Source organism: Glycine max, chromosome 7, assembly GCF_000004515.6.
Source record: "Glycine max cultivar Williams 82 chromosome 7, Glycine_max_v4.0, whole genome shotgun sequence".
Lineage (NCBI taxonomy): Eukaryota > Viridiplantae > Streptophyta > Magnoliopsida > Fabales > Fabaceae > Glycine > Glycine max.
In genome coordinates, this window is record NC_038243.2 from 7,557,853 (window position 1) to 7,621,390 (window position 63,538).

The window sequence follows — 63,538 nt, forward strand, 5'->3', positions numbered from 1 at the left end:
ATAAAAAGTCGGAATCTAGTGCTGGTTACTTCGCAACAACAGCCCCTAATTAGTTCTTTTGTCATTTGACTTTGTTTCTCTTTAAACATAATCACCTTTTGATACGTTTGATGTGAGGCTAGAAAAAGCTGGTTAGAAAATGAGCCCCTTTCTAATATTTTAATTACATTTTAAAATAATACACTTTCCGGCCCCGGGTTAGAAATTAAAAAAGATAAAGAAGTATTAGTTTCCAAATTACATTTAAGAGGACAAAATGACCAGAGATTATTATATACAGTACAACAAAATAGAATGATATGTGAATGATATAGGGAATCGTAACCATATATAAAAAAATTAATAGAGAAAAGATGCGACAAAAAAATTTTCCCACCGAGAACGATTGTTGGTTTTGTTTATAATTCACTTAGATATTGCTTTTTCCTTGTCTTCCAACATCATTTTCCTTCTATATTTTTTAAGTAACAATGAAAATTAATTTAAATATATTTTTAATCCTTATAATATACTCATTTTATGTTTTTAGTTATCATAATTTTTTAATGATTTTGATTCCTGTAAAATTTATTTTATGATTTTAGTCTTTGTTACTATTCACTAAATGGCATGCCAGCAATTTATTGGAGAATATATTTTATATGACATAATTTTAAATAGTGTAGGAACTAAATTAAATACACTTTAATATAAGAGGAACTAATATCAAAAGTTTACAATTTTTTAAGGATTAACTTTTTTATAGAGACTAAAAACATAAAAAGAGTATATTATAAAGAATAAAATCATAAAAACAATTTTATAATTTAAGTCGTTAATACTTAGAGATTCGGTTAAATATTTATTTGACAACCAGAATTTGATCAAGTGGTGGAGTTTAAACTAAATTATTGAAGGAAACAGAATCAATACACATAATTGAGAATCTTAGTACAAGCTAACTAATAAAATTAATTTGGGGAAAGCTTGATTAAATAAAATATACAATAAGGAATATAATTTTTTCTAAAAAATCGGATTCATTGTCAAATACATTATGACATTATTTTGGGGAAACCGGTTTTTTTATATGGTTTTAGACAGCCTTTGTGATTAGGGTTGGGAATAGGTCAGACAGGCTTCAAAAGGCTTGAGTCTAGTCTACGATGAATTTTTTAGGCTTGGGCCTGACCTATTGCCTATCAAAGACTTTTATTTTGATTCGGTCTGACCTTTTTAAAAGTCTAGCTTGACTTTTTAAAAAACAATAGGAAAGTGAAATGTTAACGGTAATAGAAAAACCAATAAAAATAATGAGGAATATAAACACATGATTCACACTTAAGTTGTAATTAAAGTCTTACTTAATTATAGGAATAGAAATTATGGAACAATAATTTGTAATCAAAGTCTGCTAGTTTAAAAAAAATAATAGTTGTACCAAAAAAATAATATAAGTATATATACATATATATATAAGCCGGTCTATCAGACTTATAAAGCTTTTTAATAAGTCTAAGCCTAATCTTTTAATTAAATAGGCCAATTCAGGTCAAATTTTATGTAGATCAGGTCGTAGACCCTTGTAGGTCGGTCTGACCTATTCTCACCCTATTTGTGACGTACACATATTTGTATATATTCTATAATAATTTTTCAAGAACCATCAATTCAATCAAGTCCGACTAAAGTATAAGGCTATCAAAGCCTTTACTTTAGACTCACCCGTGAAAGCTCTTAATATATATAGCTATCGCTGTTAATATATATAAAGCTTTTGCCATTAGATGGTCTAACACAATGGTAATTAACATGTACTTTTCCTCTTCAAAACAAGTTCAATTAAGTAAAGTCGTATTTGTTTTAAGAGATCTTTGATTTTTATGCTAATTAATTAGTACTTTCTCACACTTAATTAGCCATTTTTTTATGGAAGACATGTATCTATTTAAACCTATCAGATCATAAAACAATTTGTTCAAAAAAACAAAATACTTTATCTAAGAGTCTCTTAAGATCGAATAGATCGATCATGTTCCATCATCTCATTTTAGCAAATGAAAGTAAGAGGAATTGGAGAAATATATTAATTTCAAGTTGTGTAGTTATGAGATAATTAATTAGCATAGCATTCATGAATTGATCTAGGCATAAGTTTGTTAAAAAGTAAAACAATTGACAAAACATATTTAAAAGATTTACGGTATCACCTAATAGAAAATTATCATTTACATAACTTAAATATAATTATTATAAAAATCAATAAATTTATCATTTATCAAAAGATAATAGTGTAAACTATTTTATATTGATAATTAGTAAACTATTTTATATTGATAATTAATGTATAGTCTTTTTTTCTCTGAGATAAGTAGAGTTACAAGACATTAGAATTCAAAATTTGTTCTGAATAATTCTAAATAATCTAGAAATGAGATTGTTTAAAAAATAAAAACAATTTCCCACTAATAAACTAGAGAAGGGTCTTTTGAGCCGCATTATGCTTTTCTTTTTTCTGTTTATGCTTTATAGGAATTGTTTTACTATATATAAATCAGAATACAAGGGATACTCTATTCTTATCCATATATATGAATTGAATCTCACAAGGTCAGATCCAAAGAAAACATAAAAACAAGTTATCGTATATCTACACTAATTAGAAAGAGAAGATTAAGCAGTAAGCACTGCCCTTTTGACTTTAAACCAAGTCTAACATCTGACCTAGGACAAAACACCGTTGAACTACATTATGCTTAATTAGAACGTACGACATGTATGCAAGATTCAAAGCTAAATATTTATCATCTTTGATGACGAGTCACTGCACTTAATGGTCACTATATGACTGTATCTATTTGAAAGTGAAACTATATTATGTAAATGTAAACTGATTTGAATGGAATTGTATCCTAGCAAATTGGTAGACGTTAGGAATGATTGTCACATAAAACAAAGGTTTAAATACATTGATCATGGTTGTAATTTAGTATTTTTTATTTTTGTAATTTTTAATTTTATTTTAATTTTTATAAAATGTGTTTATTTTATTTTTTATCATTTGTTATAACATTTTTTCACGGCTAAAAATATTTTTTAATGTTTAAAGTATTACTAAAACATTTTAAAAAAATTAAAAAAAACACATCTTATAAGATTTAAAATGATTTTTTAAAAATAAACAAAAATGAAAACATTAAATTACATGAATAAAAAAATATTTAAACCTAAATAAAACAAAAACCTATCTTTATAAGACTGATTGGAAGCCTTGAAATGCGTGCACGCATAGCCAACAATCATAAGTTTGTCAAAGTTCATGTTCATGACTTCATGTACATGTAGCGAAAGTATCATTTTCCTAAACCACCTGTGACAATTCCTTTTCAATTCTTGGTCTTTTGATTATAGTGTCCGAGTTATCTGTTATAGGATTATTATTAAAAATATATAACATATCCGGTTTCTTTTTTAGTTCATTTTTACTTTATTTTTTATTACATCATTTATTATAGTTTTTTTCCTTCTTCTTATCTCTTCCTATCACTTAAATCCACAAAAATAAAGTAGATATTGATCAATATTTTCTCTCTCATTAATTTCTAAATAGTTATTTTACGTAATAAATCGAATCAATAATGAGTATAGTATATGACATGACCTGATTGCACCTTAAATTTAGTACCAAATCCTCGTTCCTTTGCGTAGACTTGGAACATCAATCAATCCAACAAAGATAACACATTTATGATATTTTAAATTATAAAAGTTGAGTAATTGACGGTGTTAATTATGTTTAAATTATCCTGTACTTTTTTTTGGGTTTTAATCAGTCGTAATATTTTGTTTAAAATAACATATTAATATTATGTTTCATTTCATGATACTTAAGTTTATTTATAATATATGATTAATTATTTATAGAATTTGAATACTTAGTTAGATTTTTTTGTTTAGTTTGCAGATAGATTTTAGATTTTCTTTATTAAAAATCTTAAAATTAAAATATGTGATCATAAAAAAGATTTAACTTTTGAATTCGGAGAGATTGCATAATGTATAGACAATTCTTGTCATTGTTGACTACTTATATCTTTAACAAGTAAATAAATCTTATTTTATTAGTATTCTAAATTTATATTAAATGTGTTGTTGTTGGTATGCTATTTATTTTACAAATTACTCACTTACTCCTTCCCAATCAGTCGTTTTGATGGCCACTATTTTTAGTCCCTCTTTGTGGGAAAGTGATATTTGCTCGTTTTTAAAGTGCAAAGAATTTTAGAAAAACATAATTACATATTTTATTTCTAACTACCTTCAATTAGACATTTTCTGTTTTATATATAGAATGGTATCGGAGTTAAAAGTGGTAATCATTAACCAGGTAATATTCTCACAATCTAACTGATATTCAAGATTGGACAAACAAATTACTGTAAATTAATTTTAAAACGTTTATTATGTTGGAGTGATTATGTCAACTAGTACACGTACTCCATGAAACATAACAAGATTAATTATACGCTGAAATTATTTTCAATAATACATTGCTATAATCGCAGACAAATTAACTTTCAAACACAGATGAAATTCCTAATTTCATAGTGTGGCCATTCAACCGGAATGATCTGTAATATGATAGCATTTTACATTTGCACTCTTATTTTTCTAATCTTTCAAAGGAGACTTCTGCTACATTGTTTTCAATTCATCTACCGTCATCCCGAAGTTAGAAAAAAAAAAAAAAAAAGAAAAGAAAGATAAAAGATAAAGGTTGATTGTTGCATGTCTCATTTAAAAACAATGACGTATCCTTCTTGTCATAGTCAATTAGCTTGTAAGAAAATACGTGTAAATTAGAAAACAAACATGCGTGCAAAAAACTGAATCCAAAGTAAAGAAAAGCTTAACTTTTTAAACTGGTCAACTTTTAATCATCAATGCAACTGGGCTAGGAGCTTTGTTCGGAAATAAAAAGAAAAAGCGTGCATGCACACAAAGGCATATGGATAAAAGAAAACATTATACTCCTATATAACTGTTAATTAATTAATTTACAGAAAATGACCCGCCATAAACTAGCTAATTTAATAATACCTGAGTTTACTCTATAAACCACGCTCATATTGTGTCAAAAAAGAAAACACGCTCATATAATGTTCATATATGTTGTGCCGAATTAACTAAGCTAGCTAGAACACCGAACCATAACTAGCTAGGAGAGCAGCAAAATACGAGCCATACAAAATTAAAGTAGCTAGATATCGATCAGTAGTGGATCTCATATATATAGGAAATCACAAGAAAAATGAAGCAAAAGCAGGAACATATACGCGTGCTTTTCTTTTTGTTTTTTTTACCTAAGAAGATAACCAACTTGTTACATTGATCCGTTCATAGCTTTTCTTTTTGGTGTCCCTTGAGAAAGGGGAGAAATGATTCTAGGGTTGTCCTTTAAATTATGAAAGGAAAGTATTAAGAGGGCTATATCTAGCTTTTGTGGATTGCATTAAAAGCCAAGTTTATTTAGCTGTTAAATAAGCCGTCTTGGGATCATCAAGCCGAAAAATAATGAGATTGATTTTTAACAGTATGCTAATCCGTGTGATAAGAGGAATCCAATGAGGAACGTCTTATCTTTTTTAAATGCAGGTTTTGGGGAAAAAAGGTTTTCGCTTACGTTCTGTATGGGATGGTGATGAATTTTCTGTTTTCAATTTTCAAATATAATTTTTAAAATAAAATGTATTTGATAAATATGGAATTGAATTGATTTTTAATTCAATTTTAAAATAATTTTATATTTATTAACAAAATATTTTTTTTAATTTAATTTTTAGTTTTAAGAAATACATTCTAACTATCATTACCATCACCGTCTCCACCATCATCATTCTTACCTTTATTGTCACCATCACATTGTTATTGTTGCTGTCACCACCATTCTACCACAATCACACCACCACCATTTCATGGCCATCGTCATTGTCAATGTTACCACTACTATTATTGTCACCGTTGTCATCACCATTCGTGTATCTATTGTTGTTGTCACTATTTCACCCCACCATTACCCAAAATTTTAAAATCAAACCGATGATTGACTTTGTCAAAGCATTTGGTCATTGGATTAATGGTCAACTAGAGGGTTACTAATTGACCCGCAAGACCCGGTCTTCATTAAAATAATTAATATTTTATGTATGCAACCTTAATTAACCCCCAATGTGTTTCTTTCCTTGGGTGTGACTCGACCTAAGTCAGTGAGTCACTGGACTAATTGCAAACCCGATTGGGTTACACTAAGTTTAACGCTTTATCAATCTGATAGGCAACTCGACTCAGTCAAACTTTTGAGTCGCAGTCAAACCAGTTCAATCAGTTGGGTTGGTCTAGATTTTAAAACATTATCACCACCATCACTATTGTCATTACTACTATTTCACCCCAACCACTATTGTCATTGCTAGCACCACCATTCTACTGAAACCACTACTATCATCATCATCGTTACCATCACTACTCTCATCCATTACCTTTATTACAACCATTATTTCTTAGTAGAGCAAAATAAGATAAAATAGTTGACTTATTTTATTTATCTTTCATTTGTAACATCTTTTTAAAAACTAAAAACAAATAATAAACCCAAACTCAAATTTAAAACTGATTTTGATTCTTTAAAATTTCAAAACTAAAAACGACAAACCACCCCGAATAGGGTTTTATATATTGATTATTCGAGAGCACAAGCAAACTACATCTTATTTTTTTTCAAGAAAATAAAATTGAGCGCACCAAAATATTAAAAATTATATTTTTGTCATTTTTGTTCTATTGCACATATAGTACCTTGTTCGGTGGTCGACAAGTGTACCGATTCACACAAGTAGTATAAAATAGTAAGACCGAGTATCGTATCTTCAGGGAATTTGTTTCACTCAGACATTATACATTCAATATGCAAACATTTGTATGGATTAAAAACAAGGTAAATATCAACTTGAATCCTATACTAAAGTCTACTTGAATATAAACTAAATATCTAGGATTTTGGAAGTGAAAACAGTCAAGTAAAAAGCGTTGGGTCGTTCTACTGAATTTCTCTTGATGTTAAAATGTATTTTTCTCTATCTAACGTTGTCCTAGTGTTCTAATGCTGAGAAATTACTCAAACCAAGATCCCTCTAGTGAATGAGTCTAACCCTTTTTAAACTTCGTCATTGATTCCTTAACAAACTTAGTCTAAAAGAGTTGCATTATGTCTACAACATAATATGAATTAGATCACTGCACTCCATTCCTAGACATACAGATTTCTAGCTTGTTTTACCAAGTTCTAAGGCTTTAAAACATTTCCCAATGCTAAAAATCCTAACTATACATACAAATGGGTGATCAAGCCAAAAACATGTAAAATAAGCATAGATAGAAGCAATAAACACATAAAAATAACATTAAATACATCGTGAAAGAGTGTTACATCAAGGTTTCAGCAGAACTTCCCAACAAAGAGGCTTAACCTTCCATTACAAGCAATATACTCTCAATACGAGAAAGGTTGAGTTTCGAGTAAAAGAAAATGGCAAAGGTTGGTTGAAGATGTCTCCTACAGCCTCTAAACCCTAAACTTCACTCCTCTAACCTAAGCTTTCTTTGTTGCTCTCTTTCTGTCGCAACAGCTTCTCCTTGTGCTCTGTTTTTTACTCCCCCTTTATTTCCCCCAACTTCATTGTTTTAAAGGTTCTTGGACCTTTCAGCTTTCGAAGGCTCGCTTAGCGAAACTAGCTCGCTAAGCGAGAGTATGTGAATTTTGGCTTAACGAGACTAGGCACACTAAGCGCGAGAAGAGACACCATCCTCGATGGGTTGGCTAGCTGCGCACTGGGCGAACACATCTCTGACTCTTTCTCTTCTAGGGTTTCCCAACCCGCTAAGCGAGCTGTATGCCTTGCTAAGCGGATGCCACTCACTAAGCGAGTCATCAGCTACTTGAACCTTCTTTTCTTTTGGCCTGAAACTGAAGTGGTTTCAACATTAATTCACAAAATGGGAGTATCTACTCTATAAAATCACACTAAACATAAAAATATGTAATTCCTACAAAAAGAACCATAAATTGGAGGTATGACGCTATTTCCTTACAAATATTCAACATAAAACTAACTCATGAATAGCGACTAACATACCTCCTACACTAAACTTAGGAGTTGTTTCAAGCACATAAACAACCATAAACATAAGTTTGAAAACAAGGTTTTGACCACCAAACACATAAATCAACTCGTGTGTGATTGTTTCAACTTAACTGATATTCTTGAGTTTGAATTTTGGATATGCACAGCTACGTTAAATACTTTGAGGAAAAAAAATGTCATCCATAGTGATTTTAGCCACTCGACTTGAATAAGATTATCTCTCATGTAAAGGTAGACCTGAGACCTTAAGTTAGGGGGATAATCTATTTAAAAATAATAATCAATAATTATTATCATGAAAGGAGTGAAAAATAGGGGTAGGAGTTCAAGTATATAAAATTAGGAGGCAAAATATACACATTCCATTCCATGTATTTTTATGTTATTTTTTAAAATTGAGGAGGTGCATTGGCACGCCCTAATTAATGAATGAATTCATTACTCCTCCAGTGAAGGATATACGTGATCTAAAAAAAAAATCCTAATTTTAAAAATATATTTCAAAATTTCGGCTAAGTGGGATAAATTGGTTTTACACTTATTGCCTTTGAAATGTGATTTTAATAATTTAAAAAATTAGACTTATTCAAGTTGAAATATATTAACAATGATAATTAATTGTAGGATTGGATGTATTTGGCCCTGACTTAATTTAGAAAAATGGCCTAAATCATACAATAGAGTCTAAATAATTATAAAGAAATATCAAGCGCTAAAGTATAATAGGCACGATATGGAATTCATCATTGGAGGAAGAGAGGGGGAATTTTAGTAGAAAAATCAGACCATAAACGAATGCTAATAATTTGATCATGGAGACGCATCAATCTAGCAATAGTTTGCAAGTCGGAATTAAAAATACCAAAATAAGGGACAAGAGAAAGGTTGTAAGGGGGGAATATATGACGAAGAAGGTGAGGACAAGAAGGAAATGTTGATCACAGTTGTTTGTTTCTCGGGAAGACATGGAGGAAAGCCAAAAAAAATAAAATAAGAAAATGATGGCAAAGAATATGTTAGAAAAGACACAGAGCCTACGACAAAGATATGGGCATTAAGGTCTAGACAAGACCATTCTCAGCTATTGTAGCATTCTAGCTTTCCTTCCTTCTTTGACAGTTCATGTATTGGCCTTGCCCCCATCATCTCTATAATTTATAAATTGTTCCCCCATAGTCTCTGGTCATGACAGTCTAAATTAGCTCGAAATTTAAGGGTTTGTTTGTTGTTAGTGACATCAAAATGCGGTACGAGGGAATGTTTGCCTGTGGAATTGAACTCCACAATAATATTATTGTAATTGATTTGTGATGGCTTTTGCTAGCCAAAGGAATAATTCCGCCATTGGTTTATGTTCATTATTGATTTTTTATTTATAGTATTCGATTAAGAATGTTCATAGAAATTAGAAGTCGCATGCATGTGTGTGCTTGAAAATAGGGCTTTTTTCTTCCTTTTCAACATGCATGGGTAATTCCATATTGGAAAGGGCAAATTATATATACCCAATACTCAACAACTCGTCAAAAGAAAATTCTCTAGAGTCATGACATTGTTTATGGTCAGGATCTTCGATCTCATCTTTTAAATATTCAAGCAATCAAGAATAAGACATTGTTAATATACTCTTAACTCTTGATTTAATTTTATCTGTATTTAACACGTTAGCTGGGACGTTATGAGTAAATATACGACATATACTGTATATAAAATCTATCAGATTTATAATTAATTAATGTCACCAGTTAAATGGAAGCAACTATCATAAATGAAATGCAATAAGTATTTTTTTAAAAAAGAAGTTAAATGGAAGCAACAACGTCTGACCTAATTAATAAATAGTTGAATCTTTTAAGTATGTTAACAATAATTAAAATATAATAATTAATTTTATCTTAAATTTTAAAACAAACAAATAAAATTATTTTTAAAATTAGGCAGATAAAAAAAGAAATGAAGAAAATAACTATCAAATATAAAAATACCTTATAAAGTTATAATCATGTTTGATGGATTTTACTTTAGCTGATTTGGAAAGGAGATTCTAAATTGGGATACCCAAAAAGAATGTCTAAAGTTTTTGGTGATAGTTTTAAATTCCTGGAAACTGGTAAATATATTCTTGGAGAAACAAACATGAGCGATGTCATGCCCTAGATATTGACCTCTTTGGTAAGTGTGATGTCAGTTGAAGTTGTACGTTCCTCTCCTCTATCTCGAGTTTCATCGTTTGGCATCCTCGTGTTACCATATATATTATTTGCATATTGTTTAATTTGTTTTTTTAAATAGTAAAGTAAGTAGATTTGTCTCCAGTTTCATGTACATTTAAAGGATAAATAAAACGAGTTACATAAGCTCAAAATCTACAAATTAAAACGTCAGGAGGACTAATGGCCATGAACAAGAATATGTAAATTTAAATTTCTGTTATAAAATTTGGATCAGCCTAACCAGTTGAATTAAAATATAGTGACCTAATTACTTGATCGAGTTGTGTAATTTTTTCAGTCATCATATTGACAATATGCTTATACGTGTATTTGAAGTTACTCCAAGAGCCTATTTCTCGTCATAAACAGTTTGGTCATTGACTTGTATTTCATTTGGTCAATGATAGAATCGTTAACCAAGAGATTTCATTGACTTACTTATGGCTTTTACAATGGATTATACATATACTTTCAAACCACATTGTTGAAAAAGAAAAAGGAAAGAAAATTACATGTAAAGGAAAATTGATAACTTCAAGCAAACGTCATATATATTTTATTAAAAAGATTTTAGTTAAAATACATTAACAGTAATTTTTTTTACATTTTAATCTAATCATAAATTGTTATGATAAAATTCTTAGTTTATGTAACAATATTTAAAAGACATGTCGGGAATAAATTTTCATCCGAGAGAATATAAAATCCTTAATATTCATAATTTAATATAAATGAAAATAGGAAATATTATGTTTAATTTGTCGACACACACGAGTCATGCATAACTAGCCAGCATGTTTGGAAACATGTTAATATAAGAAGGGATTACGTTGAAGATATAGAAGCTATATAACAATTAGATTTTTTAAATCACATCTCATATGTGAAAAATCATAAATGAAATATAGAACGAAACATACTAAACAACATTTTCTCGTGTCTAATTATAGAAAGAAACACATAGAAATATAGAAATTTTAATATAAACAGTTCCTTAAAAAGGTCCAAACAATTGTATTGTATTTTTTATATATAATTTTGTGTTTTTATAATGTATTGAAATTATTATCTTGTTTTATGTCTCTTTCTCTATCCAAATTAAAAAGTGATATGTAATTAAAAAATATCACTCTCTTGATTATTTTTATTATTATTTGTTACATTCATTAAAAAAAATGAATTTTCAACCCACTATGATGACTTGCAATTCATCATAATAATTAGACCTAATATACTTTAACTTTTTAATTTATAAAAAATGTGAGACATACTAAATCCATTAATTCATGACCACTTAATGAGTGAGTAATGGTTTTTGAGTCAAGCACGAATAAGGTGTGAGTGTTTGGCTTGTACAAGTTAATTTTTCCAAATTTTAGAGGTTCATCTTTAAATGACTTATTGTAGTGTATGAGGCCCTCATAGTGCGCCACGTTGGTAGATATGATAGAAAAATCATGCTCTCCAGAGTGTTTTTTTTTTTTTTGATATGCAATATATTTTTGCAATTTTATAATTATGGGAATTCATACCACCTTTTCTGTCCCACTTTAAGATAAAGCAAAAGCAAGCGGGATATCAACATATTTTTGCAATTTTATAATTATGGGAATTCCTACCACCTTTTCTGTCCCACTTTAAGATAAAGCAAAAGCAAGCGGGGGAATAGAAAAGCAAGGAAATAAAAGAAATAAGACAAAAGGAAGAAAGAAAGGGAAAATAAAAGCAATAAAAAAGGAAAGAAAAGAGCGTAAACAAAGACAAAGGTTCTCAAAACTCCATAATTATTATTCAAATTCTTTCAAAACGGGTCCAAGCCCCTACTTAATCAACCCAAGGAGGACCTCTCAAATTTTCTACAAAGGCAGTGTTTGGGTTGGGACATCAAGCTAAGAAAGGGAAAGAGAAAGATCACAGAAAGAGAATTCATCTTTCTTTGCGAACAGCTAAAAACCTCAAAGGGAAAGAAGGCATGAATAGAGGTGTTCTTCAGAGCTCACCAGTGCAACAAATGATGACTGGAAACCCTAACTGGTGGAACATCAATATCAATAGCATGGCTCCACAAGCTCCTCCTTTCTTGTCCACTCCTAACAACTTTCCTATCCCTTGTGCTCCCACTTCTCTTCCCTTTCCTTCTTGGCATGAGAATCAAGATCTTCCAGAGTCATGGAGCCAGCTACTTATGTATCTCTCTTTCTCTTTCTCTTTCTTATACATACATACATGCAGGCACACATATACACACATACGCGCGTTAACATGGCTGCATGGAAAGCCTTGTTAATTATAATACCTTATATATGTTTGGTTATTGAAGGATCAAAATCTAATTGTTTTTGCCTTGTTGGCATATATGGTTTTGGTTATAGGAGTGGAGTGGTGGATGAACAAGGTAAGGCTGGGATGGGTCAGTTTATTCAGACTAAGAAGTTGGAGAGCTGGGAGGATCAAATGCTAGGTCAGGCTCCAAACGCTTCTCTTGTTGATGTTAAACAAGAAAACTTGGTTAACAGCTATGCATATGGGCATGGAAGCGAAGAACTTCAGTCATCAAAGCCATCTTGGTCTCCAAAATCATGTGTGACAACAAGTTTCAGTAGCAACATGTTAGATTTCTCTAACAATAAGACAGATGCAAGGCATCCACCACCAGATCTATCTTCTGAGGTAAGGAAGAGATTAGATTTCATTGCACTCTCCATTAAGGTTCCTTCATGACTAATTGAGAATCTGCCCAATTTTCTTATTTCATCACCTTTTTCTTTTGTTCTTGGTCAATGAGAGGCACAAACTCACTTTTCATGAAACTTTACTAATTAAGACCTTTAAATTTGGCCAGAGAAAAGCTTTATTATTTTAGAGTATTTAAAATTATTATATTTCCCAAGATCGTTCCCTATCTTTTTTGGTTTGAATCACAATTGGCTCTCTTTTTAATTCTTTCTACATCTTGTAGATAGAAAACATGATTAATTACTTCGATTCTATAGTCTACTTTAGTTTAAAATGAGTGATATAGTACATACACTTGACCATTGTTTTTACATTAATTAATGAACCTTACAAATAATTAATACACAAATTCTCATTTTTCTGTTTCAATTTTTTTTTTATATTTAACCAAAATAATTTCTTTCTTTCTCAAAGTGCAACAGCACTGCAGCTGGTGGGGCACTCAAGAAAGCTAGGGTTCAACCCTCTGCTACAACGCAGACTACGTTCAAGGTAAAATGCAAACTACCAGGCAGAAGCTTCCAACCCCCAACTCTCTATCAGGCATAAAAGCACACATAAGCACACACAAACACATGTGGGGGTGTAATTGTTGTCTTTCTTGGTTGTCTAATTCCCAATCATGATTATTCTTTTTCACTTGCTTCATCGTCATTTTACCGTCTCTCAATGAGAATCGAAACCAGCCAAATGAAACAACAAAATATAACCAAATTTTTAGCATGTGCGTGTACGACACATGTATATTAATTCCTCTTCTCAATTTCAGGTTAGGAAGGAAAAGCTAGGTGAGAGAATTACGGCCCTTCATCAGCTCGTTTCCCCATTTGGGAAGGTAATAAGATCCTAGCTTATTCAATTAAAATTAAAAAATATTAACCATATACACTTTAACAATTCTTTAATTAATTGATAAATTATTAGGCATTTGTGACCATTATTGTCCACACTTATGTGTCAAATAGAGATTGATAGATCAGTGCGTGAACCATTTAATAATTTTTCCTTTCAAATACTCTTTATACATGTTATAGTTTTGTTAGCCGAAATTTATTGGAAATTATAATTTATGTTGGTTTCATTTTGTATTTAATGACTTTTTTTTCAATTTTTTAATTTTTGATAAATTTTATCTTACAATCGAAGAGGGCATTAAAAAATATATTAATTACTAATATTCCTCTTAAAATTAAATGTGCATAAACTTAATTAATTTATATATATATATATAGACACACACGTTCAACATTCTTTATATAGAAAATCCAATAATAAAAATTTGTCCATCCACATGTTTAAGAAAACTGGAAATGACACTTTTTTTAGTTATAATTTTTTCCTTCTCTTTCATTTCATTGTTCACTTTTTCTGCATTATTTATTTTACAGAAGAAAAAGGGTTCGTTTATAGCATAAATTAAAATATTATAAATAATGAGTGGGAATAACGTTGTGGTGTGGCATATTTCACTTTTGCAGACTGACACGGCCTCTGTCTTGTTAGAAGCTATTGGGTATATCAGATTCCTTCAGAGTCAAATTGAGGTGATGTTTCTCCTCCTCCACGAGCAAGTGATGGAATGCTGCACGCTGTTAAAGCCTAATGGTCCATTTCACACAGAGAGATTGGATCTATATACATTTTTCACACCAAAATATACACTAAAAAGCAAATAATATATATTGTAGAAATTACTATTACAAAGAGAAAATGTCATGCGAATAATTGAAGTTTTCACAATTGTATTCTTCGTACATACTCTTTAATTATTGAAGTTCCTAAATACCATCTTTTTTTCCGTCGTTGGATGCAGGCTCTTAGCTTACCATACTTGAGCGGTGGATCAGGGAACACGAGGCAGCAACATTCTGTAAGAAATACATAAACCCATTTCTGGTTTATATATAAAAGGGCAATTATTGTTGGTGTTATTTTCCATCCAATTTAACAAGCATTTTATCTTTATAATTGTTATCAATTTCAGGTTTAGAAATTATATCGAAATAAATCATTGTAGATTTTATTTAGAAATCAACACTAATTATATTGTTGTGTCTAAGTTATCCTGATAAAAATTAGCATATACTTTGCTTGTCTCATATTATTCGTCTTTTAACATAATGTATACAGCTTCAAAAATACATTATTAATCATACTAATCATGATCATACAATAATTTTTTTAAACTAAATTAAGTATCTTTGTTAAAATGTTTTTTTAACATTTTAAAGGGACAAATATTTTAAGTATATAAAGCCATTTTTCACGACCCAAAGCAAGAATAACCACCTTCACACTTTCTCTCTCTCTCTCTCTCTCCCCCCCTTTCTGCATCTTTCTTCTCTTTCATGTGCACGAGGGTACTAATTAATGGGTAATTATGTGATAGTAATTGAGTGATGATTGTAACTATTTAATGCTAGGTTCAAGGAGAGAAGACTTGTATATTCCCTGAAGACCCCGGTCAGGTATGCTTTTCATTGGATCCATTTAAAAGGGTTTAGGGATTTTGCATTCTCAGAGAAGCCACCAGTTAAACTTACATTTCTTTTATTAAATGAAAAAAAAAAAGCATACAAGAGAAATGTAATCAGCTTTATCAGATATAATATTATTTATTAAGTTAAAGAATCAAAACAAGTGGCTTGTTTTACCACATTACTAAATGTAAAGTATGCTCATTAAATTCTCATGTTGTAAATATTACTTTCTGGTGTAGCTGCTGGATGAAAACTGCTTGAAGAGGAAAGCAGCTGGAGAGCCGGTAATTGTTCTCATAAAGTTCGATGAAGTTTTATTTATTTTCTTTTATAATTACAATACAGCTTTTTTCTTCTTATTATTCTAATCTCACTTGCATTGAATGTTATATGGTTAATATTATTATTAGGATACTCAAGAAGAACCAAAGAAGGGGCTGAGGAGTAGAGGGTTGTGTCTGGTGCCAGTGTCATGCACACTGCAAGTTGGAAGTGACAATGGAGCAGATTATTGGGCTCCAGCCCTAGGAGGGGGCTTTCGTTAGGAGTTTTTTACAAATGGGGCAGCATATACATATAAATATGGTAGCATGCATAGAGGTAAATTCATGGAAATGATATAACATCATGAGCAGTCAATCTGCTAAAAAAAATCTAAGGCTGATTGCTCATGATGCTATACTTCATTATTCCTGAATAAAATGTGTGCTAGCTAGCCGTGACAGTATTTGCAAGCCCTTGAAGACTTCATAATTCATGGAAATCAAGCTTAATTAGTTTTCTTTATTCTCATTTAGCTTAATTAATTAAGATGATGGTACTAATTAATGCGCTATATTTCGATGTATATGCAACATTTGTGTGATTAATCATTTGAATGCTACTTTTTTAGCAGCATTAATTGAACTGATTACCATTATGCTCACTAGCTTATATGTTGTTATTACTGTTTCAAGTTAGCAAAGTATTCTGTCTCTTTGGGTAAACTTGGTAAAGATAAAAAGTCATGAACGTTATATTAATAATTAAGCAGATCAAAGCATCTTATATACGTCTCGAGCCATAATTTTAGGATCAATCGATTTAAGTAAATCCAACTAACTACATTGATCATGTCTGAGATACGCGCCATGAAAGTTTGGCTAATATTCTGAGTACTTAGTTCTTTAGTCAAGTTGATGAATCGTTCGTTTTGCATACAGCATCGTTATTTTATTTTATTGACAAAGAATCGTTAATTATTTACAAATAATTACGAGTCATTAATTTGTATATATAATAAAAAGTTAAGAAAGGGGGCACATATAGTACCGTACTCGAGCATTTGAAACTCAAGAGTCGAAGTGATCAGCACAAACTTTTGCTTGTTGATCTTGTTTTACGGTTGCCTTCATTATGCTCCTCGTAACGTGGATGAATGGACGTAAAAGTTTTCATATATTCGCTTCAAACACACAGATACATACTCACCTGCCCTTGTCTATAGTTATTTTTCCTTTTTTTCTTTTTATAAGCAAAGAAATTATTAAGTGAAGGAGCCCTAGGGGGGTACTCCAAACCCTTATACAAGGATAAAAAAGCCCCTATAGAATATGCATCAATTACACACTGAATGCACTTTTCTATATTATTGCATATGGATCAGCGGTTAGAGCTTAATAATTAACCCTAGTTTGCCAAGCTAGGACAAACACTAGCTATATAGTTTCTTGCCTTCACCCGTATTCAAGGATTTTTCCTATTCAAAGCAAAGAAGAGTTTCAGGTAGTAAATTTTCTGATAGCTATAACCCTATAGTCTGTTTTGTGATAAATAAAAAAATAGAAAGAAATGAAGACTATTGATTAGGTGTTTGAAAAACTTAAGTATTAAAAAATCATTGCTCTTTTTGTATTGAGGGATATTACATATAAGAAAAAGATTTGATGAACACACCGAAAAATAAAGAGATGAAAAGAGAAAATTAGAAGATATAATAAGTGATGAACAAGGAAGGAAAAATATTAATTGATAATTACAAATAAGAATGACAAAATGAGTTAACCTGTCAACTCAAGTACGAGTAAGGTGACTAAACACATCAACTTATCTAACTCACAAGTTGGTGGGTTGAAGGCAGGTCAATGCAGATTGACCTACAATTTGATCATCAATTTAACTTGTCAAAATCATTTTTTAATATAATTTTATCTTTTATAAAATTAATAATCAAATAAGTGTCACATATCTAAGTTTTCACTCATCTCATTATAATGATTGTTGTAGGTTATTTTACACAATAAAAAAAAGTATTAAATAGACGAAACAATAATAATTTTATAAAATTAACTTTATCATCATAAATTCTTTTTTTAATTTTTGTAGGTTTTTTATAATATTTTAAAGGATATAAGTAAAAAAAATGTAATCAATGTTACATTAAAAAGTTAAAATGATAATTATTTTTAATTTTTTTTTCTTACACGATAATTATTATAAGATGATGGGAGTATAATATAGTAAAATATAATATCTGTTTAATTTTTATTGAAGATTGGAACAATATATATCATATTTAATTTTATTTAATAAAATTAAAAACATGTCTTCTTTTGTTTGAGATGATCACAAGACAAGTTATCATTCAAAGTTTATGTTTGAATTTTTTTACTTATTTAGTCTATATAATTATACAAATTTTACCTTTTAAGTTTTTACTTAAAAATCATCATTTTTAGTCCTTGTACAAGTACTTTCATATCTCTTTTGGTTTCTACATATACACAAACTTTATTATTTTTTTCTTTTGTCATTTTTTAAAAGTAAAAATAAAGACACACCGATAACAAAGAATGCTTGGAATATATTAGGACGATTTTTTTTTTACAAATTTTGCCAAGTCATCTTGCAAACCATCTATTTTATGACTCGCAGATGGCATGTACACTTGCCAAGTGCCTCTGAGCAGGGTAGGTTATGTTTCCCATTCCATTATAATTGGTGGTTACTCCGTACACTCATCCGCTATGTCTAAGGCGGGTTGAAAGTAGGTGAAGACAAATTCAAATTCGCCGGCTTTGTCATCCCTATCTCTTAAGTTAGAGTTTAGATATAAGAAAAGAAAAAAAAAAGTAATTAATATGATTAATAGTGTAATGTGACAAAAGAAAGAAATAGAAAAAAATAAGATGAGTTTAAGTGGTGAGAGAATCATAATTCAACTAAGAAACAGAAGAATTGAAAGAGTAATGAAGTGTAAGATGATATTAATGAAAAAAAAAGTGTCTAAAATTAAAGTAGTTTTAGATATGTTAAATGTTTGTTTCATGAACATTTTTTTATGTGCTATAAAAATTCTACATTATAGAGGTATATTTACGTCTATCACGCCAAAATTATTTGAATTAATTCGGAACATTTTAAGTGAAAGAACTTATAAAATTGTACAATTGTTGATAAAGAGTTAAAGCTAGCACACATTGTTTACTTTATATCGTGTCAAATTTAGTTTTTTTTTTCCTTTTTTAATTACAAATAATGATGACAAGGACTAATAATAACTTGATTGGACAAACACAATGCCGCATTAATAATTTGTGAAAGAACTAACCACTTTACAAATTTAAGCCATTGGTTATAATAATTTATACAAGCATGCAATAGGCTTTATAGGCTACTACATATCTATCTTTAGCCACATATAGGTGATCATCAACAATAATTGAAACTTAAAGTCCTTTTGTTCCGAGTTGTTTAGACACAAATGAATCAACTACCAAGGATGTGACAAAACAGCTACACGTGACTTGAAAACCAGTATTTATGTATGAAATCAACGATATCTAATCTTACACACAACATCTAATAAGGGTCACCGACAATGAAATAGCAACCCACCATCTACATCTAATTTTATATATCAAAATAGTGTGTACACCCTTTGGCCATGTTTTTCTTTCCCTTCAAAAACATCCTTGTTTCTTTGCAAGAATATGTTGATAGAAACTCCATGCTTGGTTTGCCCTTAGGAACAAATGAGGCCCCAACAAGAAAAAATATATGAGAAAAATGTAGCAACAATGATGGTCGGCACCGGCATAGGGTTGACAAAGCAAAGCATATATCATCTTGCAGGTAAAGAATTAGACCCAAATATCAACACCACGCGAGACCTCGTCATTTCCACAACCCAATTATTCTTCGTTTTTGATCTTCTAAGATGTGACATGCATCGTCCATCACAGTTTCTTTCTTGTTTCCCGTTTGCATCTGCCCTCGATGTGATGTATATTTCTTGTTTTCTTTTGATCATTAGCTCAAGTTTCACCTTCTAATAGGACCTAGCTAGGACATGTCAAATAATTGAAGAGTTTTTAGAATGAAGGATGAAAAGTTAAAAATAAAAATTAACATAATGCGATGCCAAGAAAAACTAAATAAAAAGAACAGCAATGGGCCAGACTTTGGAAACTACTTGGGGCACCTAACTTTTTTTTTCATACACCCAGCGTTTTTCAAAATACTGAAAATGTCCTTATGGGTATTTTTGGTTATAAATAACATATTAGTTTTGTCATTTCTGCAGTGTTTTTCTTTTCGTAAAACCACACTTAGTGAAACTTGCTTTTGTTAGCGTTCTTTTGTGAGCATTTATTGTTGTCGGTAGTATACATGCGTTGTTTACAAATATACGGTGAAGTTCGATGTTTTTTTGTCGCCGGAAGAGAAGTGGTGTGTATACAGAATCATACGAATTGTTAATCCGTATGTTTTGAATTTTTTTAAAAATTATAATTTATTTAGAAATTTTTTTATACATTTAATTTATTTACAAAATTTGATAATTAAATAAATTTGATATTTAACTAAATGTTGTGTTTAGATATTTATTACAGTAATTAATAGTTAAAGAAATTTGGTATTTAATTGAATGATATATTTGAATGTTTATTACAGTGATTGAAAATTAAACAAATATGATATTTAATTGAATGTCGTATTTAGATGTTTATTACAATAATTAATAATTAAAAAAATTGATATTTAATTGGATGATGTATTTAGATGTTTATTACAGTGATTGAAAATTAAACAAATTTGGTATTTAATTGAATGATGTATTTAGATGTTTATATATGTAAAAAATATATTATTAGATCAAAATTAATTATAATAAAGTCAAAAAATGAATTAGTAGATTTATGTTAATATTTTTTTTTACATATGTAAATTTTTATTAAATCTATTATTTTTATTTACAATTTATATATGTAAAAAAATTAATTATTAAATAAAAATTAATTATCACAAAATTTATTATATAAATTTATATGTGCATTAAATATACATAAAAAAATTTAATATTACATATAAATATTTTAATTATTTATAACATAATTAGTTTATTAGTCTAATAAACGTCGTATCTATGTATGAATCCTTGTAAAAGTTGTATCACTAATCGCGGATGTTTGGACATCTTTAGGAGTTGAGTAATTGCCGACCACCTCCTTCTTCAATGAGAGAGGACTCAACCCCCGCACTGTATGGCTTAGCATTAGTAAGTTCTTATAGAATGCACTGTGAGAGAGGGGTGTCCCAGTAAAAATGATGAGTGTCCAAAGCAACAGCCCCAGACTTTTACTTTCGTCAATTCAACCCAATTACTTTGACCCACATGCTTCCTTGGGCTTGCATTTCGATTGCAGTAAACTACATGTGGGGCATGATTAGCCCAAATAGAATAACAAGACTCCTTCAGTGAAAATTACACGAATTATTGTATTGGTGGATCAACACAAGTGTACTATGGACACAATACCTTTCAAGCAGGTTGTAGTAATATCTGGTAATGTTTGGTTTTATTCGGCTTTGGGTCATTTAATTATTTAATTAATGCATGGTCTCTGCTTGGCCCAAAAAAGCAATGAAATTACCTTTTCAAATATTGTCTTCTGGATGTAATAAGTTCATTACCTTATAATTCTAGGATTTAAAGGATTCCAACCTAGCTACTTTAGAATCAAAACGGACTTGGTTTTAGTTGAAATACGGTTCTTAAGAAATTAAGATAACAATAGATAAATAAGATAACAATCAACTAATTAACACGGAATTTCATATTGAGGCAGAAAAGGTAAACTGAATTGGACGTTTGGTTTTACAAGTCATATTGTTGTTTAATTTCTTCCAGTTTAAGGGTACAAGTAATAATCATAATAATTTTTAACTATTACGTTATTATTGTCAGTGTGATGTTGACTGGGACGCTCGCGTTAAACGATAATGCTTGCTTGATGTTATTGTACAATTAAAAAAGTGGCATCCTAAAAATAAAATAGTCTAGCTAGCGTCAAATGTCATACAACATAAATCAACATTCTTATGTCAGTGTTTCATTCAAATATTAGGTGGATTATAGTATTCAGAAGTTTCAAAACCTGTGTATTGTATTCAATGACAGGTTTCCTGGTGTCAAACCAATGTTTTGATTGATAAAACGCTTGTTATTACAAGCTCATGCATATATCTTGTTGTTAGAGCGAAAATATATTAAAATATATATAGATAAATATTTATTTAATATAACTAAAGCTTATAATAAATATATATATATTATAATTAAAATTGATAATAAATAAATATTTTTAAACATTTAAATTATGTTTTAAATTTACGATAAAAAATTTATATTAGAATAAATAGTCATATTTAAGGTTTTTTTTTCCCACGCTGCATATTCTCTTTCTTGCTTTTTCCTGAATTACACCAATTTGGAAAACAATTGTCAATTTACACGACATTCTTTATTCAATGGAAAGTAGGGCTTCACCACCCCCACTTTCGTATGGACATTTTTTTATAATTCATATGTTTAATTTTTTAATTTAAATTATTAAAATAATACAAATATTATATTATATAAATATATTTTTAATTGATTTTAAAAAAAAGAGTCAAGGAGGAAAGACACATTGATTCAGATGATTGTTTTTTCGACAACAAAGTCATGTTAAGTATTTAGAAAATTTAATCAAATATAAAATAATAGAATTAAAAAATGACAATAATGTGTTAAAGGTGTTAGTGCGGTCCAACTACTCGAAACTATTCAATAGAAATTTTAGTTATCTTTAACAAACCAGAAAGAAGATATATCTCCTGCACAATATCTGTTAGCTATCATTAGTTTTGTCATATTTATGTTACAATTGTATTTTTAGTATGTTTTGTTATTATTGTTTATCATCTGTTTAATTTTATGTGTATCAATTATTTATTCATTGTGTTTTTTAATTTATTTCAATACTACTAACTAATTTTCTCATTTTTTTAATTAACTTATATAACAAAATAAAAATTTCAACAACACATAAATTTAGCTAAAAAAAATACATACATCTAACTAAAAAATTATACTATAAATTTCTCAATTTTTTTATTTTTCATTATCTATATATATCTCTTAAAAACTAATAAAATTTATTTTAATAAAAAATTGGAGAAAATAATTATTTTAAAAATTTTAATTTTTTAATAAAGTAAATATATTATTAGATAATTTTAATAATTTTTATTATTAAAAGTTTTAATTTTTATGTATTATTTTAATAATTTAAATTAAAAGAACTTAAACATATAAATTAAAACAAAAAAAATAAAAGAAAATAAGAGGCCCGTTGGGAAGTCGGGGTGGCCACAACCCCACTTCCCGTTGAATAAAGAATGTGGTGTAGATTGGAAATTGCTTTCCAAACTGGTGTAATTTAGGAAAAACAAGGAAGAGAATGTGCAGCTAGGGAAAAAATGTCATATTTAATCTCTGATATTGTTTTTAAACATTTAAAATTAATCTTAGTTGATTCAGATTATCAATCTACTTAATTAAGGGGATAAAGCTTTTCCAATACTTATCTTGTCGTTTTTTTCCCTTTTTTCTTTATATGTACAAACCGGTCGAATACCATGTTTAAAGAAAGCTATTGTATTTAGTAATTACAGAATGGACAATAATTGTATCTTAAAATTACAAAAAATAATTAAAATTTTCTTAATATAATAGTCGTGTTTTAATCTACTCTTATCTAGTAAAATACAACCCATACTTATGAAACTACTAATACTGCATATTATTCTTTATTTTTTTCTATAATATTTGAATTTTTATATATTTTTTAAATTTCATTCCCATTTTAAAATATTTTCATTAAATGGAAATGAAATAGATTAATTTATGTCATATTTTTAATGTTTTAATATTATAAAGAAATGAGATTTGAATGATATGATGAGAGTGAGTAAGACAGAGTGATAAAGGTTTTTTAATATAGGAAAGTAAAGGAGAAGCTCTAATAAAATTGTGAGAATAAAAATAAGAAAAAGAATAAATTAAGAGCATATAAGTGATTCAAATGCTATGTGAAGTAGTATTTTGAAAAAGTGTAACAAGTTAATAAAATAAATTATTTTACAGTTTTACCAAATATTTGCACTTTAATTAAACAAGTTAGAAGTAATTATTTATCTTGTTAAACACACATTCAAAAGCAATCCTTGTTATATGTTTGCAAGCAAAAGGTAGAAAAGTAGAAAATTAATTGTGATATAATATATGCATAGAGTTCAATAAAGAGTAGTTTCCATAAAGAAAGAGAGAGTGTAGCTAATGGTAATTAACTAATATAACGTGGACTGAAAAAGGAAAAAATAAAACGAGTACGTTGCTTTTACCCGCATGCAAGCAGATCAGCATTGATTCTCTAATTAATCATGATTTATTTTTTAATCAACCCTGATTGATTTTATTTTAAAGGTGGGCATCAATTGGGATTTTTTTTAATTCAAAGCCTATTTTGGGCATTATATTTTTATCTTTCACGCGGTTGACCAATAATGCATTTTCCACGAGCCTGTTTGTTTTAATATATAAAAAAGGAATTTATCTTCTGAGAGAAATTGCAAGACATAACCATTGGAAGAGAATAATGGAGTTACTGGGTTTACTTGTGTTGTTATTGGGTAGTAGCATCATGGCAAATGGTGCAGTTTCTGAAGTTTCTTGGAGAGAAATCAGCAATATCAATAGTGAAGGGCCTTACCTTGGTATAGTGGTGCCAAATTCCTTTGAGCTTGGTCCTCTTCTTCGTTCATCTAGCTTTGTGCCTCATAACAAGTTTCCTTACTTTGATTTTGCCGGTAACTTCTACAACCATGTGTTGTTCAATCATTTCATAATTGATACTTCTATGCAAATGTTTATTTAATAATTAATTAATGTACATTCTTAATGCTTCTCGGCTCCTCTCATTTTTTGTATTTGCACTGGTAAACTTTAAAATGCAGGAAAACATTTTCGCATTGGTGTATTGGAAAAGAAAAGGGTTATTGTTGTTATGTGCGGATTGGGAATGGTGAGCATGGTTTTGTTCTAAATTCTACATAAGCTTTCACTGTTATAGTTCTTTTTTAAATTTTCAGTCTTTTGGTTTGTGTGTAGCTAAATGCAGGTCTTTCCACCCAATTGCTGCTTACCTTATTTAATGTGAATGGAGTTCTCCATTACGGAATTGCAGGGAATGCAAATCCTAAACTCCAGATTGGAGATGTTACTATTCCTCAATATTGGGCCCACACAGGACTTTGGCATTGGCAGGTACTATGTTGGATAATATATTAATCTTTATTTGCTTTTTCTGACATTTCCATCCTCTCTATATACAGTAACTTGGGACAACAAAGGAAGTTGAAATTAACTTTTTTTTTCTCTATACACATGCTCTTATATAATTTCGATCTAGAATTATATGAAAAAGAAGAAATTTATATCCATTTTAATGGTACATGATTTTAAAAACCAATCACTATATATATGCAATAGGTGTAAGAACCATTATACTATTTTTCAGCCCCTACCTAATCTTAAGGTGACTTCTAAAATAATGCAACAACCACTAACTTTCCCACAAACCAAGCTTTGATCGATGCTACAGCTGACACAAACCAAATGGTCCAAGTGGCATATCAGACAGTATTTAACGGTCAAAGTTCTTCCAATCATTTTTGGTTAGAAATTTTTTAAAAAAGATATATTGAAATAATAATAGACTAATCATAGTACATATAATAACTTGATTTGATTTTCTCTATTTTAATTGAGCAGAGGTTAGGAGAAGTAAATGTATCCGGAGATTTCAGCAGAGACTTTGGCTATCTTGAGTTTGCCAATTACAATAACTGCTCAAAAGATTTCAAGTCAAATACAAATCTTTTGAACAAAGTGTGGTATCAACCAGAGGAAATTTATCCCGTGAATGGAATTCCTGAAGCTAGGCACGAGATTTTCTGGGTTCCAGTTGACAAGACTTACTTTAAAATCGCAAGCAAGCTCAAGGTAAGTTAATAAAAACCTACTTTACCATCTTACTATAATTCACTTCTTAAGGAAAATGCCAAAAAAAAAAAAAAACTCATTATATAAGACTTGTTGCGTTATTTATTTTCTACAGAATGTTAAGTTGGAAAGTTGTGTCAACACAACTTGTTTGCCAAGGAAGCCTATTGTGACAAGAGTAGAGAAAGGGGTTACTGCCAATGTGTTTGTTGACAACAAAGCTTATAGAGAATTTTTGTATTCCAAATTTGATGCAACTCCTGTTGAGATGGAAACTGCTGCTGTTGCTTTAGTATGTCTCCAACAAAAGAAACCCTTCATTGCCATTAGATCACTATCTGATTTAGCTGGTGGAGGTTCTGCATTGTCCAACGAAGTAGATGTGTTTTCCTCATTAGCATCCCAAAATGCATTTGAAGTTCTTGTCAAATTCATCTCCCTGTTAACTCAGTAGCTCTAGTGTCTTTCTTAAAGGGAAAGCAAGGGTGGTTCAAATAATGTGTTACCAATTCATAGATTTCGCGTACACTATTGTGTACCAGAAAATAAATGCATAACCAAAATCTTTTTAAGAGTTTCTAATATATGGTAAAATTATAGCCCATCGAGAGAAGGGATCCAAATTACTTAGTTCATAATTATGTCTCAATTTATGTCTCACCAATTAAAATTTGATATGCCACCATCTAAAATATGTGTATTTTTCACGTTGCCCTCACCCATAGTGCTACTCTATTCTACTACTACAGCTAAGGAACTAAGGAAAGCTAATTGAGGTAATTGTTCTCTTCCTTTCTTATTTCCCGTGTTCCTTATTTATAGATTTTCTTACAAAATATCCTATAGTTTGTTATAACAAAATTGTGAATATTGCCACTAATTAGGTAATGATAATAAAATGTGCAAAATGCTTGTGTTGGTATTCGCTGAATTGCTATCATTACCCACCGCTTCAAAACAACCTTGTCCTCAAGGTTGGACAATAAAACAAGCGAAAACAGGAGATACATTAGGAAAGTTACTTTGTTTGTGGGCTGGTTTGGGCCCAACATTATTAATGTCTGAAGCAGTAAGCGAGTGTGTGACCCGTGCCACGAAACTGAACGGCCAAGGAGAGGAGTGGGTGTGTGACCCGCGCCGTGGAGCAATCAAGGGAGGTGTTAAAGACGGTGGCGGAGATGATGGTGGAGGAGGTGGTGATGGATGTGGCGGCGAACGTTGATGCCGATGATGAACGGAGCAAAGCGGAGTCGCAGTAGCGAATAGAATCCAAATCCAACTCGGACGAATCCGATGCGCAACGGCAGCGTCCCCGAGCAGGAAGATGTCATTGTCGTAGGGAATCTTGCGGTAACGGCGGGTGTTGGTGCGGAGCGGCAGAGGCCACGGCTGGATGGACTGGAAGTGGCGGTTGATGTTGGCACGGTGGTGCTGCCACACACTGACAGGGAAGTCGACGATGCTAGAATCGATTCCAATAATAGGACTATCTCGTTGTCCAGCCATGGGAGGAGGCACGTGAGAGCAAGGCGGAGGAGCTGGCGATGTCGGTGGTGGTTACGCTGAAGGAGGGAACAGTGGTGGCGGCGGTAGCGGTAGTGATGGTGGTGGTGGTTGCGCTGAAGGATGAAACAATGGTGACGGTGGCGGTGGTGATTGCACCGGAGAAGGTGATGAGGAGCGTTGGCGGGAGATTAGGGTATTCAATTTCAGGCTAATGAGATCTAGTTTGAAGAGCATGAAAGCGTGGAGCGCGTCTAAACGAAGGTGAGATGCATGGAGATCGAAACCCATTGCGACGAGGTTGGTCATGGCTGCCTCGAGCCGGTCCAGGCTAGCGTCGAGAGGGTCGGCATCTGCCATTGAAGAACGACAGAGAAGGGACAGGTCGGATCAATTGATACGAATAGCGCTACTTTATTCTAAGCTAAGGAACTAAGAAAAGCTAATTGAGGTAATTGTTCTCTTCTTTTCTTATTTCCTCTGTTCCTTATTTATAGATTTTCTTACAAAATATCCTATAATTTGTTATAACAAAATTGTGAATATTGTCACTAATGGTAATGATAATAAAACGTGCAAAATGCTTGGGTTGGTATCCGTTGAATAGCAAAATGCTTGTGTTGGTATCCGCTGAATTGTTATCAGACACCTTAACGACATCACTCTTTCATCAACGAGTACTATGTGCTTGCATTTAATCAATCTTTCTTTGCGTCAGTATTCTTGTGTTCTAGCATGTTAAAATAGAAAATCCAAAATTTATATATACAGAGATAGAGGATTATAGCTTGATCTAACAAAAATACTTTAATATAACTATCAAAGATGAAACTTTTTAAATTTAGGAGGTCAAACTAAAATAAAAAATTAAGAGGCAAAAAAGTATTTTAGCTCCTTTTTTTTATAAATTTTTATATTTGGATGAATAATTTTTTAAAATTGTAAATGTCCACCCCACTTTAGGTTGGAGAAAACGAAAGACAGAAAAAAATAGAGAACAAATAAATAAATATAATAAATGGTGTGATAAAAAAAATAAAGAGAAATAATGAAATGTGATTGGTGGAAAAAAAGATAAAATTACTGTATATGAATAATTCCTCAGTAATTTTGATGAGACCTCTTACATAATGAATGATGTTGTGAGTAAAAGTTGAAAACGGTACATATTATAGGAAGACGGGGAGTTAAAATCGTAACGCTACTTGAGAGATAATTGATCCCCGGGCAAGTCGGAATTGTTTTGAATAAATAATATTTGCATGCAAACGATAGTTTTGTTTGTAGGAGCTAGCAAGAACAATTTAAAATTTCTTTAGAGTAAGCACGTTACACATCTTTAAACATGCTATATTGCCCGTACCCACTACTTTAAAGCCATGAATGCATTTAATTAATCATTCATCTAATGCCCAACAAGAGGACAGATTCATCTCTTTCTTTCTTTCTTTCTTTCTTTTTTACAGTAGGAGAGATTTATGTTTAAAACACTAAATATGTATCACACATACTTATTAGTCAAAACATGATTATATTTCATTTTTATATTTTAATTAATTATAAATTTTTAATTTAAAGATCAAAATGAAAAATTATTATATATATATATATATAAAAGATAACATTTTTAACTTTAATATTCTAGATCATTATATGATTAACCCTTAATTCAGGACGTCATATTATTTATATCAAATTTTATCAAAATTAAATAATAAAAAATAATCAAATAATTAATATTTTAAATTATTTATATTATGTTAATTTTAATTTATATGAATACAAATAATTTTTAATATAACAATAAATTTTATAAAAATATTATTCAGTAGTAGTTAGAAATAATATAATAATTATCAAAGTTACATAAGTATTAATATATATATATATATATATATATATATATATTTTTTTTTTTTTATTTTTTTTTTTCTTTATAACTTCAATTCTTGTTTTTCTTTAAACTAATCAATCCTAAATTATGTTATCTTGGTTCCTACTAAAATTGTGTTTGATAAACTGTAAATCGCTAATTCCTCGATCTCTAGCTAAAATCAATACCCTGTTTAATCTACTATTTACGACGATTCTATAATCTTACATGCAAAGATTCAATACACTTGTCAAAGTCGTAATCATAGAAACAAAGTTAACGAAACAAGATATAAACACGTTCATGAATGGTAAAACATGGTATCCTTTTTTTGCCTCTCTTGTAATCTATCTGCTATTGAGAAACAAAACTGCAAACATTAGTAGGTTACAAATAGACACAAGACATCTACATGGATAATAAACCGGCTATATATAAATTATTGTGTACAAAAATGGAAAAGGCACCTAAACTTATTTTGTTCCTCCAAGATCGTCGCTGTCTTGTGTGTGTGAGACTGACAACACAATTTGTAGTTACTTCTTAACAATGGAAAAGGGATTATAAGCACAAGAGTAGAGTAAACATATATTTTGTTACATCAAGTTATGATTTTCCTCTAAAATCCATGTAACTCGTGTCAATGAAATTACCAATACCGTTCGATCCCCCTGAAGTCTGAACCTTCCATTATTGGAAATATTTCTAGAATTCTTGCATTTTGCCAGCTGCTACGACGTGGTGGTATGATAACACCATCACTGTCAGATTGCAAAAAACATTTTGCCAAACTTCGGATTGTCAGAATGTTTTGACACTTTGACAGAAAGGCCAATATCTGTCTCGGCTATGTTAAGGCTGTGTTTAGTTTAAGGAGGAAGGAGAAAAATTTTGTATTTTTTTGTGACCCACACTTTTTACATTATAGTTTCATTTATTTTTTTAATTTCCAGCCTTTAAATCAAACACACTTTAAAAATTATTGTGCTATATATAATTTGCAAAATAGTATGCTACATATATATCACTGCCACCGCATGACTTTTTTTATCATTTTAATTTTTTTTTAAAATAAAATACCAAAATGAGTGATCAAATAAGTTATTTACTTGTCATGGATTATTTTTGTTTTGTCATGGATTGTTTTTGTTATATAAGATACAAGATGTATCATCTTATGTGGTGGTACAATAATCTTTTATATTGGTTATTTTATGAATATTTTAAAAGAATTTTTTTCATCGGTTGATCTTACAAATGATGTAAAAAAGTATTTTTTGTCATCAATTTTTTTACCACCAATATAAAAAACCATCATTATGTTACATAAGGTAACATCTCCTCCTACTTCTTATGTGATAAACATAAATAAATAACTTATTTGACCATTCATTTTAATATTTTGCTTGAGAAAAACATCCAAAAATTAAAGGAAAAAAAACAACAAAGTCATGACCTACTTGAGAGTAAGCGCAACTACCATGAAACAAATCCACCTTATAGAGAGTGGGGGCACTACCTTTTTAGTTTGTTTTAATAAATATACAAATAGTACTATTTTGCCCCTATATGATGATTTTAGGTTTAATTATCCATTTAGTTTCTATAGTTTTCAAACTTATTCGTTTTAGTTCCTGTAATTTACCTTTTAATTCTCAATAGGTTTTTATCGTTAAAATTGTTTAGCACCGTTAAATAATGTGTGTCAGGACCTTTTCGTTGTTCTTCTGACACCGCACCAATGACATGTGTGTTTGCTCTTCTCACACCGCACCACAAAACTCTCTCTGCATTTTCAATTAGAAAATCCTGTTATCAGTTTGCTTATCATACCTCGAAAGAATTTGGTCATGAGCAGAAGTGGGTCTTCATTTCTTTACAGGAAAGAACATCAATCGAGTTGTAGCAAAAATTAGTAGCAACTTACTTTCGTGAACTGCTGACAGAAAGAACTAAATACCAATCATGTGGAACAAGAGTACTAATGTGCTTCTTCCTTTGCTTGATGCTTGACAGTTAATGGTTCAAAAAAATCTCTCTTGGGTCTTCTTGTTTCTGACGAGGAGCTGTTATTTCCAAGTGATGGATTTAGAGAGTTGTTTAACTAAAAATTTAATAACTTCAATTCCCTTTCAATTACAAATATGGTAGAATGCTCTCTACTGTCTGATGGAGTTGGTAGAGGAGCAACAGGAAGAAGAGATCTAGCATCAAACTCACAAATAATAACATCAATGTTGGTTCTAACAACTACAAGATGTGGTTGCAAAGTATGTGCAACTATACAATATACTTGCCCCAAATCAGAGGCAAAATTAAGTTTGACCAAACTCATTATCCGGTAGAGTCAACAAAAAGAATGGGAATTGGCAGGGAGTAATGAGGGTTGGGCTCAAAATTCATCTTCTTCTTTGTTAAAGAGGATTTATTGGCCGAGGTATGATAAGCATATTATACAATATACAGAACCTGATAAAAGGATTGAAGTAAAGTTTTCCACAAATTTTGTTACAGGATTTTCTAATTGAAAATGCAGAGAGAGTTTTGCGGTGCGGTGCGAAAAGAGTAACGAAAACACACCAGTCGTCGGTGCGGTGCGAGAAGAGCAACAAAAAGGTCCTGACAAACATTATTTAACGTGTTAAACAATTTTAACGGTAAGAACCTATTGAGAATTAAAAGGTAAACTACAAAGACTAAAAAAGTCACTTATTAGACTAAAATGGATAAGTTTAAAAACTATACGGACTAAATGGATAATTAAACCATGATTTTATAATTATAATCTCAATCTTAATATAAATTAAAATGCGCAAATCAATACATATTTGGATTCTTTTCTTTTTTCCATTATCACTTTTTAATATTTAACATTTTATTTAACTTATAATCAAGTTATTTGTGATAGTGATACTTAATTATTTATTACAATTTCCTTGTCTCTTTCGTGCAAAATGTAAAGGGTTATACTTACTTTCACATTTCTAAAAAAAGAAAAACCATTTCAAAGCTTTCATGTGAATTTACTTTTTTCTCTTCAAGCAACTCATTTTTTTATGCTTGTTAATCCTATTTTCCCTTGCTGTCCGAGGCTCATATTCGAAGGATATTCATGTATCTAAAAGCTAAGCTTGCTGAACTAAAATTTGAAAACAAACTTTGCAAAATGTGCATATATTGTGGTTTGCCTGTTATATTGTGGTTGGTTTTCTCCTCAATCTGAAATGATAGATCTTGATTCTTGAATATCATAAAAAAATGGGATATGAAAATGAGAAAATTATCTATTGTTTTTGAAATATAAAAACTCGTAAAGAAAAAATTGATATATATTTTTACTTTAAAAAATAACATGCAACATCTTTAATACTACAAAATTTTATGAGTATTATTACCACAACTCCAAATTTCTGTATTGGTCACTTTAGTATAGATCCCTCTTTAATTTCCTCTCTTGTAATCTATCTATTATTGTCAAAGAAAGGAAACTTAAAGAAACAAAGGTTACAAAGCACTAGCTAGTAGGTTGCATGCAGACACAACTTAGACATGCATCTAGGGTTCCTGCAAAATCATGCTGCAGGAGCAGAGGCAGAAGATCTGGGTTGTGCACAATGAGGGCACATGGTAGGCTTCCAAATCCCTGTTCTATTGACTTGATCAAACATGCAAAATAATGCAGATGCAGGGTGTTGCTCAGGACCCTCCACCGTTATATCTAATTGGCCATTGGATACACGAACCTTTGCCACAACCGAAAGGCCAATACCTAATTCATCATCTATGTTAAAAGCTCTTCCTCTACTATCAGCAAAATAGTGTGCCACAGTGACCACATTAGTCTCTTCATCATGATCCGTGCTATTTTTCTTGCACTCCAAAACAATAAGATCATTCCTCTGGTTTGCATTGCCATCCAAGTAAACCTTGGTGTCCACAACATCGTCCCGTGCATCAACCGTTCTGTTTGTCTTCGTCCACGGGATGGATTGTGTCGAGTTTATCCGAAGAAAACCTGTTTCACTTGTTGTTTCTATGTGCAAGCATAAAGTCCTAAATCCAAGTCCAAGGTCTAGGAGAATGAAGGATACCTTATTGAGATTATCGTGTTTGTCATAATCTCTTACTAAGCAGAGGGAACAAGTTTGGCCATGTACGGTGTATGTGACATACCAATCTTCCCAAAATCCTCCATCATCACCGAACTTCTTCCTCGTCTTTGTGGACAACTCCATGGTGGCAGATCTCCCGAGCTCTATATCACAAGGAATTCGAGAATTATTGAAAGCATCACGAATACTATTTCCCATCTTTTTATTTATATATAGATCATGCAACACAGAATAACTCAAGTGGAATTGAAGAAGGGTACGCAATATGAGGAATATTAATGCATTGTATGTGCATGTGCACTTACTGAGAAAATAATGGGTTTCTCTGGTTAGCAGGGTTAATTGGGATGTTCACATGCCGAAATTATAAATACACATATATTACAGAATAATCTATGCATGCACTCTCAGTGCAAGCTGGGAAGTGTGTTATTCTTCCGCAGATCGATTTGCTCACATAGTATCTAATTCTCTACCATATTTTCAAAACCACTTTTCTTTGTCTAGCTAGTGCCATTGCTTTTAGCTGTTTGATTCTTCATTCTTTCACTTGATAGATTGATTTAAGCATAAACACCCTTCAACTACAAGAAATTAATTACTAGCCTACTCTAAGCACCTGTAACACAAACTATTGGTTTTGTGGAGGAAATTATAAAAAAACAGAGGAAAGAAGAGAGACAATGTGTATGCGGAGGAAACAGAATTATTCTATTCTAATTCAAATTATTCTCAGCAGCGATACAATAAATAGCAAAAGATAAACTAATTAGATAACAAGATATTAACAAAATAAAATATTAAAACTAATTTGCTCCTTAAAGATAGTAACCACTTATTGACTAGGCTAATCCATCAAAATTGACTTATTCCAAAATTATAGGAAACCAACTTATTTACTAAATCTTATTTTAAAAACTGAAAAATAAAATATTATGCAGTTACAAAAGTATATCTTCAACACTCCTCCTTGCTTTTGGAATTGCAAATTCTAATTCTTTGACTTCAAGTTTGTTGATAGGTAGTGACTTTGTAAACATGTCAGCCAGTTGATCTTTAGACTTGCAGTAAATTAAGTTTACTTCTCTACTTTTTTGCATCTTTATCAAATAATATACCTTGATGTTGAAATCTTTAGTCTTCCCATGACACACGGAATTGTTTGCAATAGCAATGACTACTTGATTGTCAACAAAAACTCCAGTTTTGTTCTTTTGAGCAAATAGAATGTTTGGCATTGTCGTAGTGAGATACATTAGACATCCAATCAAGCTCCCATAATATCCTTCATCAATGTTATCAACACCTTCTTCCTTGCTAAACTTCTCCTTTTGATTCATTGGTGTGCTAACAGATTTGCATTCCTCCATTTGAAACTTCTTCAAATTTTCTTTTGCATAATTCATTTTTCTCATGTTTAGCATTCTTTCAAGATGGCAATGACCAAGTCTCTTGTGCCAGAGTTCCATGGGTGTGACTTGAGTGAAATAGGTTGTATGCTCCTCCTCTGCTGAATCAAATGAAAAGTTTTTATCTTTCATTTTAACCCTTAGAACTTCCTGGCCAACAATGTCATAGATAAAACAATGTTGATGTTCAAAGGACACTTTAAATCCCTTTTTAATCAACTGACCTACACTTGGCAAGTTTTGATCAATGTTAGGTACATAAAGAACATCTGATATTAATTTGATATCTGAACACGTTGAAATTGCAACAGTTCCTTTTCCTTTTACTGGAATATAGCCACCATTTCCAATTCTGACCTTTGAGACATTAGTTGGCTTCAAATCCTTGAATAGAGTCTTATCATATGTCATGTGGTTCATATAACCACTATCAATCAACCAACTTTCACTTGATTCACTACTCAAGAAGCATGTGGCCACAAGCAGTTGGTCATCTTCTTCTTGATTAACAATCTGAGCTCCCTCATCATGGTGATTTTTGTTGGGGCAGATCACCGTTTCATGCCCTATCTGGTTGCACTTGTTACATTTTGCATCTGGTCTCCTCCAACATCTGAAAGGTGCATGACCTTTTTTGCCACAATGATGACAAGGTGGATAATTTTTCTTTTTATCCTTACCTTTGTTTTGGTTGTTTGCACTATTTTCGCTGCTTGTTGGTTGATTCTTCTTGAAAAAATCTTTTTTACTTTCATCAACTTCATGATGTTTGGCGGGCAAAGCACCTTCAACAACACGATTTTGCCTCATCAACCTTCGCTGCTCTTGAGCTTGCAGGGCATGTAGCACTTTTGCCAATGTGATTTTCGACAGATCTTTTATGTTCTCCAATGAAGCTATAGATGCTTCATACCTCTTCGGCACCGTTACCAAAATTTTCTCTACAATTCTCGAATCAGCAAAATCACTTCCCAACAACTTTATCTTGTTGGCAATACCCAACAATTTGTTTGAGTATTCTTTGATTATATCTGACTCTTCCATCCTTTGAAGCTCAAATTCCCTCCTTAAATTCAGCACTTGCATGTTTCGTATTCTATCATCTCCAACGTATTCCTCTTTCAGATAATCCCAAATTGCTTTGGGTGATTTAAGAGTCATGATTCTGATGAATATCATTTGTGAAACACCAGTGAATAAACATGACCTCACATTTGCCTTCTTCATCTTTCTTTCCTTGTGATTTTTAATTTGGACCATAGTGGGATTCTCAGGCCGCGGAGATATTTCATAATCCTCTTCCACAGCATCCCACAAATCCAAAGACTCCATGTAGGATTGCATTTTCACTTCCCAAAGATCATACTTCTCTCCATCAAAGATTGGAAGAGTTATGTGGAAAAAACTTGTTTCACCTTCCATGGTACAGGTCCCGTAAAAATAAGGCTCTGATACCAATTGTTGGTTTTGGGGAGAAAATTATAAAAAAATAGAGGAAAGAAGAGAGACAATATGTATGCAGAGGAAATAGAATTATTCTATTCTAATTTAAATTATTCTCAGCAGTGATATAATAAATAACAAAAGATAAACTAATTAGATAACAAAATATTAGCAAAACAAAATATTAAAACTAACTTACTCCTTAAAGATAATAATCACTTATTGACTAAGCTAATCCATCAAAACCGACTTATTCCTAAAGTATAGAAAACTAACTTATTTACTAAATCTTATTTTAAAAACTAAAAAATAAAATATTATACAATTACAAAAATATATATCTTCAACACAAACTATGCATGGTTTGGACTTTGGACTAGTATTTCCTGGAAGAATGCGTCATGCATGGGTGGGCTGAGTTGGCTTATTTGAAACCATCCTTCCCGTTGGAAAACGTTAAATGAAATTTTTTATGTAAAATATGATATTAGACGCTATAATTTCAGTGAAAAATAGTATTAACTATCGTACTTTAACTTATATTTAAACTTCAAGAAAATGATGATTTTCATTTCTCGTTAGAGACTGTATTCACTTTTAAAGTGAAAATGAAATTAAAAAAAAAATCAATTACTTTCTGTAAAGTTTATAATCAAAATTGAAGTTTGCACTAAAATTAAGTTTCACTGAAAATATATTTTACTCTTTTTAGAAATGTAAGTTGACATTATATGAATTATTGGCAGAATGAAATGGAAATTAATTATTGAATCTATCATCTCATTTCATTTATTACAATTATTTTTTGTCTAGTTTATATAAGAACGGTTCATCCACGTGTCATCCTCTTTTTTTATTTAATAATAAACCTAGGTTCTTAACTTTAAAAGCCCACCTAATATTTTTTTTTAGTCAAAAAAACCCACCTAATAATTAATAACTATTTGTCGCATGCAGATACTCTTACTAAAGTTTATTTAAATTATAATTGGATAGCAGAATAGTCTTCGCACTCTAAGTGAAAGGGAATTGTTATCCATAGCTTAATTTAATTGCATAGCATCTAACTCTCTATCATATTTTCGAAATCACCTTTCTCTATTTTTGTGTTCGTGTATCATTGTTTTTTTTCATTTCATTATTGATTAATTCTTCCATATTTAGGCCGCCTTAATTAGCATCGGAAACTATCATATAATAAGCACCCAAATTCGATTATATATTTGTCAACCTATTAGAAATCACTTTAAATAAAAAAAATTAAATAATAATTACAAAATTAAAGTTAATAATACTTTCATATATATAATTTATTATAATGAAGTATGTAAAAAATAAAAAAAAAACTTTATACATTCAACTTAAGTATGCTTTTATATCTCGGATGAGTGTTTGTTAAGTTTCTTTAACAATATAAAAACTAGATACAAAATCAGCTTCTTAATTAACTGAGTTAAATTTTTGTGGAGAGAACATTAATTATTTAATCGTTAAACACAGAAAAGAAATAATCATTAAAAACATTGTGAACAAATAAGAAAATTAAAACAATTTTCTCGTATCATAAAAATAATTTACGATCATAAAAGAAACACATTTACCATTGACAAGGAAAGGTAAACAGTACTTTGTTTTAATTATTAGTGAATTACACCAACTTTGTATAGCTATTCAAAAATTAATTCTCTTAACTATATATATTATGGTTTTATGTTTATTAATATCTTTTTAAAAAAAATTAATTATATACATGCAGACATGCTAGATATAAATGTATATGTATATAAAGTAAATATTTTTTTAATTATACTTAATTATATCTTTCTTTATTTTCCGGATTTTTTTTAAAGGTTACCGGATTTCGTTTATTAAAAGTGAAGTATTGGTATCAGAACGCACGGAATATTTATTAATCCACCTTGATCTTCATATATTATTGACTTGTATAATTAACAACACAATAAGATTCTAAAGGTGTGTTTGGTTTGCATTTTTATTTTCTGTTTTCATTTTCGGAAAACTGTTTTCATTTTTAAAAGATTAGACTTCTGAAAATATGTTTGGTTTGACTTTTTGTTTTCTGTTTTTATGAAATAAAAATACTGAAAATTTATGATGTATTGACTTCTTGTCTTTTTGTATTTTTAGATTTGCTTAAAATTATATTTATTGTCATCGCAATTTCATTTTACCCGAAATGAGGTTTCTGTTCTCAACTGAAAACACTGAAAACGAGAATTTATTGTTTTTATTTTCTGGTTGTTTCTTATTTTCATTTTCACTGAAAATGTTTTCAGAAATCCAACCAAACACATTTTCATCACCGTTTTCTGTTTTCAGTGAAAATGAAAACAGAAAACAATCAAACCAAACACCCTAAGTATTTAAAAAACAACTGCAGGACACAATTATTATTTTAATTCTATTAACAATATTAATATTCATTTGTTAGAGACATTTGTATAAGTCAATAGTTGAATGTAAGAGTTGTACATAGAGAAGGAAATTGTTGTAAGAAGTAAGAATATTTTGGGTGATTGAACCACGTACGCTATTCCCAATCAGCTGAATGGATAAGTTATGCAGAAAAGACAGTCAATTCTTTTACTAATACTTTGAATGATCAAAGCACGCTACATTGAACGCCGCCCCTCCCCCAAACATATAAAAATAAAAAAGAATTCAGATATATAAAAAATAGGCATATAAATAAAGAAAAACAGAAGTGAGAAAGAAAAAGAATGTTGAGATAGAATTTAACAAATATAACTGATAAAATAACCCCCACCACCCACCCAAAAAGAATATTCAATCAAATTAAAATGTATTATCTTGTTAATTAAGTCAATCATGAATATATATTGGATAAAAAGAATTTACTTCTTAATTTAAAATACTCAAAAAATTACTTACTTTTTTTAATGTTAACCAGTTAGTTTGGTTAAAATGTGAATGGGTGGGATTTAAACTTCTAATCTCTCTTCTTTTCCTTTTTTCTTTTCTAACCATGCGATCAATCTCATATTTCTACAAAAAATTATTTTTTAAACAAAATTAGTTTAGACAAACACACTAAAAAATAAAAAATTATTTATTTTATTAAAATAAATATTTATTTTAATTAAACATCATTATTATGGACATTATTTTTTTATTTATTAATGTAGTATAATCAAATTGGATTGTTTAACTTATTAACGACTGATTCATTTCTTATGTCCATATAATCAATATATTAGGACCTTGATTATTAAATTAGGATCCACTTGTTTTTGTTAAAATAAGCCTTTATTTTAATAAAATAAGTCATTTTTTTATTTTTTTTAAAAATGTGTTTACGTAAATTGTTTTGGCTTAAAAAGATAGTTCTCTGCTTATTTTAAAAAATAAATTTTATCTGTTTCTTAAAAAGACACTTATATAAAAAGTGTTTACTTTGTTATTTTTTAAAGTTTAAAAACAATCTCACCCTTATAAGCTAGATTAATTTATTTTTAATCAAAATCAATTACTTCTATAAATTTTTTTTCTTGAGCAATTTGTTGCAATAATGTGAAGTTTTTTTACGATCTATATTTTTTAATGGATTTAAGATTATTCTTTGAGAGTCGACTAACCTATTCTTTTTCGGATGAATTCGGAGATAATTCTCAGCATGTAGCTAAACACTAATTTTTAGAAATATTGATATCTATTTAAAGAGCTAATTTATTCAAACATTTTTTTTTCATACACATGAACTTGAAATTGAACCCCAGACCATGTAATTATGAGCTTTTCCAATTTTATATATTTCTCTTAATTAAGTTTTAACACCAAATCAAGTTAAGTTTTTATTTTAATTAACCATTCCTTAAAAAAATTCTACAGTCCTTACTTCTTAATAACTTTAATCAATAGTTGAGTTTTTCAATAACAAAAGATAATGAAATATTTTAAGTTGCTATTAAAATACACTTTATCATTTAAACAAATTTTTATATTCTAAACAAATATTTTAATATTGAACCCCACATTTTTTACTTACATTTTTGTATGACACGCTATACTTTCTTCCTTTTGTATGTTTCTTCTATATGTTAGTATCATCTATCTTTCACTAGCTGGTTGACTATTCTACTTCCATGCCCTATATCAAGGGGCTTTAAACCATTTCACTTTTGAAAACTTGAAAGACATAAGCATTGAATGAAGATGAAGTTATTAGGTTTACTTGTGTTGGTATTGGGCAGTACAATCAGTGCCAATGGTGCAGTTTCTGAAGTTTCTTGGAGAGAAATCAGCAAAATCAATAGGGAAGGACCATACGTTGGTATAGTGGTTCCAAATGCCTTTGAGCTGAATCCTCTTCTTCGTTCACCTAGCTTTGTGCCACATAACAAGTTTCCTTACTTTGATTTTGCCGGTAACTTATACAACCATGTGTTGTTCAATTATATTGTAATACGCTTCTACCTAAATATATATCCTTTCTTCTACTTGTTTTTTTTTTATATCAACAAATGTTAATGGTTGATTTTTTGTTAGTAGATGAATTTGAACCTACAATCTCCCCTTTCTTCATTAACCAGTAGATCAACTTTATATCTCTTTTTCTTGTTTTAGTTGATAATTAGTAACCATGAACTGAAACAAATCTGCATTGATTTTGAATCCTTTTAGACTCTCTGCAACTCCCCCCATAATCATTATTGATAATTTTGCATGAAAATAGACACATCAGCCATAAATCAACAATTTCAAAATCATTCGTTGTAGTTGATTCAGCGTGAAGTTGTAGATTTGGGAATTAAGCTATAGGCACTGCAGCTAAAGTGGCTGGCTACGTGTTCTTGACCATATAAATTAACTACAGAGCTTTTGCGCCTCTTATTCATCCAAGTATACTTTCTCTACTTCATATTTTGTCCAAGCTAATTCTTTAGCTTTTTTTATGGTTAATGATTATTGCAAAGTTGGCTTTTTCTTTTTTGATAATTGAGTCTGATTGATTGATTTTTTCTGCTTATGATCGGGACCTTATTGAGAGAAAAAGGATAGTTATTTTTTTTATTAGTCAATATTAGTTATTAGTTTGTTAGTTTCTTTTGGTGTGAAGGATTTGAATCCACTGTTGATCATTTAAACATATTCAACTGGAGTAGAATTTGAAAGAGCCTTGATGATCTCTTTAGCACTAGAGATCGAACATATTCAGCCGGAGTAGAATTTTGAAGATTTCATGCATGATCTTTCTCATCTCTTTTCATTTGGTAAACTTCACAATACATTGCAGGAAAACACTTTCGCATTGGTGTATTGGAAAAAAAGAGGGTTATAGTTGTGATGACAGGATTGAGTATGGTAAGCTGAGTTTATGTTGTGCATTCTACTTAAAACTTTTTTGTTAGATATGAAGAAAAAAAATTGTCAATATTCTTTGTATCAGTGTGTAGCGTAAAATGGACACATCTTGTGTTCTCATCTAAGTTTTATTATTAATAAATTTCACTTGGCTTTTCAAAAAAAAAAGTTTTGGTTTCTTTGTTGTAGCTAAATGCAGGCATTTCTACCCAACTGTTGCTTACTCTGTTCGATATAGAAGGAGTTGTCCATTATGGAATTGCAGGAAACGCAAATCCTAAACTCCAAATTGGAGATGTTACTATTCCCCAGTATTGGGCTCACACGGGACTTTGGAATTGGCAGGTAAGGCGTTAATGTCTATTGACTCTCTCTCGTTCACAACTTGTTACACAATAATGAAAGTGGAGATTAATTTTCTATCTTCCTTTATTGCCTCTGCCCTTATTTTCACCGTTTCTAGGATAAATAGAAAAGAAGAAAGTTATATCCATTCTAATTCATAATGTCAATAGCAATTACTATATACGTAAACAGGCATAAAGACTAGCATATTAAACCAGCCAAACCTACTATAACTTAATTTGACTTTTTTTTAATTCAATTGAATAGAGATTTGGAGATGGTCCTAAGGATGCACTAGCTTTAGAAGCCAGTGGAGATTATAGCAGAAGATTTGGTTATCTTAAGTTTGCCGATTACAATAACAACACAAAACATTCCAAGTCCGCGACAAATCTTCTGAACAACGTCTGGTTTCAAGCAGAGGAAATTTTCCCCGTGAATGGAACTGCTGAAGTTAGGCAACATGCTTTTTGGGTTTCAGTTGACAAAACTTACTTTGAGATTGCAAGAGAGCTCAAGGTGAATCTCAATCCCTCTTGATTATCTCATCTTTAATTTTTTAATTCTGAAAGGAAATTTAAAAATAATAAAATAAAATCTAATTAACCTGAGTTGTTGCTTTGTTCATTTACTACAGAATGTTAAATTAAGTAATTGTGTCAATACAACTTGCTTGCCAAGAAGGCCTATTGTGGTGAGAGTAGAGAAAGGGGTTAGTGCTAATGTGTTTGTTGACAACAAAGCTTACAGAGAGTTTTTGCACTCTAAATTTGATGTCACTGCTATTGACATGGAAAGTGCCGCCGTTGCTTTAATCTGTCTCCAACAAAAGAAACCCTTCATTGCCATTAGATCACTATCTGATTTAGCTGGTGACAGTTCTACTTTGTCTAATGAAGTGGATGTGTTTGCCTCGTTAGCATCGCAAAACGCTCTAGATGTTGTTGTCAGATTTATCTCCTTATTAAATCAGTAGCTCTAATGTGTTTCTCAAAAAATGTTAACAAGGGATGTATTTGAGATGGGCAAATAATGTGTTAAAATTTTAAAAGTCTATGTCATGTATGCACTCCATCGTACTTCAAAATAAAAGCATAACCAAACAGGTTAAGACTTTTTGATATGCTAAACTCAGTTCGTTTGAAGAGAATATTGCAGTCTAGATGTTTCATATTGAACTAATTTAAATAAATGGGATTCAAAACAGTTGTACAGGGGGTTCAAGTTCACTCCTGCTCCAAATCAAGGACATAAAAAAAAGATACATATAGTCATTAAAAAGGTTAAAATGCAGCACAGTTCAAGAAGCTGACACTTCTTAAAACACACACAGATAGAGACATATGCAAGGAGCAAACAGGGAATATTACAACATAAGAAATCAATCCCCATAGGCCATAACAGCCACTCTGATGGACTATGGGAACCGACATAATTCAGTAAAACTTTGAATTTTACAATGAGAAATCATCTCTACTTCCCAGACTGGTACTGTTAATTGAAGTCTGACAATTGTTTCAGTTCATGTCTTCATGATGGTTGTTCCCTTTACAATGACATGAAATGCGGCAACAAGGAATAGTTGGAAGAGGGTTCTTTACAAATGGACATACAGATTTATATGATCAAAATTAGATTTGAATAAAACCAATCTTCACTATCCATGTATGACAACATGGTCAAAATCAATTCCTTTTACTCTCACTTTTAATATGCTCCTATGTGTGTATAACTAAACGAATTCGAGATCGTTCATGAAGGAATTTCATCTCAATTGACATGAGAATGACTTTATCATAATTCCGGTAAGGTTTGCACCTAAATCATATGGTTAAATAGATAATTATGGAGCAGGAAGAAGCCAGCAACTTATAAAAGACTCGGGACAACATCATGCACAGAAATGACATAAGAAATGAACCTCCCTCTGCTCTCCTTGTCACTAAATTACCAAAAGAACTTAATAGTCTATAATAAACAGAAACAAACACACATTTCATTTCCTTGTAAATCAAGAGTTCCCCCCTTGCAAAAAGAAGGCTTTATATCCCTATCCATCACTATGACAGTATAACCAAATATGTTAAAGCAAATTCTTATACAACAAATCGGTATGTCACATATCTGCCAGCAGTTTCACTTGGCCGGATAATCTTGACAACTTGTCCACGCTTCAATCCATAATATCTTGCAACAGGATCTGTGACCTGAATCCTAGGTAGCTGAGAACCACCCCCACAAAAATTAGGAATAAAGCACCATGTCAATATCTCAGCAGAAAGTTGTAGGCAAATACTAGAATTGCAATCCTAAGTCCAAACCAATGCAGAAAATGAAATTTGACTTCAATATTTTTAACATTTTAAAATCTTTCACTGTCAACCAATTAGAACAGTTTTCTCATACAACGATGATCTATGATCGGATAACAGTATATATATATATATATATATATATATATATATATATATATATATATATACACATTATCAATGCATTCTAGTTAAATAAAGTAAAAATTTGAGTAACACACTAAATTGATTCCCAGACTCATTCGTTTCATGCAATTGAGTTTCCCAAAATAAAAATTTTAAAAAAATGTCATTTCAGTATCTGAATTTACTGATGCTCCATCATTTTAATCCTTATAATCATACTTGAATCACTCTTCATTTTAAAGACTAATCAACACTTCTCATTTCATTGTATCTCTCTCTTCCTATCAAGTCATAAATCCTATTATGCCTATAATTTTCTCTTTTTTCTTTCTCTACCTAGGTGTAGGATAGCATATGAGGGAGTCGTCTATCAGAACACCAAGGGACTAAAACAATTAATAATCAAGTAAACAGCCAGTTTAGTCGACACTTGATTTGAGTGTTTATTTTCAAATTTTTCAAGATTTGAAGAACATGTACAGACAAGAAAATACTCTGAAGGCGGACACAGGACACCGTGTTTTCACCTCTTCAAAAAAAGCCGGCAAAAGTTGATTCGTTGTTTTCAGTTTTATCCCTGCTCTTAAAATATTTTCAGAAAAAATGTTTTCTAAAGTTTAAGAAAACGTATTTTGAGTCTTATTGTCTGTTTTCTTTGAAAGTGAAAACAGATAACACTCATACCAAGGACGAGCTTAGTTTCTGAAAGTAGATGAAACCCTTAAACTAAGAAAATGTGAAATAAATCCCTTAAAAAGAGAATGACCTGAGTTTCCTTGACAGTGTATCTCTCAAGCAAGGTTTTCTTCTCGGCGTCAGTGAGAACCTGATGTTCGGGGACAAGCTCATGCTCTTTAATGTTAACGAGAAGTTCGGCCTCCTGAAAGACCTCGAGGTGGAATTTGGAGGAGATTTCGCTGATGCAGGTGCGGGCGAAGGGGGTGAGGTTGGTCTGGGTGACGAGGATGGCTCTATAGACGTTTTCGGAGTTCATGCGGTTGGTGTAGGTCTTCATGGTCTTGACGCCGACCTTGGGCTCGTCGGGGAAGAAGACGTAGATCTGGTCGCCGGAGTTGTCCTTCTTGGACTTGTTGATGACCAGGTCCTCGCGCTTCATGTGCTCGCCGTACTTGGACTTGAACTCATGCTTCGACATGTTGATCTCGAAGTCACCCACCAGAAAACCCCTGTCCCGAAGCATTTGCATCACCGTCTTCCTTATTCGGTACAGACGACCCATTTCCTCCTCCGAAAGCACCATCTTCCTCCTTAGCCTTTCACCACAGGGAATGGGAACACACACGCTACCCTTTAAGCTTATTAGCCCTAAAGTATAAATAGGGATCAACACACACACGCCTTTTCAACCAACCGGCCCAACTTCATTAAGTTCTTGTCTAATATATTTTGGGTTTTGATCCAACCGGTCCAACTTCATTAAGTTCTTGTCTACTTATTTTTTGGTTTTAATTTGTACTCACGGGACATTTGTTTTGCATTTAATTTTTTTTGTTTTGGAAATATTTTTTCTTCACGATGTTATTTCTAGGCATTACTAGAAAAATATGTTTTGTTAACTATTAAGATTGGTTGAGACTATTTTTTATATCTTAGGGATGATTAAAAACATGTGTTTAGTTGAGTTTTTTTTTTAATGAGAATATATATTATAGTTACTAAAATATTCTTATTATAAAAATGAGTCTCATTACAATCTTTGTTTCCTCCTCATATGTTATACGATAATTAAAAGAGGAGAAATAGTTGTCTATTAAAAAATAAATATTGTAGGAATGAAATTGACAGTAAATTAAATGGGGATATTAATTGGACAAGAATGAAGGGATTGACAAAATTTTAAGCATATATCATGAAGGAATAATGATAAAGTAGTGGAGTTAGTGGTTAATTAGAGGGTATATATAAAATTTTACTCGTAAAGAGGTATTCTTGTCCCATGGAAATATTTTTTTTCCACCTACTCTATTGAAACTAAATATTGGTATAACGTGAGATTTTCTTTTACTGCATTGTTATTTTACACCGTCCAAGAAAAAAATAGATGAAAGAAAGTAGTAATTTTATAAAATTAATCTTATATCATCATTAATTCATTTATAATTTATGTTGTTCACCATTAATAGTACAAGGGATATAAGTGAAAAAAGATAATTAATGTTATTTTAAAAAGTTAAAACAATAATTATTTTGAGATAATTTTTTTCTTTTAGATAACAATTATAATAGAACAAGTGGGGTATGTTAAGAGTATACTTTTTATACATTATAACCATGAAAAAATTACATTGTTAATCAATAAAAAACCATATTAAATAATTTTTAGGATAGATATAATATAATATTCCTATAAAAAAAAGATAGATATAATATAAAAGTAACAAGATTTTCACATATGATAATTTTTTATTAACTATAATGTGGTATATTTTAATTTGTAAATATATACTAATTCCTTTTTATAAATATAGTATCTATCTTTTGTTAGAGATAATTTTACTCGAATCAAATAAAATTATACCAGACAATAAAATTTTTCATATGAATATTTATTAAACAAAACAATAGTATAAGAAATAAGAAAGAAATTAATATATGAAAAAAATTACTTTTCAATCTTTTTATTTAATAATTTGATCATTACTTCACTAGATCAGTATCATAAGTGATCCATAATGGATCATTTTTTTTTTGTTAGATTAATCTTATTACAGTAGGTCATTTCACACTAGATTCCTCATCTTTTTTCAACAACTATTGTTCATTGCCACCAAAGGCAATTTACAATGGAACATTTTTTTTCGTTGCCACCCCCACCCTTTTTTCCGAAGTTATCTCTGTTGTCAACGAGTTCCACTTCATGGCTAAGCCCTCTATTGATGAGAAGATACGATAGATCACCATCATGAATCACCTCTGCTCCGATGGGCCTTGGACAACGCCACTGTCTCAAGCCCTGAGAATCACCAAATCAAAACCATAATTGTCCCACTCATGCGAAGCCCAATAGATGCCCAAACAAAACAACAAATCCACACTTGGATTCCTTTTACGCCCCTTTCTCCCTTCTGCAATGTTGTGTTCTTGTTTTACTTAGGGGATAAACTTTGATGAAAAATGCAAGCTTTCAAATCCATATGAATAAACTATAAGAAAATCAAAATCATTCATATACATAATTTTTTTAAAGCAGTTCAACATTGAGTTGAGTAATGGAGGTATATCAATGGGTGATAGAATTACAAATCTCTCACACCTTGACAAACTTCGAAACGTCAATGGCAATGGTGGTTCTCAAAATGAAGGTCACCATCACTGAAGAAACCCTTAGGTATGGTTACAACACCGTCAAATAAACCCACCCTCTTCTCTCCCTTCTGCAACGTCGTCTACCACTTTGGTGCTCCATTGCCATACAACTTCACTTTTGTCCTAGACAATGGGTGAAACTATGTCATTTTCCTCGAAAGAAGGTCTTTTAGTTTTGGTAAAATTGCAAATGTAGTTTTTTTATTTGTTTCAAAATTGTAAATTTGATCTCTTTATAATTTAATTTATAAATTTAATCCTCCATTTTTTTTAATCTCATTATTTCAGTCCCGAACCTTAAAATTAAACGTGGCTGTTAATTGTTTACCTTGACCGTCACGTGTTGTGCTTTTATTAGATATTGACCGTCACGTGTGATGTTTTTATTGGACATTAGTTTCGTGTACCTAATTAATGTCAATCTCTAATAAAAGCGTGACACATGACGGTCAAGATAAGCAATTAACCATCAATTTCCAATTTTTGAGTTAAGGACTAAAATAAGGGGATTAAAAAAATTAGAAAACTAAATTCATAAATTAAATTATAAAAGAACCAAAATCAAATTTTAAGATAAATAGGAGGACCAAATTTATAATTTTACGTTTATTTTATTTTTTATCAAAGAACATATTGGCCATAGAACTAGTGAGAGAGTTGAGATATGATGTGAAGGACCTATAATTTAATCTATAAGATTAAATTAATTTAATGGTTCAAAATTATAATTCATTATAGATCACCTATTAAGGTGGTTACCCTGGCCACAGCCTAATAATTTATATTTCAAATTTTCATGAAACCCCCTTAATAGTTAATACAACAGATTACAGTATTTAATTAAAAGACGGGACTATTTGCTATATAAGTTGGGCTGGATTTTGTGGAGGATGTAAGAAAACACAAACAACACAAAATTCATTGCACAGTGTTATTTTCAGTATCAGCATCATGGCTCCAATTGCAGTGGGAGATGTCATTCCAGACGGCATTTTGGCTTACTTGGATGAAGAAAACAAACCCCAAACTGTCTCTATTCACTCTCTCGCCGCCGGCAAGAAAGTCATCATCTTTGGGGTTCCCGGTGCCTTCACTCCTACATGCAGGTCTTTACTTTCCCTTTTCACTTTCTAACTTTCAATCTTCAATTTTTAACCAGAAAATAAACTGAAACAGATTCATGGGTACTTGAGATTCAGCATTTTTACCCCCAAAGTTTCTATTTTTTTAGATATGAACTGTTGCTTTGTTGATCCAAGTGAATTTTTGTAACTGGGGTACTCAAAGTTCTCTTATTTTTCTTTTGAATTTTGTTTTCTTAAGTGAAAAATTCCCTTTTCAGTAAAATTTGTTGGTGTCAACGAAAGCAAAAATAAAAAATAAAAAATCTGTTTTCCTAGGGAGAAAAATTGAAAAAAAAAATAATAAAATCGTGGGAGTGATATGATGAATTGGATATTGGAGGGTCATGACTCACGATGCTTATATTATGGGATTTAGTGTTGAATCCCCAAATTTTGGGGTACTTTGTTTTTGTTTCGATTGTTACTAGGGTTTTGTGTTCCTAAAGTAGAGATGGTGGTGTTTAAACATTTTGATCTAACTGTAAATCTGTAATAGCTTGAAGCACGTGCCTGGCTTCATTGAGAGAGCAGAAGAGCTGAAAGGAAAGGGTGTGGACGAAATAATCTGTATCAGCGGTGAGACTCTAAACATATCATAATTTCCCCCTCCATGTGTGCATGCCTGTGGTCAGTTATTTTCACATTATGTGTTATTCGAATTAATGTTAGCATAAGAATATGAAGGGGTGTACTTGTTGGTTAATTTGACTTGGGATGGTCGATTATTCAATCAATTGATAATAATGATGGCGGCCAAGTGATGTATACTGTGGTATGTGTTGACTTGTGTTTGAAAATTCTTCTCAATTGCTGCATGATTTAATCTAAACTTCCAAGGTACTTGCCTTGAAATTTACCAACATTTTTGCACTTGTTGAGTCTCCATATTGTTTTTAGACATGGATTCCAAATAGTCTGTTGCTTGATTGTTAATATAATTATTGGCTATTGAGTGTTGATTTGCTTTTAACATGGGTAGAATTCTCCATGGATTGAACTGACCTTTTGTGTGGTGTGGTGAATAAAATGTGTTGGACCATACTCATACTATGAGCTACAAAAGAAACTACTCATGGTGCTAGTAATCAAAGTCTTGAAGATAGTTCGTTTGTTAAATAGCTAATCTGAAATTGCCTTTGATTTTGTAGTGAATGATCCCTTTGTGATGAACTCATGGGCCAAAACGTTCCCAGAGAACAAGCATGTTAAGTTCCTTGCTGATGGTGCAGCCAAATACACCAATGCCCTCGGTCTTGAGCTTGACCTCACCGACAAGGGTCTCGGCGTCCGCTCAAAGAGGTTTGCTTTGCTGGTGGAAGACCTCAAGGTGAAGGTTGCAAATGTTGAAAGTGGAGGAGAGTTCACCATCTCCAGTGCTGAAGAGATCATCAAGGCCCTCTAAACCCTTGAATCCTCTTGTTTGCTCTTTTGCCGTCTTTAATGTGTGGTGTGACTCTTTTGATGCCTGAACATACTAGAATCCTTTCCCTTTTCATAGATGTAATTGTGTTATGTGCTCTGGAAAGGACCATGATATGGTGCATATTATGGAAATAAATAAGATTTCTTGCTTCAAATGCTGTCAATTATTGCCAAGTTTGATGGTTGCTTGTTTTGGTATAAATAGTAGTAAACTCTTCATTTCATAAGAGAAAGGTAAAATTGGATACTTATACAACCTGAAAAGGCCTGGTCAATATTTGGCCTATTAATTACTGTGCCTCACAAGACGGGTCGATGTAAAATCTGCATTTGTACATTTGTCAATTGTGCACTATAGCAGCATTATTATGGCACTTCATTGTAGCGTCTGCTGCTGCTAAATGCATTGGTATGGCACTTCATTGTAGCGTCTGCAACAGCGCTATACGGCTAAGTAGAGTGAGTAGATGTTCAAAATCCAGAGAATGCCCTCTAATATTAATGTTAGAGAGGATTTGATGGAGGTAATTTTGGGATTTTGAGTAAAAAGATGTTTCACCTTGTAAAAACACTCTTTCATATTTCATAATTAACTATGTGATGATTTTTGGATATCCAAATAAATGAAACGTTTGATTGACACTTTTCATAAACTTTTCATTTTTCTTATAACATTAATGCATCACTGTTATATTACTTATCTCTATTTTTTTTTTATCTCTTTCGGTGTAGACACTTCAGTGTCCAAAATATTGTTGTCCTATGCTTCCCTTCTTTCCTCTCTTATCTTGCATTTGTGTCTCACTTCTTTTCTCTATTAATTTTGCAATTATTCCATCACCTTGAGCGACCCTTTGATGACTCTAGTAACTCATTTAGCAGTTTTTATTTTAATTTCTCTTATTTTTATTTTCAACTTTTTTATATAATCTTTTTTTTTTCAACTTGTTTTCTTATTCTTATATGTTTTTTGTATTCTTATTTTCAACTTTGTCATCCTAGTTTTTATTAGTCTACGTTCTCTGTTTATTGCCTCTCTAGTTTAAGTCTCTGAATTAGGAAGTGAAAAATTACAATTGAATTGTTCAGGATGTCAACTTATTGTACTTTATTATGATAATTTCGTAAAAAGTTTTGTTATATGGGTCCAAATATTTGGTGCATTTTTGCGTAAATGGCATTTTGAACTTTATAACCATGCATGTGCCTTTTAGCTACCCAAACTTTACTCCAATCTCCACTGTAATAATGTCTAACAAAAGTTGGACATGTTAACATTAGACGAGCAAACATGGGGAAATAAAGTGCGCATGCATGTTAATTGCTAGTTGCGACAACCCACGAGCACTTTAGTTTGGAAACTTGTCGTGAATAGTTTCATCTACAAAGGTTTTCAGTCAATTGAAATAGGCCTGCTTTCATTGAACCAGGTTGCAGAATTTACCTTGTTACTTTATTAAAAAAAATGTTCAACATCCTCGTAATCAGATAGTGTGTCTGTTTGGATACTGTTGAAATCCGGTTTGAATGTTTGATTGTAGGAATATTCATAACTTTAGCAGAATTCAATTCAGACTTTCGGATGATCGTCAACATTCTTCTGTTTCTTTTAATGAAACCACGCTAAAGGAAATAGGTACTGATGTTGCATTTCTGATGACAACGAAAAATTATAAAGTAAGCAAGAAATTGCAGGTATTAATTCACTTTAATATAAGTTTAAAAAATTCTTAAATGTCCTGATTTGACATTGATTAATAGTGTTGGCTCTTGTGGGCACACTAAGCTGGATTCGAGTAGTACGGTGTAAATTGTGATCTCACATACTAGTATTTTACATTGCTATCAACTCTAGAAATTTTAATTTAACCTTTTTAGTATCTCTCGTTATACAATGTAAACTCCTTTTAATAATAATTATATATTGTGTTATATGATTAAGTGAATTCCTTAGATTACCAATGGATATGAATTTAATGAGTGAATATCATTATTAGTCCACTTCATCAAAATTAGAATCTTAGGAGAGTCCATAAATAAGAAATTTTCACTATAGTCCCTAAGATATCAACTTGTGAAGTTATTTCTCTTTTTTCCATTTAGGGTATGTTTTGAAGGAAGGACAAAAATAATATTGGAGAGGAGTATTGCATTTTTTTAGACCCACACCTTTTATATTTATTTTTAATTTAAAATTTTCTATTCTATTTTTATTTTCTCTATTTTTATTCTCTAAACCAAATACACTCCTAAAGGGTTGTAAAGGTACTTTTAAGGAATAAAATGGTTTAATTAAAAAAAAATCATGAGAACAAACCCTTTTGTTCATGATTGTTATTAGAGTAAGTCTTTTGCATTAATCAAGTAATTAATAACTATGAATTCAAGTATTTATTTTAATCCTTAATTATATTATGTTAATATTTTGTTTGGGTCTTTTATTTTCCAATATGGATTACATCTAACTTTTTTTTGTTTTTTTCTTATTTAGTTTCAAGTGCTATTGTTGCTAATGTCCTTATGGTATTCCATTATTGAATGGTACAAACTCTAATTAAGCTTTAGAAGGGGGTTAGTTGAAGTTGTTTTCAACTCTTGAAATTGAATATATATGACACTTAAGTTAGATCAATCCATTTCCACGATAAATAATTCTTAATACGGTGAAAATTGAGAAGTGGTATCAATCCAATTGAGTGTGCTTGATGATCATTAACAACTTCATTAAAGACTTTTCAGAACTCTAAATTTGAGAGAAAGAATATCTAAAAGTTTCTTTACTAGATTGAAAAATGCTATGCTAATGACAAAAAGGTTGAGACAAGCAACCATATTGCCAAATGTATCTCAATGAAGTATAAAAGCAAAAGGAACATTAGGAATTACATTATCTAAATGTTTAATCTTGTGTCAAAACTCAAGACACTAAAGTTAGAATCATTTAGTTTTGATTTTTCTTATGGCACGCTTTAGGCAAATTAAAGTTAGTTATAGAAGAAAAAAAACTGAACTTATTTTTATTTTATTATTTACTTCTCATATAAATGATAATAATTTAGTTAAGGAGTTACTTTAACTAGTAAGCCAACACAAATTTGCATCTACATGCTCTAAAGAAATACTAATAATTAATTAAAACCTTTCATTCTTTAGTAAAATCCAAGGTATCCTTAAAAAATTAATTCTTTGGGTTATATTTGACAAACTTGTATCTACATGCTCCAAAGAAATAGTAATAATTAGTTAAGACCTTTGATTCTTTGGTGAATTCAAGGTATTTCTACATGTTCAAATTTTTTTTACCGACTATGAGATTAACTATCAGTCTCATGTTTAGTCACCCTTTAATTTCTGGTATCACTTCAAAAATATATTAAGGAAGAATTAAATCAGATTTTATTATGAAACTTGACCCTATTATTTATTGAGTTACACTCATCAGTTAAATAAATACTTGTATGCTCACATCACATGTTTGCACATAGGAACAAGAAAATATAACTGAAAATCATCAAGCATATATTCATCCATGTGATTAATTCGGGATATGAAGAACTTACCTAACCTTCAGGTATTGCTTTTATTTCTGAGACAGATGCAGTGTTCAGATTCGGACAAAACAACAGCTTCAAACGGTTGAATACAATTTGAATCTGTCGGGATGTGAGTTTTTTCTGGAAACCTGGTGGTGGTGGGGTAGTAGACACGTGGGTCCATCCCTCCCAATGTTATGCACGTTCATCTACAGAGACAACAAACTATCCACATTTTCTATCCTATTTTTGTTTAACCATCATCTTGTGAATATCGTCCTTTTTTCTTTCTCTAGCAAAACTAGATTAAGGACTAAATTACTATCTATCAATGCACCGAAACAAATATTTTAAACTTTTCATAATATGTAGTCATTATTATATTACTGTTGACTGTTGAGTATTGACATGTGTGCGTTTTGTTCGTCGTTTCTATTCTGTCACAACTTTATTCATGTCTCAAAATTGGAATTCTTCTTCTCCAAGTAATAATCAGTCAAAAGCGAGATAGCCAAGAAAACAGTACAACATTTAATTGTAATTTTTGCTATGTAATTGTGAGTTTAATTTTGATTCAACGCATAATTATTATTAGTAGTGGGAAGACTGATACTATTGTGTTTGTGTCCATTTTTTATTTTTTAAATAAAAGAAAGAGGGAGAAGGCTGAATGATAAAAATGAAATTATTAGAATTTTGTGTTTAAATACTAACTCAAAAGCTCTCTGTGTGGATGAGGTGAAAGTTTATTTTCATTTATATACACTAATAAACATTGAATCTCTAAGGCACTTCTTCATACTAAAATTTAGGCATTTGGAATATGAAGTTTGCAAGATTAAACATATATGAGTGGTTTAATAACGATTTTATAACTGATAGATAGTTTAATAGGTTCAACAACATCTATTAAAATGAACTATAATATTATTTTAAAATTTGAATGAGTTTAACTTAATTTCTAAGACTAATTTATGATACGAGAGATGTTCTCATTTATTTATTTATATATATATATATATATATATATATATATATATATATATATATATATATATATATATATATATGACTATTTCATTAATACTACCGACTACAAAGATCAAAATAGAACACGTGATAATGTCCTAAGAAGATGGTGAATAAAAGATGAGAATTTGTGCAATTGCAATAACATTTGAAGGATAAAATAGATAAAGAATATGTATAGCTAAAGTGCAGAATTTATTATCTACTTTATTGTCATGGATTATTAGTGTTCAATCATGCATTCAAATACGTAGAGCAAAATTTTCACAGAAATAGCATGATATTCAAATTATTTCAAATATGATTATTAGCCGGCCCAGGATACAGTTGGAATGTCGAAACACTGACTTTAATTTGCAGTAAGTATTGTATCGTGGAGCAAGTAATGAGCAATTATCAGTCACTAATGAGATGTAGTTGGAAACCAACAAATGAAGAGCTTTAGCTTTGCATAGGTACCGTTTGAGAGAGGGGCCCATTTGTGCAATTCAAAAAAAATTTCTGTTGGATTTGAAATTTATTGAGTGGGACGAAAAGGTGCAGCAACGAACACCATTTGACTAAACTACACTATATGCATTGCAGCTCAACTCTTTTCTCTCTCACTATTTTTTTATGTCTTGTTTCTTGAAACTATAAGAAGGGTCTTTTCTCTCTTTCTATTTATCTCATCTCATACCCTTTAATGTACCCCAGAGAGATCAGAGAGAATCAAAATACCACTTTCTTAGTTTCAAACTCAACTTTTTGAGGGTCTTTTCTGTATTAAAAACACAAGAGTTAGTCTTAGCTAACAGTGTTCATATGATGAATGCTTCAAAGTTCATTAAATGTGTTACTGTTGGAGATGGAGCTGTTGGGAAAACCTGCATGCTCATTTGCTACACCAGCAACAAGTTCCCCACTGTAAGTCCCTTAAAAAAAAAAGACCCCATCCATCAAAAATGCTTCTTTTATCCACTAAGTTGCCTTGTTTTCTTACCATTTTTTTTTTACTTTGGAGGTATTTCGTCTGAATGGTGTTTTATATTCAAACTCACACTGTATGAACAAGATGAGTTTTTGGGGTTGAATAGTACCTAGGTTTAATGTTAGACACAATATTAGTATTTGGGTTCTTGTTCCTGTGTGTTGATGTGTTTCATTATCTCTGATTTGATTTGTATAAGATTCAACTGTTGGTGATGAAATGAAACCCTTCTCTTTTTATCATCTAGCTCACTAGTGTTTTTTGTTTCTCTTTTATTTGGGTTGCAGGATTACATACCAACAGTATTTGATAATTTTAGTGCCAATGTTGCTGTGGATGGAAGCATTGTCAATTTGGGGCTATGGGACACAGCAGGTATTAGGAGCTTCCCACTTGAGCTTTTATAGTCCTGAAACTGTGTTTTGGTTGTTCATCTTTCTCTAACCTTTTGTTGCATTTTTCACTGTTTAAAAGGCCAGGAAGACTACAGCAGGTTGAGGCCATTGAGTTATAGAGGAGCAGACATTTTTGTCTTAGCATTCTCACTGATTAGCAGAGCTAGCTATGAAAATGTTCTCAAGAAGGTTCTTCATATCTATCTCTTCTTGCTCTTGTTTTACATATTATTCTCTCTTGTTTTTAGTTTTGGATTCAAGTTTTTGAAAGTGAGAGTCTTTTTCCTTTAAGCTTCCTGTGGATGAGGGGATAAGATGGGACGAAAGGAAAATAGAAAATATAGAAGAAAGTTTACGATGAAAATCATTTTCTTTGGTAGTACATAAAACCGAATTGAAGGATAACAATTTCTTTTTTTACTGTGTCTTCCTTGCCTTTTTTTTTTATAGAAAAATGTTGTTTGCAATATTTGTGAAGTATCCTGTTACAAATTACAAATGTAAAAGTGTGCAATTTAATTTTTGAAAATGTACCAAATATATTAACGGCTTCAATATTCAACTAAGATCACAGGCCAAAGAAATCAATTTGACTAATGAGAGTATTTGGTTGAAAGGAGCTCCAATGATCACTGGTTAATGTTCTCCTCTTAGAGTCTTTTTCGCCACAATGCCTTTGTTGACTATATTGGCTATTGATGGCTACATAAAGATAGGAAAATGAAATCACCCTAGAAAACTAAAGAGGCAAAGAAACAGGACCGTAGGAATGAGGGTGGGGAACAAACGGTTCAATCTGATCCAAATGGAAAAATATATAATTAAATGGGTACATTATTTTATAATGTAAATTGTCTAACATTAATTGGACGTCATGATATTCAAACATTAAAATTAGCAGCACTAAATGTATGACAATTCACTTTGGGTAAGCCAGTAAGGTACTAAGGCAACATACGACTTAATTGTTAAACAGTAATTTTATATTTCATAACTGTTTAATATCATGTCCAACATTTTTTTTATAACTATTGATTTTTGTATATATTTTTTTACTAGTGGTAGTTGATGCTATGGCTTCTAGTTTTGTTCTTTTTACATGGGTTTATAACATGTGGGTTTGACATTCCAAAAATTAAATTTCAGATCGAGCATGAGTCAAGGCGAAGGAAAGGAAACAAATTTTTCCTAAAGATAATATTTTCTGACATTACTATGAGGAAGAGTTAGAAAAGGAAACAAATTTGTCTTATTTTATTGCTCTAATTTTCTCTTCCCATATTCCAACAAAGCCTAAGCATGGAGTAGCTGTTATATTATTGTTTAGGCCTGAGACTTTTACTACTATGGAGCGTGCATTTTTTCATTGTATTAGCCTATTGGGAGTTATCAATAATGGACAATTTTCAACATAGCATTTATGTGCACTTAAACTTTTGCATTTATGCTCCCCCTATTGGGAGTTACTCATTTCTGCTTTCTTTCTTTTCTGTTTCAGTGGATGCCGGAATTGCGTAGATTTGCACCTAATGTTCCAATTGTTCTTGTTGGTACAAAGTTAGGTAAGCAGTAGTGCATGCTAAATTTTGTAATTTTGTTTTGTTGGTTTTCTAACTAAATAGAGGGAAGAAGTTAATGACATAAAGTATTGAATTATTGGTTCTAGATCTTCGTGAAGACCGGGGTTATGTAGCTGATCACATGGGATCTAGCGTCATAACATCTGCTGAGGTTTATATTCTTTACATTAGCTTCTTTCATTTTATTCTATTTGACAAGTATGAAGCACTTTATGTATTACGTGTGTGTGTATATATATATATATAAGTAAAGAAAAGGATATCATTTATCAATCGTGGCACATTGCTAATAGGGGGAAGAACTGAGGAAACAAATTGGTGCAGTAGCTTACATAGAGTGCAGTTCAAAGACTCAACAGGTATAGCGAGTTTAAATTTAATGAGTTGAATTTTTATGCACTATTAGTGTAAAAATTTATATTGTCTATCACTTAAAAAATTATTGTTGATATGACTTTTAAAATATTTATTATTAAAATCAGTAAACTTAGCCTATATGATGGTTTGTGATGGTTTGGCACACAGAATTTGATAGTTATGTTTTCATGATTTAGAATGTCAAAGCAGTGTTTGACACTGCAATTAAGGTTGTTCTCCAACCTCCAAGGAGGAAAGAAATGGCTAGGAAGAAAAGGCATAGGAGGTCTGGTTGCTCATTTGTGTAAGTGCCTTGCTCCTATACTGTGAATCATACTTATAGCCATTGATTTTTGCAAAGTGAACCCGTTTAAATTGAGTCTCAACTAGGAATGTTAATGCCCTTGAATCCTTGACCTTAGATCACTACTTAAGCTTGCTATTATTTGAATAGAGAAACACATAATTTATCATAAAGTGTCTTTTTATTATTTGAAATGCAAATTCCCACCATTCATTCTGAAATTTCATCACACACCAGTGACATTTGACTATGTTTGTTAACACGTATATTTACTGTTTGACAGAAGTATCATGTGTGGAGGCTGTGCTGCTTAATAAACATCAATTGCACCGTGACTTACTTTTGATATGGATGCTGTTTTGCAAAAGCTTCAAGGTCCAAGAGTGGAAACCCTGACATCTGATCACAATGTCTAAATGTATCCTTATGCTTGTATTGTAACTGGTGTAAGATAGTAATATCTAGTTATTTTCACTTTACAGTTTACAGGACCCTATTAGGCACAGTGAAGGGAATTTTTCATTCTCAGTTGTTACTTAGGCGTGCTATGTATTTATTATATATTACCAATTTTTGTTATTTTTTTCCTTGAAATGCTTCTTCATGCCCCTATAAAATCTTTTCAAAGGGATGTATAATGATTCCTCAGCAGCATTCCAAAATCCTCAAGATATCCACTTTTAAAGGGAAAAAAAATGAAAAGTGACTTGTTCTCCTGCTAATTTATAAAGGGTCTTGCTAACTTAGGACATTTGATTAAAGAATTAAAAGAAAAAAATATTTATTATAAAAATTATAGGAAAATGTAAAAAAAAAAAAAAATCATGTGTGACATAATTCTACAGATCCCAATAAAAAGTTTTACCCTTTTAGTTTCTTAACGATTAAGTTAACATTTGTCATTTAGAAAACTATGAAGAACAATTTCTCATTCCTTGACATTTTGCATTAGAATAAAAAAGACATCCATTTATGTCTCTTTCTGAGTCTGCAGTTGGTTCTGCATTTTCATGTGTTGGTTGTTATGAGTATTGAATCTGAGAGTGTAAATGAGAACTGAGATACAGTCAATGAAGGACTCTATCTTTCATCTCATGCTATCTGCAAAGCCTGTTTTTACTTTTTAAAGTCATTGGTCCAAATTTGTGATTTGAAAGGGTGGCAGAAATGTAAGTGTGGGCTTTTGGTTGGTTTTACCTCTTCGAGGAGCCCATGTGACCACTTGTCTTCATTTCTGTAGGGTCTGTGGCACCTTCGGGGAGTTATGTCACATTTGCCAACAAGGTCCCAAGGGCCCCACTGAACCTCATCGGATTGATGATGTTGGTGTGTGTCATAAATAACAATGTGTGGGGACATCATTTTGAAAAGGTAGAATACATATGTATGATTTTAGTGCAATAGGGTAAACAGCTAAATCAGTAAACTAACTGAGAGAACAAAAAGTGAACTATGAAGCAACTTATTAGTGTGTGTGTGTGGTCACACTTTACAACTGGGAGAAACCAATTTGCTAAAGAACGAGGAAGCCATATCTGAGAGTTTTTGCTTGAAAATGTGAATAACCACATCCCAAATGTGTAACTAAACACACTATTAGAGTGTGATTGAAAATACTTTTAAATTAGTTATAACTTATTTAACTTGTTTAAAATTTTGTTTAATCAAATTAGATCTAATTAAAAAAAACTTAATTTAGTAGTTTGTAGTGTTTTATGAAGTAACTAAGACAAATGACAAATGGTTATGTATTTTTCCTAGAATATTAGAGTTTTGTAAATAAGACATTTTGTTCTCAAACTTAGTTATAACTTATTTAACTAGTTGAAGTAATTCTTGAAGTGTATTTATTAGTTTAATCTCTAAGTTGATATATTCCCAGGACTAGTTTGAAGAGTTTAATATTTAAGAGATTATTTAGCAGGAATTTTTAATATGTTTCAGCCTACATAATTTATTTTACTTCAAGTATCATGTAGGAGAAGAGGTAATGCTTTTTTAATCTGGTACTTTACTCTTGTATATTAAATTTAAAAAGCCTGTGAAAAAAATATTTGATATTATTTTGGTAGTCAAAGATATCTCATTAGTACATAACTACTTTGCCCCTTGCAAGACATAACATGACACATTTTAATGCTAAGTGAAAGATATGCTACTTAAGAGGCATGGTTAAGACTTCGGACTCGTGTCTTTTCATCACAGGTAAAGACCACTTTCTAATTTATAATCACGTCACCACTTATATTCTCGTCAGGACGTACCTTTAGTAAAGGGGTTAAGAATTTTTTTTACACAATTATTTAAATATTTAAAATTTAATAAATAATTATTTAATAATAACAAATTTAATAAAAAGATTAATATTTTAATAAATAATTATTTAATAATAATAAATTTAATAAAAATATTTATTATTAATTTTATGTGTAACACTAGATATACCATCTAGAACTAATAGAAAATTAAGTATATATGAATTCAAAATTCTATTTTTCTTTATTAATATTTTTAAAATTTTAAATTTTTTTATGTATCCCAAAATGTCCCCTGGATTCCTTACTGATTCTTGTGTCATCGACAATTTAGGAATCACTTTTATAACAATTGATGAGTTTGTTTGGTTACACATATAAAACCATCAAATTTGAGTCTAGAGCTAGTTAGACTTGATTATGGCTTTGATTAATATGTTTGAAACTGTTAACGTGATTTAGTATAATAAACTTAAATATGTGAGTAATTTTTGCTTTAGTTAAAAAATATATTTTCTTGATCCAAACACGTACTATATCAAAACATGTTTCATGCAACAATTTATATTTTCTTGTCATTGACAATCTAGGAATCGATTTATAGTACATGCTGAATAATTTACTTTGCTGCATGTGTATGCCCACATTAGTGTTTTGAATATAAAATACAGTTTGTAAATGCAATGTGTGGTATTTATTAATAGCAGCTTCCTGCAAACCAGGAATTTGTTCTTAAGAAACATGATAAAGTACTACTTAATCCCTTTTCCTCATAAGATTTTGGTGAGTAAAAGTATACATCACTTTTCCATATGAATTTGTGAGAAACCTTTTTCCATATCCAAATTGAGAAAAATCTATCCAAGTATCAAATAAAAGTTTTTTTTACAAGTTAATCCATTCAATAATTTGCATCGTAACTGTTATTGTCACAAATGGAACGGGTACTTGTTCTTATGTCGAAGGGTCTCTTGCTGTGCCGAAGAATTTACTGAGCCAAAGGATCGTCTGCTTGACATTTCTTGCTGAGATCTCAGGTGCATGAGTATTCAGCAGAGCGAAGGAGAGGCTACCTGCAAAAGATACTCCAACACTTAAAAGAGGGTTCGATTCAGAACTATCAATGATATATAAATGAGTATGTGAGAATGAATTAGTCTCCTTACCTGGAGAGTTCGGGATTCACCCATTTTTATACTAACCTTGCACTTAGGATCTATTAGCCAGTCACATCATGATTATCGATTGAGTAATATTCTTCCTAATCATGCTTAGATATCTTTAATTAAGTAAATATTCTTAAGTGGATTTAGTGATGATAATTATGATCGAATGGTGTCTGTTGTTTGCTTATTGATAACTACGAAATTTGAGTTTAATTGATAATCAATTTTGGCTAAGAATGATTAGAATTCCTTCACTTTACTGTTGTTTTTAATGAAATAATGATAAATTTAATATCATTGTAATTTTTTACCAGCAGGATTCAAAAGAAGAAAATTTCAAGTGCTTTGGAGGAAAATTGATGCAAAAACTTGAAGAAAAAACATTGAAGAAAAGTTGGAGATTGGGACAGCTCGCTTAGCGCACAAGATAGACTCAGTGCGTCTCCTCGCTTAGCGGTCATCTCACGCTTAGCTCGAAGAAGGCCCATAAAGAAGCCCAAAGGCGTGCTTAGCGTGAATCCCACACTAAGCGCGTGATCACCACCATACCTGCTAAGTCCAGAAGGCCTGCTTAGCGCCAAGTTGCGTAAATTTTAAGTTACCTTAAGCCTATAAAAGAAGTAGGAAGCAAAGGAGAAACACACACCGAGACTCAGAGTTATCTAATGAATACATCCTAAGTCTGAGTATCTCTAATAGGAGAAATCCTTTTTCTATCTTCATTATCCCCTCCTCCTCTATCCATCCCTCTTCTTCTATCCACATCAGTCCCTAAAGTATAAAGCCTCTCATGACAATGAGAGGCTAAAACCCTTCTGTTGGGAGCCTAACAGTCAACACCCTTGTAATGTAACTTCTCTTGCTATCTATTGAATGCAATTTCTATTTCTATTGTCTCTTTTTTCCTCTTCATTTTTTAAGTTACTCGGACTTCCATTTTCACTTTACTACTTGTAGCAATTTGGTACACTTACAAATGAGTTAACATATATGCCGAAGGTCGAGATGTACTGTTCGGCATATGTCGATATGTGGTCAAAGGGTGTGTTTAATTTGGACATGTCAGGTGTTCAGTCGTCCTGACCGGATACTTTATTCGGTGTAATAAACTTTTGTTTTTTCCAGCAATTATCGTTCATAAAATGAAGATAATTTTATTTGAAGATAGTAAACGTGAACGCTTATTCTAATGACTACCGGAGGTATTTGTTTGATAACCTTGTTATGTCACACATACATGGATTTAAAAGAGGGGAAAATGATTTAAATATAAAATTAAAAAAATTTAAATTATAATTTTGACCACCTTGTAATTCTTAATTATAGAAGATTATATCCAAGAAAGAATATTTTTGAGAAATGAAAATAAAAAACTACAAAAACACACATTAAGAAGTTACTTGAGATATTTCTGAAAAATAAAAATACTTGAGGTATGCTCATCTTTCTTGATTTTAGGACTAGATAAGTTCACCAATTATAAGAAGCTCTCTGTCTGTCTCTGATCAAGCAGTCTCAAAACCTTGGTGAGAGCATCATCCAAATAGATGCAATGAGCAATGAAGGTGATTTATCATCTCAATTATTTTTGATAAATTAAACTAAAAGAATAAGATTATTATTACCATAAAG

At 30.9% G+C, this 63,538-nt stretch overlaps 8 protein-coding genes across 11 annotated transcripts; 5 read left to right on the forward strand and 3 right to left on the reverse strand.

The window, feature by feature from the left end:
* Positions 1–12,253: 12,253 nt before the first annotated feature.
* On the forward strand, positions 12,254–16,534 carry LOC100786555 (transcription factor bHLH68-like). The gene is given in 9 exon segments (NM_001253952.2): positions 12,254–12,580; positions 12,766–13,063; positions 13,544–13,621; positions 13,899–13,964; positions 14,608–14,673; positions 14,943–14,999; positions 15,553–15,597; positions 15,849–15,893; positions 16,020–16,534. Coding segments are annotated over 9 exon segments (1,005 nt in total). The 5' UTR covers positions 12,254–12,365; the 3' UTR covers positions 16,155–16,534.
* Positions 16,535–24,485: 7,951 nt separating this feature from the next.
* LOC100792035 (bark storage protein A) lies at positions 24,486–26,601 on the forward strand. Its single transcript, XM_003528880.5, has 5 exons — positions 24,486–24,783; positions 24,931–24,998; positions 25,085–25,240; positions 25,748–25,978; positions 26,094–26,601. Exons 1-5 carry the CDS (start codon positions 24,573–24,575, stop codon positions 26,430–26,432), a joined length of 1,005 nt encoding a protein of 334 aa, XP_003528928.1. The 5' UTR covers positions 24,486–24,572; the 3' UTR covers positions 26,433–26,601.
* A 346-nt stretch (positions 26,602–26,947) lies between these two features.
* Positions 26,948–27,484, reverse strand: LOC102669105 (uncharacterized). Its single transcript, XM_006584122.1, has one exon. The coding sequence runs from the start codon at positions 27,482–27,484 to the stop codon at positions 26,948–26,950; it is 537 nt and encodes a 178-aa protein (XP_006584185.1).
* A 5,241-nt stretch (positions 27,485–32,725) lies between these two features.
* Positions 32,726–33,851, reverse strand: LOC121175102 (uncharacterized). Its single transcript, XM_041016931.1, has 2 exons — positions 33,772–33,851; positions 32,726–33,609 (listed from the first exon to the last, which is right to left on the reverse strand). The coding sequence occupies exon 2, from the start codon at positions 33,587–33,589 to the stop codon at positions 32,927–32,929; it is 663 nt and encodes a 220-aa protein (XP_040872865.1). The 5' UTR covers positions 33,590–33,609; positions 33,772–33,851; the 3' UTR covers positions 32,726–32,926.
* Positions 33,852–40,391: 6,540 nt separating this feature from the next.
* On the forward strand, positions 40,392–43,127 carry LOC100793093 (bark storage protein A). Of its 3 annotated transcripts, none has more exons than XM_003528882.5 (5): positions 40,392–40,723; positions 41,594–41,661; positions 41,851–42,006; positions 42,274–42,525; positions 42,644–43,127. In XM_003528882.5, the coding sequence occupies exons 1-5, from the start codon at positions 40,507–40,509 to the stop codon at positions 42,980–42,982; spliced, it is 1,032 nt and encodes a 343-aa protein (XP_003528930.1). In that variant the 5' UTR covers positions 40,392–40,506; the 3' UTR covers positions 42,983–43,127. The 3 variants fall into 3 exon arrangements, with proteins under 3 accessions (XP_003528930.1, XP_040872866.1, XP_040872867.1); XM_041016932.1 differs by having other exon boundaries at positions 40,580–41,199; XM_041016933.1 differs by having other exon boundaries at positions 40,595–40,723; positions 41,077–41,661.
* Positions 43,128–44,015: 888 nt separating this feature from the next.
* On the reverse strand, positions 44,016–45,739 carry LOC100499667 (uncharacterized). The gene is made up of 2 exons (NM_001251115.1): positions 45,211–45,739; positions 44,016–44,228 (listed from the first exon to the last, which is right to left on the reverse strand). Exons 1-2 carry the CDS (start codon positions 45,703–45,705, stop codon positions 44,103–44,105), a joined length of 621 nt encoding a protein of 206 aa, NP_001238044.1. The 5' UTR covers positions 45,706–45,739; the 3' UTR covers positions 44,016–44,102.
* Positions 45,740–48,691: 2,952 nt separating this feature from the next.
* Positions 48,692–50,469, forward strand: LOC100499771 (uncharacterized). Its single transcript, NM_001248868.2, is given in 3 exon segments — positions 48,692–48,877; positions 49,392–49,471; positions 50,044–50,469. Coding segments are annotated over 3 exon segments (489 nt in total). The 5' UTR covers positions 48,692–48,722; the 3' UTR covers positions 50,298–50,469.
* A 4,969-nt stretch (positions 50,470–55,438) lies between these two features.
* Positions 55,439–59,064, forward strand: LOC100790459 (rac-like GTP-binding protein ARAC7). Of its 2 annotated transcripts, none has more exons than XM_006583325.4 (8): positions 55,439–55,785; positions 56,137–56,224; positions 56,324–56,433; positions 57,743–57,806; positions 57,911–57,975; positions 58,118–58,183; positions 58,379–58,485; positions 58,772–59,064. In XM_006583325.4, the coding sequence occupies exons 1-8, from the start codon at positions 55,684–55,686 to the stop codon at positions 58,797–58,799; spliced, it is 630 nt and encodes a 209-aa protein (XP_006583388.1). In that variant the 5' UTR covers positions 55,439–55,683; the 3' UTR covers positions 58,800–59,064. The 2 variants fall into 2 exon arrangements, with proteins under 2 accessions (XP_006583388.1, XP_003528925.1); XM_003528877.5 differs by having other exon boundaries at positions 55,446–55,785; positions 58,769–59,064.
* Positions 59,065–63,538: the final 4,474 nt, after the last annotated feature.

Coding starts and splice junctions, on each gene's coding strand:
- LOC100792035 (XM_003528880.5), top strand. CDS start 24,573: ATGGAGTTACTGGGTTTACTTGTGTTGTTATTGGGTAGTAGCATCATG. Junction 24,999..25,084: donor TTATGTGCGGATTGGGAATG/GTGAGCATGGTT, acceptor GTTTGTGTGTAG/CTAAATGCAGGTCTTTCCAC. Junction 25,979..26,093: donor AAATCGCAAGCAAGCTCAAG/GTAAGTTAATAA, acceptor TATTTTCTACAG/AATGTTAAGTTGGAAAGTTG.
- LOC102669105 (XM_006584122.1), bottom strand. CDS start 27,484: ATGGCTGGACAACGAGATAGTCCTATTATTGGAATCGATTCTAGCATC.
- LOC121175102 (XM_041016931.1), bottom strand. CDS start 33,589: ATGGAGTTGTCCACAAAGACGAGGAAGAAGTTCGGTGATGATGGAGGA.
- LOC100793093 (XM_003528882.5), top strand. CDS start 40,507: ATGAAGATGAAGTTATTAGGTTTACTTGTGTTGGTATTGGGCAGTACA. Junction 41,662..41,850: donor TGATGACAGGATTGAGTATG/GTAAGCTGAGTT, acceptor TCTTTGTTGTAG/CTAAATGCAGGCATTTCTAC. Junction 42,526..42,643: donor AGATTGCAAGAGAGCTCAAG/GTGAATCTCAAT, acceptor CATTTACTACAG/AATGTTAAATTAAGTAATTG.
- LOC100499667 (NM_001251115.1), bottom strand. CDS start 45,705: ATGGTGCTTTCGGAGGAGGAAATGGGTCGTCTGTACCGAATAAGGAAG. Junction 44,229..45,210: donor ACACTGTCAAGGAAACTCAG/GTCATTCTCTTT, acceptor GGTGGTTCTCAG/CTACCTAGGATTCAGGTCAC.
- LOC100790459 (XM_003528877.5), top strand. CDS start 55,684: ATGATGAATGCTTCAAAGTTCATTAAATGTGTTACTGTTGGAGATGGA. Junction 58,184..58,378: donor GCAGTTCAAAGACTCAACAG/GTATAGCGAGTT, acceptor TTCATGATTTAG/AATGTCAAAGCAGTGTTTGA. Junction 58,486..58,768: donor AGGTCTGGTTGCTCATTTGT/GTAAGTGCCTTG, acceptor ACTGTTTGACAG/AAGTATCATGTGTGGAGGCT.